At 34.2% G+C, this 68,630-nt stretch overlaps 11 protein-coding genes and 2 long non-coding RNA genes across 27 annotated transcripts in view; 5 read left to right on the forward strand and 8 right to left on the reverse strand.

Annotated features, from left to right (window-relative positions):
• Positions 1-2,766: 2,766 nt before the first annotated feature.
• On the reverse strand, positions 2,767-3,947 carry LOC140978929 (heavy metal-associated isoprenylated plant protein 21-like). The gene is made up of 3 exons (XM_073444197.1): positions 3,730-3,947; positions 3,534-3,609; positions 2,767-3,307 (listed from the first exon to the last, which is right to left on the reverse strand). Exons 1-3 carry the CDS (start codon positions 3,799-3,801, stop codon positions 3,006-3,008), a joined length of 450 nt encoding a protein of 149 aa, XP_073300298.1. The 5' UTR covers positions 3,802-3,947; the 3' UTR covers positions 2,767-3,005.
• A 971-nt stretch (positions 3,948-4,918) lies between these two features.
• Positions 4,919-11,008, reverse strand: LOC140974565 (uncharacterized). Of its 4 annotated transcripts, none has more exons than XM_073438127.1 (12): positions 10,831-11,008; positions 10,581-10,643; positions 10,037-10,171; positions 9,483-9,585; positions 8,920-8,990; positions 8,738-8,845; positions 8,367-8,400; positions 7,650-7,750; positions 6,802-6,861; positions 6,544-6,744; positions 6,201-6,319; positions 4,919-5,684 (listed from the first exon to the last, which is right to left on the reverse strand). In XM_073438127.1, the coding sequence occupies exons 1-11, from the start codon at positions 10,972-10,974 to the stop codon at positions 6,230-6,232; spliced, it is 1,110 nt and encodes a 369-aa protein (XP_073294228.1). In that variant the 5' UTR covers positions 10,975-11,008; the 3' UTR covers positions 4,919-5,684; positions 6,201-6,229. The 4 variants fall into 4 exon arrangements, with proteins under 4 accessions (XP_073294228.1, XP_073294234.1, XP_073294221.1 ...); XM_073438133.1 differs by having other exon boundaries at positions 4,920-5,509; XM_073438120.1 differs by having other exon boundaries at positions 4,921-5,692; positions 6,200-6,319.
• Positions 10,178-10,552, forward strand: LOC140974606 (uncharacterized). Its single transcript, XR_012174816.1, has 2 exons — positions 10,178-10,326; positions 10,358-10,552. It is a non-coding gene; the product is annotated as an uncharacterized lncRNA (long non-coding RNA).
• An 868-nt stretch (positions 11,009-11,876) lies between the features above and the next one.
• Positions 11,877-14,382, forward strand: LOC140974600 (uncharacterized). The gene is made up of 2 exons (XR_012174815.1): positions 11,877-12,730; positions 12,986-14,382. It is a non-coding gene; the product is annotated as an uncharacterized lncRNA (long non-coding RNA).
• On the reverse strand, positions 14,085-17,154 carry LOC140974586 (E3 ubiquitin-protein ligase SINA-like 7). Of its 2 annotated transcripts, none has more exons than XM_073438151.1 (2): positions 16,632-17,148; positions 14,085-14,916 (listed from the first exon to the last, which is right to left on the reverse strand). In XM_073438151.1, exons 1-2 carry the CDS (start codon positions 17,064-17,066, stop codon positions 14,269-14,271), a joined length of 1,083 nt encoding a protein of 360 aa, XP_073294252.1. In that variant the 5' UTR covers positions 17,067-17,148; the 3' UTR covers positions 14,085-14,268. The 2 variants fall into 2 exon arrangements, with proteins under 2 accessions (XP_073294252.1, XP_073294257.1); XM_073438156.1 differs by lacking the exon at positions 14,085-14,916 and adding an exon at positions 16,185-16,367 and having other exon boundaries at positions 16,632-17,154.
• An 818-nt stretch (positions 17,155-17,972) lies between these two features.
• On the forward strand, positions 17,973-22,934 carry LOC140974612 (uncharacterized). Of its 9 annotated transcripts, none has more exons than XM_073438194.1 (8): positions 17,973-18,254; positions 19,005-19,060; positions 19,148-19,364; positions 19,508-19,579; positions 20,074-20,141; positions 20,290-20,440; positions 20,898-21,143; positions 21,833-22,934. In XM_073438194.1, exons 3-8 carry the CDS (start codon positions 19,251-19,253, stop codon positions 21,920-21,922), a joined length of 741 nt encoding a protein of 246 aa, XP_073294295.1. In that variant the 5' UTR covers positions 17,973-18,254; positions 19,005-19,060; positions 19,148-19,250; the 3' UTR covers positions 21,923-22,934. The 9 variants fall into 9 exon arrangements, with proteins under 9 accessions (XP_073294295.1, XP_073294284.1, XP_073294270.1 ...); XM_073438183.1 differs by having other exon boundaries at positions 19,005-19,364; positions 20,898-20,978; positions 21,039-21,143; positions 21,833-22,933; XM_073438190.1 differs by having other exon boundaries at positions 17,977-18,254; positions 19,005-19,364; positions 20,898-20,978; positions 21,054-21,143; positions 21,833-22,930.
• Positions 22,935-23,800: 866 nt separating this feature from the next.
• Positions 23,801-28,657, reverse strand: LOC140974675 (uncharacterized). The gene is made up of 7 exons (XM_073438209.1): positions 28,280-28,657; positions 27,652-27,777; positions 26,805-27,002; positions 25,793-25,889; positions 24,920-25,023; positions 24,627-24,678; positions 23,801-24,278 (listed from the first exon to the last, which is right to left on the reverse strand). The coding sequence occupies exons 1-7, from the start codon at positions 28,495-28,497 to the stop codon at positions 24,051-24,053; spliced, it is 1,023 nt and encodes a 340-aa protein (XP_073294310.1). The 5' UTR covers positions 28,498-28,657; the 3' UTR covers positions 23,801-24,050.
• A 753-nt stretch (positions 28,658-29,410) lies between these two features.
• LOC140956982 (uncharacterized) lies at positions 29,411-29,947 on the reverse strand. The gene has a single exon (XM_073414346.1). The coding sequence runs from the start codon at positions 29,945-29,947 to the stop codon at positions 29,411-29,413; it is 537 nt and encodes a 178-aa protein (XP_073270447.1).
• Positions 29,948-30,937: 990 nt separating this feature from the next.
• Positions 30,938-33,690, forward strand: LOC140974707 (uncharacterized). 2 transcript variants are annotated; one of them, XM_073438211.1, is made up of 5 exons: positions 30,940-31,192; positions 32,090-32,208; positions 32,737-32,794; positions 32,919-32,996; positions 33,334-33,690. In XM_073438211.1, exons 1-5 carry the CDS (start codon positions 31,009-31,011, stop codon positions 33,525-33,527), a joined length of 633 nt encoding a protein of 210 aa, XP_073294312.1. In that variant the 5' UTR covers positions 30,940-31,008; the 3' UTR covers positions 33,528-33,690. The 2 variants fall into 2 exon arrangements, with proteins under 2 accessions (XP_073294313.1, XP_073294312.1); XM_073438212.1 differs by lacking the exon at positions 32,919-32,996 and having other exon boundaries at positions 30,938-31,192.
• Positions 33,355-35,809, reverse strand: LOC140974691 (zinc finger CCCH domain-containing protein 14-like). Its single transcript, XM_073438210.1, has 2 exons — positions 34,911-35,809; positions 33,355-34,322 (listed from the first exon to the last, which is right to left on the reverse strand). The coding sequence occupies exons 1-2, from the start codon at positions 35,571-35,573 to the stop codon at positions 34,014-34,016; spliced, it is 972 nt and encodes a 323-aa protein (XP_073294311.1). The 5' UTR covers positions 35,574-35,809; the 3' UTR covers positions 33,355-34,013.
• A 2,709-nt stretch (positions 35,810-38,518) lies between these two features.
• Positions 38,519-43,605, reverse strand: LOC140974730 (putative lipid phosphate phosphatase 3, chloroplastic). The gene is given in 10 exon segments (XM_073438218.1): positions 38,519-38,626; positions 40,672-40,799; positions 40,931-40,990; positions 41,132-41,320; positions 41,491-41,581; positions 41,689-41,736; positions 41,738-41,802; positions 41,966-42,053; positions 42,162-42,388; positions 43,352-43,605. Coding segments are annotated over 9 exon segments (900 nt in total). The 5' UTR covers positions 43,371-43,605; the 3' UTR covers positions 38,519-38,626; positions 40,672-40,686.
• A 2,886-nt stretch (positions 43,606-46,491) lies between these two features.
• On the reverse strand, positions 46,492-48,979 carry LOC140974741 (protein PLASTID MOVEMENT IMPAIRED 2-like). The gene is made up of 2 exons (XM_073438226.1): positions 48,646-48,979; positions 46,492-48,511 (listed from the first exon to the last, which is right to left on the reverse strand). The coding sequence occupies exons 1-2, from the start codon at positions 48,766-48,768 to the stop codon at positions 46,751-46,753; spliced, it is 1,884 nt and encodes a 627-aa protein (XP_073294327.1). The 5' UTR covers positions 48,769-48,979; the 3' UTR covers positions 46,492-46,750.
• A 13,578-nt stretch (positions 48,980-62,557) lies between these two features.
• Positions 62,558-68,630, forward strand: part of LOC140974752 (LEAF RUST 10 DISEASE-RESISTANCE LOCUS RECEPTOR-LIKE PROTEIN KINASE-like 1.4) — a 7,303-nt gene continuing 1,230 nt past the window's right edge. Inside the window, exons 1-3 of one of the 2 annotated variants that reach the window (XM_073438236.1) lie at positions 62,558-63,563; positions 68,096-68,131; positions 68,229-68,564. In XM_073438236.1, the coding sequence (XP_073294337.1) occupies positions 62,690-63,563; positions 68,096-68,131; positions 68,229-68,564 (1,246 nt within the window). In that variant the 5' untranslated portion in view covers positions 62,558-62,689. Of the gene's footprint in view, positions 63,564-66,874; positions 67,880-68,095; positions 68,132-68,228; positions 68,565-68,630 lie in introns of those variants that run through there. The other variant, XM_073438244.1, reaches the window with a different exon arrangement.

The raw sequence follows: 68,630 nt of genomic DNA on the forward strand, positions 1-68,630 counted from the left end.
TCCTCTCGTCCATCATAAAACATTTTGCACATTGAGTTGTTACTTTGTTATGTTAAAACGAGGAATGATTTGTGACTGATTTTCCCTTCTTTTTTTGCCATGCTTCCAATGGCTTAGAGAACGCGTTCAATTACTGCCACCACTGCTCCACTGTCTTTTGAGGTGGAATATCGCTCGGCAGCCCACTGCCAAGGCTACTCTGCCAGCAGCATAACCAAAATCCTCGGAGGATAGATTTTTTATCTAACTAAATAATCCACACAATTGAGATTTTAACTAAAATCGATCTCTTTAATTTCCATTTGGAATAAAGTTCGTAATTGTTTTAAAATTTATGTATGTAATTTGTAAGATCATAATATACGTAGTTAATAAAGTTTTTCATGCTAAATTTAATATAATAATAATAATTATTATTATATAGATATAAAATAAAGTGAATGCGTCTTTCTGAAAAATATTACGGAGTATCAGTGTGGTCCCATGGAGGAAGGTGCTATAGTTGAATCGTTTGGCCAAGCTAAGTAGCGTTGATTCCTGGCAGCATTTTTCATGTGACAATGTCGAATTATGGCGTCCCACTTGGTTCTTTAACAATTACATCACACCGCAACCTTTCAGCTGTGGAATTAGAATTTTTCTACAAATTTAATTAATGTGATTGGAGATTTGGTATATTTAAATAATTAAATTTATATCAATCAAATAAAAAAATTAAGATTCCTTGAATATTTCCAATCTATCAAAGAAATTTTTTTATTAAAAAATCACCATTCTTTAATCCCGAAGCACCAACTCATGATAAATTTTTTTTATAATCATATCTACATATAACATATACATAGTGATTGTTACTAACTACACTTTATTATCCTTTTGAAAAATAAATAAATTCGCAAGACATTAAATTTTTTGGGGGGGGTTAAGGACAAGACAATTATATTTTATTCGGTATTTAACTACCTAAAGGTTTTTTTTTCAAATTTAAAAAACTTTACCTTTTTCTTTAAAGATTTACAAATCTCTCCATATAAGCCGATTTAACTTCATAATTTAAACGATTGGTTGATGCGTCGGCGGCTTTTTGTCTAAAACACAAAACTTTTGTTGAATTCAAGGACTCAGATCTAACAATTTCTTACTGCAANTTTCTAACCAATTCATGAGTAAGTCTCTTGTGAGACGGTCTCACGAATTTTTATCTATGAGACGAATCAATTCTACCAATATTCACAATAAAAAATAATACTTTTAACATAAAAATTAATACTTTTTCATGGATGACCCAAATAAGAGATCCGTTTCACAAAATATGATCTGTGAAACCGTCTCACATAAATTTTTGCTCCAATTCATAGGCGACACCGCGACATCGTACATAGTAATCAAAGCCAAAATTTCAGGAAAATAGGATGTTTTCCTCGAAAGGTACTCTTTGTACAAAAGCATAATAGGGGGTATCTTATGGCTGACGTTAAAAAAAATTAAAAATTTACAAGTTGTCGCATCTCCATTATATTCTTGTGTCTTCTCCAAATATTTTTCAAGAAATTACATGTTATATTTACTTGAATCTTCACTCTACCAAAAATATTTTTGAGTTCTCAGCCTTCAATAATCATGTTACACTTGTATAATTATATGAGTGGGCATTATTTGTGACCAAGAAAATTTTTTTATTGTAATATCATCGAAATTCACTCTTATTCTTAACTTAAAATCAAAAAGGAAGACATTAGCTAGTATGACAGTAAATTTAGCATCTTGAATTAATAAAAACATATTAAATTAAGATAATTATTTGGGTAAATCTAATGCAAATCCACTTTAATCCCATCCAAATGGGGTTAAGCACAAGAATCTTATTCTATTTCCACCAACTTAATAAAGTCATGGCTTCATTTTGAATCTCCATTTCCCACATTTTTTTTTTCTGATTTGACCAATAGCCTCTCTTCACCTATGCTTTTCATTTTCAAGAAAGAATTAATGACTTCGAACTTCTAAAGATATTCACGATTAATTAGGAGATTTGATTAAATTGTAATCTAACTAATATGTAGAGGCATATAATCTAATCTAACACATTGAGTTGTCTGTCAATTTAATTTAAACTTCACGTTCTAGTTCTAGCTCGAGCAAGAGGCAACATATACCATCCTCGAACTCGACTTGAGATCATTAAGAGAAAAGAAAAAATCAAACATCGACAAGCTACGTATTCACGCACCAATATTATATAGCTCCAAACCAACTCAGCTCATTTGTCTAGAGCAGCTTCCAAAGATCAACTTCAATACTATAAAGAAATTTAGTCCAACCAGAGCCGACTATGAATTAATAAAATCCAGAGTACGTAAAAATTATTAGGTTTTAATTTTTGTCCCGTCGTACAAAAGCATATATGCCTCCAGATATATATAATACTAATAAAATTATGTTTCTATTTCAAAGAAGCATATAGTACATTAAATTAACGAACGATGAAAATTCTCATGCGAGAATTAATTGCAATTTACCACTACTATTAACTATGTAAATATATTTTTTTTCTTTTGGTAACTTAAATCGTCGAAGTTTAACTTTAATGCAATAAGAAACCAAAACCGGATCTCGGAACACATTCCAATCGGTTCCCAAAAAATATAAATTTGTCTCAAATTCGAACTAGTAACTAATCTTAACATAGAAATGGATTTTCATTGTTTTTTTTTCCACCGGAGTGTTAATTAACATGCATGTCGTCTGAAAGTCTAACGTGAAGTGTTTGGAAATTGAAATTTAATCCAAATTTTATTGTTTTAATACAAAATTGAAATAACAAGATTATCTATGAATATTAGTAACTACAAAAGATAGTGTTCATATATTATGCACTTATTCATGCCTCATCTTATAGCCTCATTAGATATCATTCAAAACTTTAAAAAGTGGTACTCTTTTGCTCCTCAAAAGAAGGGGAACTCCTTCACAAGAAAGAATGCACTTGTCAGGATCTGATATAGTCACATAATAGAGCAAGCATTTGGGTTATCGTCACTGAAGAGATACGTGATTCTTTCTTCCTCGTGAGTTGCATTCGAGACCGGCGCCGATGCTTGCACCAAGTTTCTTACGAAACCAGCCGGGGCTTTTTTATCATATGCTTGAGATATATAAGGATATTGAACAAGATTGTACGGAATATAAGGCCAGAATTCTGCCATTTTTCCTGTGTTTTTTACTCTTTTCAACACTTTATTTGGATCGATGAAGCCGCTAACTGTTACTCGGTTCTGTGTTCGGTTCACTTCCACAGTTTTCACCCCTGAAATAAATACATGCAGCGAAATGTACTTCAGACAAAATCTAACCAACATTTACTTTCACCTGTAGTGTTTTGGAATATAATTTTCATATTTATAACTCGAGAAACTAAAAGGGTTTCAAGTTAAATCAGTAACGATCAAACTATTTGCTTATAAATTCTACTTTTTAAAAAAAAGGTACATGATTTATATATGGACTAAATTAAGAGGCAACATAAGAATGACCTCTCATGTTTTTGACAGCGTTCTTGACTCTTCTTTCACATCCATCGCAGTCCATTTTAACTTTAATCTCAACTGTCTGCCAAAGATATACAAAACGGAAAACAAAAGGATTTGATTCCATGAAAATAAACTTAATCATACGTACATAATTCAGCATTAATAAGATTCAATAGTACTACTAATCATGAGGGTTTACCTGCATTGCTTTCCTTTTGCCTCTGGTGCTGGTGACTGTGCAAAAGTTAGAAAGATAGTCCAGAGCACCCATTTCTGTTTATGTTTTTGTTTATTTTACGCAGAAAGAAGTGAAGGGTTTCTTCAAATTTATACACCAGTAGTGGCTTTGGTGGACTTGGAGGGGGCAACAAATTAAAGCCTATGTAGCAAAATACAAATTAAAATATGCCTACTAATTTCGAGTGTAGTTTATTTTATTTTGATCAATAACCAATTCAATAATCTTTTTTATGAATTTTCGGAACGGGACGGTTGTTGCGACGTTTTCTTGTAAAAATGTTAATGGTTATCCATATATTATTTTCATGCAATGGATTTATTTAAGTATATATTTGGAGGTACGTGTTTAAAATGTTTTTTTACCAAGCTATATTCAAGAAATTTTGATTGTTTAATGTATTTTACTAAGATGTCATGAGATTAGCAAAGCTATATATCACTGTTTCTTTCAAAATTATGTAGTTTCTTTCACTCGATGAATAGTTTGCAACACATGAAAGAATAATTTAAAGTGATTTATACGATTGACTCAAAAAAATAAAAAAAGATTTGTTATAAACCTCAAGAAAAGAATCATATTATTTACATATGTTAAAATTGCAATTTTTTTGCATTCCAAGATAGAATGACTTGTCGTCTCGCCATATTATTTGGGAAAAATTATTGCCCACAATCTATATATGTGAATGTTCCTTGAAATCATGATGAGTGGGTCACAATTATTTAAATATTTTACGGTGATATTTTAATCTCCAAGTGTGTCAAAGTGCTTTAATGTTTGCTTTCATTTTCGTTCAATGGGTGTGGGGGTTGCTTTTTCAATCAATTAATTATACCACAATTATTGTCTGTGTTTCTTGATTTCATCGTAAAAATTGCTACATTCCCGGTGGTGTTTTCAACTCATTTCAGCTAAAACATGCACGAAATCATGGCCTTTTATTTGTAGAGTTCCATCCCGTTACTTGTCAAAGTTCTTGTATCATCCTCAAACTAAATGTTTTTAGGATAAATCCAATTCCCATTATTTGCCCAAAATGTGAGGTTAAGCGTATCCTCCGCACATTAAATTACATAAAAATATTTGTAACTTTTTCTTACATAAAATTACATCATCACTAAGTTACATGCAATTGACACACCCACACCCCACCTTTTACCATATTTGTTAATTGGTTTTATATATCAAAATGTAGTAATAATTCTATAAAGACACGAAACTCGAATACAGAGTAAAAAACCCACCCACTAAAAAGATTAGTTCAAATAACACATTTGACGGCTTACAATCATAGGAATTTCTTTTTTTCGTCTTTGGCAAGTGCATATTCTACCTACATTGAATCTTTTTTTACTTTCAACATATATAGCATACTAGACAAGCAACTTGTCCACAAATTATTGTGGTTAAATTACCTTTCCTATATTTAATCACAACATTTATCAAACTACACATGCCTTTTAATCATTTTAATCTGTTTATAAAAAATATATAAAGTAAAAGATACTGTTGTGGACTTGAATATCATCACCGTTTAGTGAAAAGGCGATTTCCTTCACTGGCAGAGCTTAGAATTAATAAGCTTGATTAAAAGGTAAGAAGACAGATGTATCAAGAATCAAATGTCCAAAACTTAAAGGAAAAAGAAAATAAATACCATTTTCCGAAAGTTGGAACATAAACCTTAATATCAACCGCAAATTGGCAATATCTCGAGACTTCACCAAGCACTGAAACTCTGTGAAGAATTCCATGAAATGCTTATGCCCAAATAAAGTTACCTTTATCTGCTGTAAAATAAGAATGAAGAATACGAGCATGCATGGTTCAGTCCCTTCAGTTTGGAGACGCAGCTAGACCATGCTCAGCTGAACTTGTACAGGTGCATGAATGGTCGGTGCATTGTTTCTCGTCTATCATTCATATCAATTAGAAATACTGAGGCTTTCAGAGTATATCAGATGTTTATCGTGATAAATCGACAACAGCACGATGCTATTCGAGCACTTGCACGACTTAGAAAAGGTGATGAATAATTTAAAGTTGAGCAGCCAGAGTAGTAGTATAATGAAGTGAGTGAAGAAAGACATGAAAGTTGTGTTAGGGGGGAGGGTGGGGGGATTGTAAAAGTTACAAGTCTGAATCGGGATACAACTATTGTTTACTTGAACTTCTGAAAGTCAAATGAAACTAAAAGTAAAAGGTTTGAATATGTTTGACATGCTGCTTATTAACTTACATAAAAAGTTTAAAGGGCGTATCCAAACAGATAAGAGGATGAAAGAACTTCACATATGTGTCAGATTTCAACTTTTTGATGGAAGTACTGACGTAAAACAAAGTTTAAAGCATTTCAGATAAGGAGGAGAGGCATAGCAGAGATAGAGGAGAACCTAAGGCACGGAAAGGAGGAAGGTTAATCATTTTACCAGTTTTGCATGAGTGTGTATGAAAGTGGTCACAACCTCTTTAACTTTTGGCCTCTCAAACCATTCCAAAATGCTGCGGCATTCACAACTTTTTTACCTGGAAGCTGTACTTCCAATACCTGTACGAGATCACAAAGCATGACAAGATCACTTCAAGCAACGATAAAACTCAAAACAGAAAGGATTTGCTTCCACGCCACTGAATAGAGATAGGAACATCTTTAAAATATCAGAGAGCACAAGGAGAATCAATGATTAAAGTGATGGAAGGTACCAAATGTAAATTTCTCCAACATAGAGAAACTTGTATTATTCAGAACTATCGTAAAAATTAGCTGTTCACCTCCAATGCTGTACCCTCTCCACAAGAAAATATCAATGAGCCTTTTCCAAAAAACACCTCATCTTCGCTAATTTTAATGTCATCCCTGGAATAAACTCTTGTAGTGATTATTTTAAGCTCCATAATATTGTTCTGACCACTTTTCTCGTCGATCACCAAAACTTTAGCTCGTGTTCCCGGCCAACCTGCAAATGCACGAACCTGAAAAGTTGCATGTAACACATCCATATCTCTGATCAAATCAAATTGAAATCTTACTTTGTTGTGAAGGACTATAGCATTTTGATCAAATGATAACCACGATTCTTCTTGAGTTATCTGCATGAAATAAAAATAAAACCATATAAAACCAGAAAAAATCTTCAAGGACGACTGTAACAGATCATATGTTGGGACAATGAATATGGGGAATTTAGCTGTTGGCACGTCAGCTTAGTCATTCTCAAAACCATCTACTATGTTTGGGCATTGCAAAAAAAACAAGGAATAGATGATTTAATCCTCTTTGGATTAAATGAAAATACCAATAGATCAAAGAATAGCAAACTCTTAGCCTTGGGGAACATTCTGTTCACGGCAACAAAGTAGCTTCAAAAGGCTTGTAAATATAGAGCAGAAAATTTACTCAAGACCATAAACATTGTGGAAGCAGAGCCTAAAAGAGGAGGCTCGAGATAGAAAAGGACACATGTTAACAACTCCATTGACCAAATGGCAAGCTGTATGGTCATTTTGTTCCCTAATTCAACAGCTTTTATTGAAACTAGTAGCATTTTTCCATCAACTAGACTGCAAAAGCTAGAAGGATTATACAAGATAACTTAGCAGAGCTGAGAGCACAGTTCACCAAAGATATAGAACCTTGCATAATTTTTTTTCACATAGGTGATAAGCTACTAACCAGTATCACAACTTCTGAAAGTTAGCACAACTCTTCCAGGTAGTTTCAGATATATCTAGCCTAGGATAAATTTTTTTGATTCAAGCAAACCGTAATGCGTGAAAAGAAGTGATTATTTAATCACAATCATCAGATATAATGACCATAAAGATATGAGATATTTGAAACACATAATTTTTTCTTTACAAATAAGATGTCTGCTTACTTTTGGCGCCAACGTAGCTTTAGACTCGTCCTGGGCAAGTGCTTTCGTTTTAGCTGAACCATCAAATATCGAGGGAAGCTCACGGATCAGAAGTTTGGATCCTACCTTAGTTAAACATCACAAATTTTAAAAGCATGAGAAAACTATCCAAGCAAAATTTACTTACAAATATGAAGCATAAACAATTATAATTTTTTATGATTGGCATAAAAAAGAACATAAAGTATCAACAAGTTTCTGAAGATCCAAACTTTTCTAAGATTAAACATAGGCACATGATAACATTAAGAAAACTGTTAAAATTAAAATCTGGAAACATCAATAATGTCTCCCCATTAAGGATAGGATGCCCATACTTTGAATGATTAAACCTTGAGAATCTCTGAAAATGTCAACTATATACTATTCCCATGACCTTGCATACTTGAGAACTATCATGAAAATTGCTTTAGCACACCATGGATAATTAAGCTTTATCAGATTGTATCCTATTCGCACCATTGATGTTCACGTCTCCAGAGGCATGCCATGAATAAATAACTTTGCATTTAAAAAGTACCTGATATCCAATAAGGTTTTATGCTTGAAAACTTTACAAATAACCACAAAGCCGGTAATATGTTTATAAATTCAGTTGAGCAAAGCTTGTGATTGAAACAATAGATCTTATGAAATACGTCCGTAAGTAGTAAAGGATAGAGGAAAGAAAATAAAGACCTTGAGCAAACAGCAAGTCAAGTAATTCTGGTGCCTGCCCATAGATCACCAAAGCTTAGTCATAAACATAGTGCAACAAAAAGAATGCAAGTCAGTTATGGGAGTTCATAAAGAAATCGTGGACTGCTTTTGTGTCATTGTCAGAAATTTCGTATTAATAGGAATTTGGGTTACCAAATAAACCAGAAAGTAAGAAAACTCTTCGTGGCTGAGGCAGTTTAAGATAATTAAAGGAGATCAAACTTAAGTCTCTTCATCAAATTTTGTATCAAACAAGTGTTATCTGAATGCTGTAAAATACACGAATGGCAATCTTTTGCACAATCTTAGATGATTTTCATAATTAGCAAAAAAATACATGCTGTAATTACCTTTATTTGATCATCAACCACCACGTTTTCACAGGAAATAACAGGTCCAGCATCCATTTGGCGCACAGTATATGCTAATGACACCCCTGTTTCCCTGATACCATCCTGCTGAAGAAGATGATTGTGTATTTGATAATAAATAACTTGTGAAATAATATTCTAAAGCTAAAGAGAGTGTGAACCTGCAGAGCTCTCTGAACAGGTGCTGCCCCACGATAGAGAGGAAGCAAGCTTGGGTGTATGTTAACTGTTCCTGAAAAAATCCATCTAACTCAGAGGCAGCTGGTTGTAAGCTTCTGAGCTAGAAATCATCATACCAAAGCTATAATATCTCCATAGCAAGATTGGTAAAAACTCACCAATGAGATTATGCTATCTGAAGGGTTCCACGACCATAAATAAATTCGATGCAACATACATTTGCCTCTTGTCACAGACCAATTAGTCGAATGATACCACCCCACCCCCAGTAGTCAAAAAATATATTTTTAAAGTAGATAAGGCTCATACTTCCATCATCACTACATCTATCTCTCACATCAAAAGGTCCACAGCATATCTATTCATTGCGACATTAACTTTAGCATAACATTCCAATAAACGAAAGAAATGAGGTGGAGATAAATTTAATTACATAACTGAATTGAAAAACTCCCAATCAATGCCAAACAATGTCGTAAATAGAGGAAGCATCAAGTTTCCTGTCCAAACACTTAAAATTCATGGATTGAATTGTTTCACTAACCCATAGATGGTATCTGAAGGAATTTAGTTGGTAAAATATTCCCGTATGCAGCAGTGATGCAAAGATCAGGCTCCAGAGCTCTAAAACTGGAAAGAAAAGGTTCCTGCATGGTTGTACCATGAATATATGAAACCTTAAGTCAGAGTAGTATAAATATAAAGGTTTCACATGCCAGAAGAAACAAAATGTCTGATACAGGACTTGCCGTCGTTGATTTGGATTCAATTTGTAAAAAGCTTATAATTCCCTCTTCTACTTCCTAATATCTTATTCACAGATATACCACAATTACATTTCACACACGTTAAAATATGAATCTTTAAGTTTTTCTAAAACTAAGAAATTATCTACACTGGTCGTAAGAATCGTAGCTACTAATTTTCATACCATTGACAGGTCATCTCAAACAATTATCCATAATGACTACATAACAACAATTTATATAAATAATAAGTTGTGACAATGAGACATCCAACTATAATTCAGAGCTACCAAAAAAGAAATAACATGGAGACAGATAAATGACGTCGTATATACTTGAAGAACGTATATACCTCACCAGCTTTCACAGGGGTGAAAATCAAATCAGATGGGAAACTTCTGTCTAGAGCATGTTGGGCAACCGGAGAAGGCATCACCTTTCTACCCCTGTCTCTTCCAGAAGGAGGCTGAGTGACAATTGCTGCTATCTGTACCATTTCAAAATCTAGCCAATGTATTTACATCCAATATCTCCATAAAATGGTCATAGGACTAAGGTCTCAATCTAGTTGGACGATATAATCTTCATATTCAGATCCTTTCCAGAACTAACTAACTATGAATTACTTCTTTCTCATATACTGTATGGTGGATATATACATATAAAATATTAGATCATAACTTACATAGACACAACACATTTGCGTACGAAAGGATTGTGTCTGTTAAACGATATTCAGGACTAACATTACAATGCAGGAAACCCAAGTATATTCTCCGTTAGTGGAGAACCCGACCACCATTTCTCCAGAGATTTTCAAAAAAAAATTGTAAAAAAAAGAAAAAAGAAAAAAAAGAGAGAATATAAACAGCAGCCCTTCAAACAAATACGAGTACCTGAAATAAGGAATCTGGAGCAGAAGCAGCACTGAAAAGAGCTTCCAGAACACAAGCAGAGACCTGTAATGCATTTAATTAGCACCAATCAGTAGATTTATCCATCCACATTCAGTGGCGAGATGGGAAGTCGCCTGCTAACATTAAAAAAATTCAAACTTTATCCCAAATTTCAACACACTAATATGCATTGAATCCCCGAATTCTACAGTGCGCGTAAATATCAAGATAAGAGCGGGATGGTGTGTACCAGAGGGGAACCCAGAAAAACGAGACGCTTCTTCTGAGCGTTAAAAGCGTATGATGAAGAAGACACGGTGACTGTTGAAGGAGCAGACGCGGCGGCGCTGAAGCAGCAGAAGCGCCGGAGCATCTGTGAAGACGATAGCAGCATCGCTCCAGTAAGGAGAAATCTTTGCAAGTAATACCTTATTAGCGAAAGATGGATATTTACATTCAGTCCTTGAATATTTATTACCTATCATATCAGTCATCAAGTTACAATCTTTTGCATTACAGTCCGTAACGTGCAAGTACATGAGTCTCTAGTCTCTACAACTATTATTTGTACAATTTTACACGATTCTATCAATTCAATCGCAAATGCCCAACAACTTTCATGTTATCTAGCCTTAAAACTGGTATGTGCTTCATGGTTTTGATTTTCCTGGCCTATACTTTCTCTTTCGCACGATTTATGGATCTCAGAAAAATATTCAAGATTTTTTTTGAGCTGATTTTATATTTTGTTGAGATTTTTCTTAATTTTTTTGAACCTAGAGAACGATAATTATGCCCTCTGTTCCTTTCTTGCACGAAATCTTTTCTAAATTCTGAGATGATGGGGTGTTTTAATAGCTGATATTACATGTAGAAAGACCTCTGTTATTCCCAAGTGATATTTCCTTTTTTGACAAATATGAGGTGCTTTATTATTTTATTAATTGAATTTAAAAATTATTATCATTTATTTAATCATGTAACTATATATACATATATTTACGTTTTTATTTAAGATATATTTAGTTTATAAAGTTGTGGTCAATATATGTGTTTTTGTCACTAGTACAAACCTTGATTAAATCTTGGGGTATTACATGTATGTCATTATTTAGCCAAAGTTGAGTATATAGCATTGATTTCATGAACATCAATCAAGCATACAATTTTGTAAAATTTCAATGAATTTTCGAGAATTCTTGACATATGCTCGAATCATTCAATATTTCGATGAAATCTTTAAAAATGTAATTATAAATTTATGAAACCTGGAATTTCGACGAAAAGATGATAAATCTTTTATATTGGATCTTGGAAGATCCATCATAAATTGCAGAATATGACAAGCAAATACAAGAGCAACGACAAATCCAAGTTGACTGGCCATTAATATGCGAAATGTGTCAAAATTGTTGCAACAAAAGAATTTCTCTAACGTTTTCATCTTTCAAAAATACTGACATACATGATTCCCTTTTCCTTCAGCTGCAACTCTTTTTCTCATTTGCTCTACCTGTTGATCATCACCTTGCACGATAATCGCTGAGAGCGATCCATCACCCGCCGCCATCATTTTCACCTTGATCTGCTCCTTTCTCGATGCTCTTGTCCAACCATAAGCACCTCAGTTCTATTAGCATGTATCAGTTTTTCGAATTAAGGGATTTCGTGTTTAGGTCGATTAATGAACAGGGTGTAGTGCACTTACGCGAGTGGACTCAGTATGGTCAGTCAAAACCAATTTTTTCTAATGTCAGGAAAGGTTATTGTAAGAACGAGGACAACACTTGCTAGACTTATACAGGTGCAGAAAGTTAGTAGAGCAGCTTGACCCCGGCTTGGAGCCATCATTCCCTCGAATCTAAAAATGACGGTAACATGTTTACAAACCAATATAGATAATACAAAATATTTGACACAGATTAAATACTTGCATGACAGAACTCGAAATGGTCTTCCCACGTGCCATTAACAACCATACAAACAAGAAAATTTTCAAAATGGATGTGGTGTGAGTGGTTTACACTATGGTTTCACCTCGGTCCGCCACTGAAAAACTATTTCGGGTAAAGAATGAAAGAATTTCTTCTGCCACCTGGTTAGGTGTCTTCTTCACCTCCCTTCTCCAATAAATGACTTCTACACAACCTGTGCTAACAGTGAAGTCAAAAACACCATCCACCGAGCATTAAGCTCGAAGTTCATCCAAAACTTTAACAAAATCACACCATATTTTTATCCTACTTAGGGAACCCTTAGAGTGATTAGACTCTCCGCTAAAAACTAAATCTGATCGGTAGAGTATCTAACAGATATATGCACCCATGCGGGAAAGGAACAGCAAAATATGGTACCTTAGATTTCACAGAACGTTTGATGAGGGACCACAGACCTGGAACTGGGAGATGATGAAGAGACAAAGAGAAGTGTAGCAGCTGGCCAATGAGCAACCAGTGCTCACCGCTAGCAAAAAAAGAGGCCAAGTCTCGTGAAGCTGCTCCACAACAGATGAAGACGAAAGAATATCATCAAGAGAGAAAGACATTCCAACCACAAGGTTCCTCTGCCTAATCGACATTCGACCATGTCAAGCCATGATGGATGATGGATGAATGCGGTACAGGTCCCAGGTTGAAAATGTGCAATGATGAGATGTTGGAGACATTTAGTTGCTTCGTTGCCATATCAGATCACTCAAAAGTAATAATAAACTCAACCAGTTTCGTCGAAATTGATTGGTTCCATCTGAGTGGTTTCTGAACGTCCCACTCCTCGCCGCCTCCTGCCTGCTATATATCTGCGGGGGAGAGTTATTTTGTGGATTGAAAAGGGTAAGAAAGCCTTCCCAGTTTCATTCTCAACATCACTGAGGAAGGAAGACGATATTGATACCCCACCTCTCCTTGAGTATAGCTGCATCAAACGTGTGCAAAATATAGTCACGGGCCTGGGTGGGTTCATCTTTTTGGAAGGTTACAGCATGGTATTATTTTAATGTTACTTTTATATAATAAAAAATTCAACTTTATAATTTTGTGAAATATGTTAACGAATATTTAAGTTGTTTTATTTTATAAATGTTTACGTCGGTTAGAAAAGTTTATAATATAGAAATTTTCATAACAAATAAATTAATCAGTTGTTTTAAAACGGGAATTGAGGGTGCATAATTTAAAGGAGTAAAATAAAATGAGAGGGAGCTTTTAAAGGAAATATGTTCTTTACAAATGAAGAAAAAATACCGAAGGAACAAATGCATAAAATTGTTTTAAAGACTCACAAAACCCAATATAACAAGCACACATATATAAAAAACAAAAGATGGCATAGTTGCCTAGCAGAATTAAGACCTGCATATTCAGAAGGAGAAACACATCCAACTTCATTCCAAAAAACTTCATTTACCAAAGATCCTTGGGACTGGCGGCAAGAGTAAGGCCCCAAGACCCGTAATGCTCTTGAGTCCGAATCTGACTTGTTTGGGTAATTTATATTTAGATCAGATAGGACGCTCATCCCCCATTGTATCCAAAAAATAAAACTTCATTTTACAGTACAAATGTCAGACCTAAAAAATTTGTTTATTCATACACAAAGTGCGTAAGCGGTAGTAAATATGTTTACAGCACCTCAACTCAAACATTGGATATAATTAAAAAGAAAATAAAAAGCAGACAATGCATGCCGCTTACTTTGCAACACTCTGTATCAAAAGTTCTATCTTAATTGAGTCGATGAAATCCTTTGGCATCAGGAACAACTTTTTTGCACGAGGCTGTGAAACCCATTTGGGCATGTTCTCTGCAACAGTTTTTACTCTGATTGAGCTTGTTCCATCTTTTGCAGAAATGTCGTATGTGAATGACCTATTTGATGAAGTTGGTGCAACACAGACTACACTGATGAAACTTCCCAGAGAATCAATTGTATGATCAAGGACAAAAAGTATATCCTCAAGTCTTTCCTGAAGGAAAAGATACTTCTGACTGGTCTCCACTACGACGCTAAATACTGTGTTGAAAAAAAATTTCTTGCAAGCATGTGAATGCGCAGTAGCAAAGTGCGTATACAGGCTATTGAATATGCTAACATGGGTACATAATTGATGAGGGCAAGCACACGGGGTGTAAATGCATGTTTTCTCATGATCATGCTTCTTACTGTAATTTATCGTCTCCCCACACCCGTGCTGCGTGTTTTTACATGCAATTTTGACCGATTCAAGAACCATTTCTATGGCCCTGCACCGGTTGTACCCAATTGGCCAGCTACAAGTTCCACATTTGTTCTTCATCTTGGTGCAGCATGATGCACATGATATATGCCCATTCTCGCACTAGATTAAATCAACACAAATTATCAGTTCTGCCAACTACAAGTATAAAGATACTCACATGTATGAATTACTGACATATACAAGGTTTTGGGAGACTTATTTAGACTCAAGTTCTGAAAACACGATAATTAGGGACCAGTGTTCTAAAATTCGGCCTAGGCGGCCTTAGGTGGCATTAGGCGTCGATTAATCAGCCTATGCGCGATTAATCGGCATATGCGTCCTAGGCACCGTGGACGATTAGGGCTTTTATTTTTTTTGGGGTTTTGTTTTCGAAAAGTTATTTGGGCTTTTAAACCAAAATATAACAATAAATGTGATTTGTTGGCTTGCCTAACACAATAAATTTCATCTTCGTCTACGATCTAGAGAGAGAACTTCATATGTATGATTTTGCATCCGAAGAAAAAGAGGAAAATCACAATGATGATATTGAGTTTGTGTCTAACGACGAACAATTTGCCGAAAATTATGAAAAAGAAGAAATGGAGTAAATTTGTGATATTCTATTAGTTGAGTAATTTTGAACGCATTTTAAATTTAATGTTATTGCGTTGGAGTTATAGTATGTGATTTATTATGTTACGACCATGGAATCCACCTAGCAACGCTCAGTCCCCGCTTAGGCGGCCTAGTAGAAAGTCTTATCAAAATATCACATTGCAGAAGTTGATGTAAAAATGGGGAAAACCAGAACAAATAAGAGTTTCAGCATTTCAAAGCCTTCAACAGGGAAAGAAGGTACACATGGTACACACTCCGAATGAATCATCTGGCTGGAAGAAAGAAGACAATCATAATTTGATAAGACAATAAGAGAGTATATCTACATGAATATGCCAAGAAAAAACAGCGATCCAAATTCATCACTGGAAAGCTTTAGTAAGACAGTCTAAAAATGCAATGAATCCTATACAACAAGTGGAAGAGGGATGGAATTGTCCCAATAGAACTTCATGATATGTCAGTCTAACACGAAGCAAAGGCATAAAACTCACAGTTGCAAGCCAAGATGGACGCCTTATTTTAAGCAAACGGAAGAGCAAACACCATAGGGTATGACTGCAATTTGGAACTCTCTCTTAGTTTCGTTTTTCTCTTCTTTGGTTCGTAAAATATTTGTGCCTTAATGCAGGGCAGCGCGCTTTTCAACAAATACCCTTTCAACCATCTTGACAAATTCTAGCAACGAGTTAAATTTAGTTCTAAAGCCAGTAAATACCTCTACAAATTACTCCACCCGCGTTGCTAAATAAGACCCAACCAAGTGATATAATCAACTTCATGTTAACGGATAATAATCTCTCACAACACACTGGGAATAGTAGAAATTCATCACCAACCTTCACCAATAACTCTTAGTTATAATATTGATTCTAACTTGACTCAGATTGTTGTATATAATTTGAAAAGACATAGAAACCAATTCAATTGCTCCGGCTCCGAAGCACCTTCAAAATATGAAAAGTTTCCTAATAATCATTCACGGATACAGATGATTCAATGTATCTTGGGGTAAAGATTGAACCTTTACAAAAAATAGATATACAATTTTCTTTGTTTTTTTTCAAAAAAATTTGGCCCTTCGCCCCCTTCTCAAATAACCACTGCATACATCAAAGATACGATTTTTTTTTTCAAGAAAACGGATCCAGCACATATTCAATGGACTAAGAAACGACAAATTCTAAAAGGTAGAAAGCAAAAGAAGAAACCTGATAAACCGGAGGGCTGAGAGGATCAAGGCAGATGGGGCAATCCAGTACATCCGGGTCCGTTAAGGTCACGGTAATAGGCGCCGGAGCATCTCTGCTTGGTTGATCTTGCAGTTCTTCTTCTTCCTCCTCCTCCTCGTCGTCGTCGTCGTCGTCCTCCTCATCTCCCTCTACTGCATATTCATCTGGTTCTTCCAACGGTGACAAACGATCGGAATCAGAAAGCGCTGCGTCCGACTCCATCTCGCTTTCTTCTCGGATTTCTATCATCCGCCGCCGTCGAGAGGAGGAAAAACGCCGTCGAGAGGAGAAAAAACGTTCGGGGGAGATAGTGGCGCTTTGACCGGATTCGTCACTGGAGGTCCGAGGTCTCTTGGATGCGTGCCTCCGGTGCTCACGCCCATCTTCATCTCCAAAAGCAGAAAACCTCGCCATCACTTCTGAACACGACAAGATTTACAAAATTTACACTTGGTGGTTGGGTAGCAGTTCCTAGGATAAAAGCCCATTCAATTAATTGGATGAAAGGCGTAAATTTTTTTTAATATTTTTTTGAAGCTGTTGGGTGTAATTTCTATAATTTCGATTTATTTTTTTCATAATCCCATCAATATTTATCAATAAAAAATATAATTCTAAACAAATCCATACATATTTGATGCTTCTATTCTTGATTATCACATTACTGAAATAAATTGCACCACAATCATGCCTTCTATAGTTACATTGCATTAGAAAGAATTAATTGCAACTTACATTTTTTTATTTTCATAGTAAATTTGCTTGTATAGTTCCAATACATTTAGAATATGATAAAAACTTGTGTCAGACGGTTTCACGGATCTTATTTTGTGATACGCACCTCTTATTTGGGTCATTTAATGAAAAAGTATTACTTTTTATTGTGAATATCGATAGGGTCGACCCGTCTCATAGATAAAGATTCGTGAGACCGTCTCACAAGAGACCTACTCTTAGAATATATACTTCAATTAATATTGAAATATAAATATAAAAGATGCGGACAAATTCTTATATCAGCATATCCATTTGCATGCCCTCCCATGAAAGATTACGGTGATGTTTTTTGGAGTACATGAATATGGTGATATATTAAGGAAGATATAGCACTTACTCGGGTTCTATTGATTTTTAAAGAAGAAATTTTAATTCACTCCAAAAAACAATCACTTGCACTGTTACGTTTTGTGTGAAAATGGACAAAAATGTTGCACTTTCTTGATGGCAAAACCGGGAAATTGGTGACTGAAAATGATCGCGCACTACTTTGCTTTCCTCAGGCGTTGTTACTCACTCCATCTTTCCACTTGTTTGTGTCGAGTAAAAAGCTGACGCACCTTTTTTGTCTGTATGTGCGTGAGAGAGAAAGAAGTAGTTTCTATATATATGATGTGTGGATTTGATGTTATAAATGGGATTGAGTCGAAACGTGAAATCCTGCCGTGAAATCTTGAAAATGGTAACACCATTTCTCAATTAAAAAAAAAAAATCATATACAAGAGAGTTGGAAAATAATTAATAGTTCAAGAAAGGAATGATGAAATTGTGATAGTTTTCTTGAATAGGTTCCTTCTGCTGCAGAAATTCCCCACACGTTTCTTGTAAGCTTCCCTTCAAATATTCTTGTTTTTATTCTCTCCTTTCTTCATATTGTTTGATTGAACATTGAGAAAGTAGTGGCTTTATTGTGGGTTCAAAAGAGCTGTCTTTTTGCTGCCCTTTTCTTATTGTATGTGTTCTATATATGCTTTTAACATTGCAAAGTTCTCTGGCTTCTTGTTTAATCTTTAAGCCGCGCCATTGTTTCATTTTTGAAAGCTGTTCTGAATAATTTCCAAGCTGAAAATATCTGTCATTCAGTAATGTATCTCTGACTTTTGATGTTCTTGAAATGATAATTATTGTTCTTTTCCATTCGTTTTACTCATCCAACATTTTATGTTATTTTTATTTTTTCATAATATAGTGTATTGGGTATCCTTCCATTCCTTCTCTTTGAAAAATCGAGAACTTTTGTTTCATTTTGGCGGGCCACATTATTTGATGTAGACTGCACTTCCCCACGTTTTGCCTGTAGAAATTATTGTACTAATTTCTTTTTTACATAAATTCGCTTCTTTAATTATTGCTTTAGTTTCACACACATGCTGGATATTTCCTGTTTCATGGAGTGACCCTATTTGTTCCTTAAATTCACACGGAATAATGTATTGGGAATTTTTCTACTCCGTAGAGAGCCCCACTTCTCTGTTTCTTGCTTTCCATATGCCACGGCTATTTGACCACCGTTTTACAAAACATTACTCCATCGTTCATTTCTTTAATGTTTGAATGCTTATGTTGCGATGCAGGACAACTTGAACTGTTTGAAAAAAATTGCTATTTGGCGTACAAGTTAGACTCCTTTGTATGTATACACTTCTGTGAAAACATTTGAATCAAGGGATTATATAGTTTAAAAAATGGGCGATCACTTTGTATTACTGGTGGATAGATTGCTTACTGAATCCACGCTCGAAGCTGCCATCCTGAGTAAAAATCTGTTGCCCTCTGAATCCACCATTGAAAACAAGAAAGCTAGTTTTTCTATCAATATAATGGATACGAGTGTAGGATCTTCCACAACGAAATCTGAAGAGTGTAGGATTTGCCATGATGAAGATGAGGATTCAAACATGGATACTCCATGTTCATGTCGTGGAAGCTTGAAGGTTAGAGTTCGAATCTTCTAAACTATGATTGCAGCATGATATATTATGTTAACTTATTGCTGAACAGCTGAACTGTGTTGTGTTTACTTTTAACGCTATCTAATGTTAAAAACATGTCTATGTGGTGTTTTCTCCGTTTACAGTATGCTCACCCTAAGTGTGTGCAAAGGTGGTGCAATGAGAAAGGCGATACTATCTGCGAGATTTGCCATCAGGTAAGCCTATTAACACATTTTGAGGCATGGATCACATGACAATGCAGATGAATTCTGAACTAATTGTTCGATTGTCCCATATGAAACTGAATCTTTGCCCTGTGTTTTGTATAACAAATTTCCAATTATTATGATAATGTGAACTGGTCGAGAGATTGCAAATCTATTTCTTGATGAACCAGAAACTTTAGTCCCTTCGTTTCTTTCCACAGCACAGGAGGTGAATAACCAAGTAATATTAACATTGTAATGTAATTAGGCAGTCGAATGTTTTACCTTGGATATTTTTTGCATATCCATCGTATATATCATACATAGTTGTTGCATATCTGTTGTGTGTGTGTGTATATATATATAATGCATCTATATTAGTGCAATATAAATGTGAACCTTTTACATGAACACATTTACTAGATCAGTAATAAGAATAAATCTACAAATACCCTTTTGAATTTTGTGTATCATAATTCTTCATAACTTGTATGAGATTGTAGCAATTCAAGCCAGACTATACAGCACCAACTCCTCTATTCAATTATGGTGGCATCTCAGCGAACTTCAGGTCCCTTTTTCCATCCCTAAATTTGGAACAAACCGGTCTTGATACACATAATACATGCATTATATTAATCTATATGTACCTTTTAATCAGTTAGTTTCTTTTTTTTAACTGATTACAATTATCGACAAGTGATGAAACAATCTCTCAGGGGAAACTGGGAGATATCAAGAGGGGACCTGCGCGCTCCTCAGTTCATGTCAATGGTTTCTACCAACGGGAGTTTTCCTGATCCAAACTTTGACGAATATACAGTTCACACTTCTCGAAGCCTGTTATGCTGTCGTATAATCACTGTGATTGTATTATTCTCTTGTTCATCTTTCCTTCTAGTTTGACGTGATCTATGTGTATGTATGTGTCTGTGTGATCTGCAAGTGTCGTTCATCGCTAAAAACTCCATGCTTTTAAGATGCAGAAACAGTGAGAGTCAAGATCGTACAAGCTTTAACATCAACCTATTATTAATGCTCAACTGCACATCGTAGAGACACTTCCTGTTAGCCGGGTTATCTTCATTTTGATATCCAATCTTTGAGAGTTGCATTAGGATTATAGTTATTAAACCTTCATATATTGACTTGTTTCAAACATGGTTTACACTTGCCCTTATCAGTTATCATATTCATGCCTGAACGATATTTTCATTAAGTTACAGATCATATTCCAACATTTTTAGTATTTACACCAGTGCATAAAACTTTGGTCTAATACTCTCACTTTCAATTTTTTTTTTCATTTTTTCTTCTTATTTTTCAGTTCATGGTTCTCCTGGTTTTACGGCATACACTACCATTTATCCTATATGGTGCTGGCGAATACTCAATTTCTCTGTTCGTGGTGAGATTACATATCCTAATGTTTTTCTTGAAATTTAGCATTCTGAGAATGAGTCTGCAGACTTTCTCACTGCAGTTGTTCATGTTGCGAACAATTGGAATTTTGTTACCTATTTATATCATGGTGAAAGCATTTACCGCAATACAGAGGCCGCGACGAAGACAGGTACTTAAATTGTAAGTGTTTAAATAGTATATTTTATATAACAAATAATAGAATTAAATTTCATATTTTTACCAATTATTATTATCGGCTTACTATCTATATACATACACGTGTGTGTGGGTGGGTGTTTGTGTGTATGTACATCTTTTCATGTGATAATGATTGGCTTACTACCTCTATAATAATAGTCTCTGTTGAATTGGATGAACCACCTGCAATAATATAGGCTGTTACCTGTTGTATCATTCATTATACAGGGATCACAATTTTTTCTTGTTAGAAATTTAATAAATGTAACTTCAATAATCCTCTACGGAGGCGATACCTGCCAGTGAAATCATTTTTCACCTCAATCACACAAGTTTCAACTCCAAACTAGCTAGTTGGGATCTCTATGCATAACATCCCAGTTATTTCTTGATCACTTGAAGTAATATTTTATACGATATAGGCTCGTCACTGTTGTCCAATCTGTTTTCCTTGTGGTCCTCGGATTTTCTATTGGTTCTGTTTTTATCACAAATATAGAAATTTGGGAAATGTAAATGAACACAAAAATGGAAATGGAACTCTTATTATCATTGTCATTTGGTACGGGAAGTGCTAGATTTTTCGTAGAGTTAAATTGCACACCATTCATTCTAGATTTCAGACATGGCAAAGTGACTTTTTTTTCCTATTCGTGCTAGGGCCCCCCAATACTCCCAGCGGCAGATTCCGAGGAAGAGAATGAGTTACCTAGAATACAACCAGAGTCGCATCTTATTAACGTTCCATAGTCGCCTCATACATTGTGGTTGCATGAGCCATAGATGTATAAATGAAACTACTTCAGAGGCACAATTTAATCTCGAGGAGCATCGTCGAATAGCTATGGTCAAATGTCTGGTTGAAGAGGGAAGAAATTCTCCAGAAAAAGATGCATAACTAATGTGCCTTACAAACAAATTACATTGTTATGTGCTACTCTAAACAAAACTCGCCTGACATAAACAACTATTCATATTAAGATTGTGAAAAATGGTACAAATACGACACACAGGATGTGGAAAAAGTACATGGGAAAAAAATGACAGTCCACAGAATTATAGGTTGAGACATAAACCAAATGTGTCAACGTTCACCAACAATGACGCTTACTTGATAAAAGAAACAAATATTTTATTCTTCCTCGCTTTCTGAATCGACGTTTTGGAGCCAATCAATGAAAGGTTTAGAATTCTTCCATACAGCACAGTCCTTGTTGCTTCCGGACATTCCTTCATCATACCACTGCATTACGTTTTTCTTCCTCCAAGATGTCTGACATCGTACAGAACTTTCAAAACAAGGGTCACTTCCTTCACTGCATGTGGGTTTGGCTTCTTGCTGAATTCTTCAATAGCTCGTAGCAAAAGCAACTGTAATTTTTCATTCTGAGCAAAAGCAGCAAGAAGATAGCTTGTTTTCTTGGCAATCTCCTTCGCAAAGCCTTTATCAACACCACTTCCTGAGAAGAACCCGGAAGTGTTCCTAAATAGGATTGGAATTGGTTTGGTTAGCATCCATTCCACTAATATTTTCTCTCATCCCCTTGACAAGTTGCTCATGATTTGTCCTTCCCATTCTTGGCCTTAGATTACAAATTCGTTCCCGCGGTATTCTATTTTATCATTGCGAAATTTACCAACTAATATCAAATCTCAGAAATTTTTAGCTTTTATATAACTAATCAGAAGAAAGTTTTGGAAGAGAGAAAACCCTCTACATAATTAAATTTTATAAATTATCCATTTACCAAGCGAAACTAATTTGATTTAATGCTTAATTATATTATTTGTTCTCTTCATCTGCACAAATTATATTACATGCAGAATGTGTAGAGGAAAAATGAGCAGATACATATACTTGTTTTTTTTTTTTTGGTGGGCAGATACATCAAACAATAGAATTGATGCCAATTCACGTGTTTTGAAAGAGAGAATGGAGCAAAGTATTATTAAATATAAAGGATGGAATTATGCACATTGTTTCCTTTTGGTAAAGCAAAATTTGTTGCGTCGTTCGTAACCTGTGCATTGTTATCTTCCTTGACTAATGAATATTGTCATTTAGGTTGAGTTTGGAATTTAAATAATATGTTTTTCCCTTTCCAAAGATGAAGGAAACAGAAATGTCAGAAACAATGTTTTGGGTTTATAAATTTCTTATTTCGTCGGGGCTTCGCATTTATGAAAGCTCAATCAAACATCAACGCAACTTGTATACCAAATGTTTCTTTCATATGCAACTTGGAATTTCAGATGTTTCTTTTTCAAGTGGTGTTTTAAAAATTAGAAGAAATTTTTTTTCCATATCTAAACAAAAACCTACATCTGCATGCACTCAGTTCAAAATCATGAGCACATTTCTTCTTCCGAGTGGATTGCAAGTAGATGCACAGGCATGCTATTGCACCTTGCTAATTTTTATTGACATGTATAGTACTACAATCTGATCTTATTCCTCTATTTTTTAACTGCGAGCGAAAATTCGAACGTTTATTTAATTGAGTTTGTGCCATAAATGAAACCAGTACCATCGAAAAATAAAGAAATTTGAAAAAAAAACACAAATAATAACTACGTAAAATTAAGGAGAATCCAACCGTGGTATGAACCTAGTCAAAAGCAAGCAGATAAAGATCAAGCATTTCTTAGATATGGGTTCCAGAAAAGTTTGAATATACACAAGAACAACGATTCCTGCATCACCATCTATTCTACATCTAGGCAGTGCATACTTCAATTACCAGAAGACCATCAAATCCCAAAGTAGGGTTATCATTCAGCAGAGTAACTACTTGCAAGATTTCCACATTCACAAATACTGTTACAGACACAAGGTGGGGGCGTCCATGTTAAAAGAAGCATCTTTTTGCCCATAAAGTTAGTTCCTTAGAAATGCCACTGTTGCAACACGTGATCCAACCGACCCTCCAAAGGTAAATGTTGGATATGAGCGAACGTGGTCCACGTATTGGAAAGGAGGAGGATCTTTACCTGTGTTTTGGTCTGCAGTAGTGTTTGGTTCCTGAGAGGCACAGCTCTTCCTTTGATTGAAAGCCTCCACCTCTTGTATCAGTTCATCTTTTGTACTGTTGCAAGATGTGATAACCTAAAACATGCCAATAAGAAAATGGGATTGAAAGAATCAACCTATCATATGATTCGTATTTAGCACCATTACATCATGGGCTGATTGTTTGAAATCCTAAAATATGTCAATAAGGTAGAACAGAAACATGGCGCAGTGTCACTCTGAAATGATATTTGCACATTTCATAGACAAATTACAACCCTCCGTGGACAATTTAAATAAACAAGACTGGAAGAATATATGAGCTTAAAACCACACAAAAAGTTAAAAACCCAAAAGATACCATGGTGTAACATTAAGAATCATTCAAAACATTTGTTGCTCCATAAATGGAAAAGAGAAATTTAATGAAAGAGAGCCGCTCACCAACAATCCACCAGCAGTCACAATTCCCGAAATGGCGTCCCAATACAACATCCTGATATTGAGATATTGATAATGTTATTGTCAGTCAGCTGATAATGATTGACCATCTCTATGGGCTTACACCACTTATATTCTTGAGTTCTAGACCTTTAGCCCGAGGTAAGTGAAACTTAAATTTGTTAACTCAAAGATTTTAACAACTGATTAAGAGAAAGCTGTCAAGCATGTAACTTCTTAATCAATCATAACTAAAGTAAAAGACAGTACCAAGAACAAAAAAACAGTATTGTCACCTTTTAATATTACCATCAGGATGCAATCCAATGGCATCCAGTGTCCCCTTGTCGGTAACAAGCTGAAACTTCCGATCCAGTTTGGTTTCAAGGACATCATCAACCTGATCATCAAATTAAGGGTAAAAATTCATGTTAGAATTACACACTAAAAAAACGTGTACATTACTCCAATCACGAAAAAAGTCAAGACAATAATGGGTGTAGACGCTGCAGTAATACCAAGGAAAAGGAGGCAAAGCCTACGATCTAAATATGTGCATAACTGTTTCAGTATATCTTTAATTTATGGAAGAAACCGGAATAGGTGTTGGCCAACCAGAATGAAGGAACTGTATGAAAATTCAATTTCCAGATACACAAATTAACAACAAAAATTTTAACCATCAGTAATAGGAGTCAATGATTATCGGTTTTGTGCAATCAAATACGAACAATCCTTTTCCTGAGGTCCACATGGGGATAGAGAAGTATATGTTATCTTTTGAATAACAGATAGGCTTTAAAAGTTTCATACATAACATACTCTATGGCATGCAGAGCAGACTCAGACAGGGTACCCCAGTCCCCAAGTAAAAAGTAGAAACAAAACTATGCTTTGTTGAACAGGCCAGTATGTAAACAGTAATCACTGCCTTTCTAGTAACAAAATCGCAGTCAACTTTTCTCCAAAACGAAATGATAGGAGTCTTAAGCATTGCAACATTAAATCGCTGTTCGTCAAGACCACTTTCCCAAAAGTTTACTCGTTTCAAAGATAAAACCTGTTAGATTCACAAACAACTAATTAACTTCATGGCATATCATCAACATCACAAGCGTAGTACTGCCTCCACAATAAAAGAAATATGTTGCATTTACATAAGACAGTACCAGAAATTTGATATTAGTGAATCCGTCACGATCAGCAAGGCTTCGAGCAAGGTCAATAGCTCCTTCACTGTAATCAGTTCCAGTGAGATCAGTGAACCTAAATGCAAAAAAGAACTGCTATCAGCCATTTAAAATATTTCATATTCGAAATTCCAACCGAAAAGGACAGCAACCGCAATAGTCCGAGATATTTAGCTTAATTTTTCAGTATATTCAAAATCTCACCCTCTTTACATTAATCAAACATAGTGCAGATTAAAGGATATTCGCAATGTTTGCAAGCTGCAGGAAAACCGTGTTGCAAGAATTCAATTTCAGATCAAAGCAAAACATTTATCATTCGTTGGATGACAACAAAGCTTCTTAAGAGTGACGCAAGCAATGATACAATGCGCGGATATTTAAAGGCATTACGAGCAAACTCGGCTAGATGTAGTGCAAAGTTGAACCACCATGGATTCTATCGCGTGGAATTTTAAAGTTATATTTATATAAAATATCATCTAAGAACCTCGTGAATTACTGTTGGTCAGTGGTAAACTAATACAACTCCTACATTCCTGAAATCTATTCAATACTAATAATGTCATACTAAAAAAATGATGTCTGCTACAGATATTGAGTCTAATGCACCACTAAACAACATTCAATGGTCCCCGAAATTGAAAAAAAAAACTGACAAAAATAAATACTGACATCACCAAGATATAATTGAGTGTAGATATGCTAAACACCCCGCAAGGAAGATATAATTGTCTCTACCAATCCAGTCTCAGAGTCACAGAAGCTTTTCAGTTTTTAAATTAAAAATTGCAACAGTTTTCTCGAGTTCAATGCCTTAATAATAATGCAACGACAGCAAAAACAAGGACCGGTATTATCATATTCTGCAAATACTTACAAAAGAACATGCCCAAAAGAAGTGATAAATTTCTTTAAAAATTTCAAACATGGCAATTCGAGTTATATATAAAAGTACACAGAATGGTTAATTGTTGACATTTATCCATACCCCTGCTTAGCAAGCTCCTGGAGAAGCAAGCCATTGCCAGTCCCAATATCCAGCAAACTCCAGCTAGGTAAGTCCTTTTCAGACTGCCCAGGAGTCAAATGATTTGTATTGTTATGATTTTGCGAGTGACGTTGAGACATTTCAAGACATAAGTTTTTAGTCCAGGAAGCAACTTTTTCCATTACATCAGCTCCAAACCTACAGAACAAGAGGTGTTGCAGAATATTGTTTAGGAGAATGCAGAAAAGACAAGAGGAGAAAAGAAAAAGCTCAACATCATTGAATTCTGTCCTATCTTCAGTATTTTAATTTAGTGCTTCCTCTTATGGTCTAAGATGATTTTAAGATTCAAGGGGTCCTAAATAAGATAACAACCGGAAAACTTGGTGGAAACATTTCAGAATCAATCGGTAGACGCAATGGAACAGCATGACATCATCACATAATAAAGTGAACAGATAACCAAAAAGAGAGAGCATGATTTTTTTAACAATGACAAGGTTGAAGGTCCCATCATTTCTTCCAGAACCTTCTAAATGAAAACACAAAGGAAAGGCTGAGACATCACTCTGGAGCTTCTAAGTGATCATTCTGTTGCCTCAGTCAAGGTGAGTTTGAATGCGGGAATCCATCCACATCGCCATATTCTCAGTACAAAGCTCATTGTTTTGAAGTACTTTTCACGTCCATGTCAAAGTTTAATGGACGACTTATCAGCACAAACTCCCAAAAATAATCACTCTTATCCTCTTCCACGAGATAAACAGAAATCAGAGGCAATCAAGTTGAACATGCTCAACGACAAACATAAGACAACAAAACATGCAGATATCAGGTCCATATTTACCAAACTTCGCCAGTATGGCCATGTTCCCGAAAATTCACCAATTCATCTGCATAAGTGGCATCCCAATAACTTTGAAAGCCCAGCATCGAAGGAACTGAGTCTGGATCTGATTCATCTTTGTCCGAACTGGTCATCACAAGATTGAAAATTTTTCAATCCCATAACTGAAGATCAACAACTACAAAAAGACATCCTAATATGAAATTACAGCAGCATTAAGTAAATTTACCACCAGCTAGTCTAGGAACCCCTCTGTTTGCTACATACTAACAGTTTCTACTTTACCATGCACCAAATCCACTTAGCATTGTTTCATCATGGGAAATCATAATCGATCTATGAGTATGTTCGTAGAATAAATCCCCCAAGGAGGCGACTCGTTTCGAAAGGATACCAGCAACTATATCCAAGTCTTCATAGAAGACCGGGAGTATTTATTTCTAAGCAATTTTTTTCCCCGAAAAAACCATACAAATGACAAAATAGACTGATGAGCCAGTAAACATATAAACATAATTTAGGCCAAACTTATTTGTGTCAGGTTTCTGTATTGCTCCCGCTACTTATCAAACATAAATCAATTCTACGTAACAAAATATAAACAAAATTGTGGGGTATGAGATATGACTTGTAGTCAGAGGAGGCTCTGAAAGAAGCGGCAGAGAGGGCCTCGGCGGCATCCACGTGACGCTGCTCGTCGTCAAGAGTGCTACCATAGTCGCTCTTGATAGACCAGGAGTCCGCCGCAACAGAACGGTCGTCGTCAGATATCAGATCAATAGCTGCCAGCTGGCGCGAGATCTGCGGTGCATCCGAGTCCTCCGGCTGAAACCTGATTCCGGCCATCGCAAAATAAACCCTAGCAGGAGGTAGAATTTTGGGAAATTGGAACACTCGTTCTAGTTTTGTCCTGCCGCAAATAGAGTAATATATTTTTTTATTACATATGAAAAACCAAAGTAAATTGCTTTGGATTTTGGATGTGATGCTCCATAGGACACCAATCCACAATGGAATATGATCACATTATCACTCTCCCACACGTCTCAAATTTAATATTATAAATTATTTTGAATTTTCATAAAATATTCATCTACAATATTTATAAGATTCTTCTGGAAAATTTATACAATATTCATATATTATATTACACATATATCGTGTGTATCTCGAAGACTAGTGTTAATAAGATTTCATTAAATTTAAAACATAAATAAATTGAATTAATGGGTTCAAATTGGACTTGAATTTACATAAAACTGGATAACATTCAATTCATATCTATTTTTAATATTTTTTTATAAGCTAGAGTTGTAATGCAAATATTTGTATAACATTCATCTTATTTTCAGTTTCACTCCTCCCTTGATGTAAATAAACTAAGTAACAATGTATAATAATTGCAACTATAAGACAAAAAAAAAACCCTTAAAACGTTGATAAATACATTGTGGCACATATAAATATATGTGTACATAAACTAATCGGATAAAATGTGGTTTAAATTTTGGGAAAATTGGTTAAACAACCTCGCTCAATTCTTTTTTTTTTAGTTTTGTTGATGTTGTGTAAATGCGAAAATTCACAAAAATTTATTGGAGATGATGAATTTTTAACGCGACTCGATCTATAAAAATGTATTACTCTTCATATTAAAATTATTATTAAATCAGATCCATATGTATATCTTATAAATATATTAAACAATTCCATCTCAAAGAGAGTGGTGTGAGTGGGAGGAAGAAACTAAATTTGAGCATCAATTTTCAATCATAAACATGAATCTCAAGTTGACCGTCTCTTCGACTATAGTCTCCAGCGAAGGCTTCCGGGACCGGCACCTGGACAATCTGTATCTCAACTGATCAAAGCCTTCCATATCATCCAAATTCACGATATTCGCCGCCGGACAATTCTCATCATCCCTCAAAGTCTTCACATCCTCAACAAACTCCGGCAAGACTTTGGAGGCCGGCATTCCACCCGCGGCGTTGGCATTCGACGCCAAGAACAGCGGCCCCATGTCAGCTGCCGTCACCGCCGAGTTCAGCCGCTTCATTGGCAAAAGCACGTAAACTTCGTTCATTTCCAGATCTTCATCGGCTTTCAGCGCCGAAATCCTCTTTCCTGTATGAAGTGATGCCGTGCTAACAAGGAAAAAGTTGGGTACCTGGAGCATGAGTTCCGCCGCTTTCACGGGCTCGTAGAAACACTGGATTTCTCCGCCGGGGAAAATAACCTTGGTCGTGCCCATGGCGGAAGTCTTGGCCCCTTGTGCGGACAGAGTACATCCCATTTCAAACAAAGGTCGAGGAAAATGAGAAGATGCTGAACGGTCTCGAAAGAGAGGTCGATTTTTGCATAGAGGACAAAATGGAGGGGACAGGTGTGGAGTCCGCGTCAGCCAAACGAGGCGTATCCGATGGAAACAAGCAGCACAACTTGTCTCCCATTAACAACATATGGAAAAGAAAAAGATAATAATACCTTTGATGATAAATTTTAACTTTATCAAGTATTAATCTAATTAAAAGTTTATGGGGATTTTGTTACTTTTATCTTTTTATTAATTTTTTTGATTTATTCCAAATTTTATCCAAAAATATTTATTTAATTAATTATAAAAATAAAATGTCTTTATTTTTGTGAACATTTTTATTTTTCAGAATAAGTTAATCAAATAAATATTTATTAAATTAATTAAAAATCAGGATAGTAATTACAATTTTTAAATCATCATATCAACATAGTTATTTTTTAAGGTATTCTATCATAATTGTAAATAAGTTTTTAAAAAATATGTAGCATACATGCAATGATCAAATGGTCTCATCGGTCAATTTTGTGAGACAGATCTCCTATTTTGGTAACTCATGAAAAAATATTACTTTTTAAGTATTATTTATTATTATAAATATAGACGTGGTTGACTATCTTAGATCGTCTCACAAGAGACCTACTATACAATGATTAGGAGGGTTACTTCGATTTCATATTGGAAATATTCTGATTGCTACTCCAACATCATCCAAACTTATGGTACTTGATCTATCTACATTTGACATTTATTTATTAAAAATAGCAGCAAATGTTAAATTTAGATTTTAATAGATCCGATTTAGTGAAAATTTTGATTGAAATAATAAATTTCAAATAAAACATGTAAAATGTTTTTACGATGGATATATTTCAAATCTACCTTGAACTAAATGAAATTATTAAGACATGGGCCCTTTATTCGTAATTTCGTAGATTTAAGGGTCAATTGTGTTATTTAATCTCAATTCATTACGCTTTCCGACCCACCGTCTAGGTTTAGCTTAGCTACTGTACTCGGAAGTTCTCGAATCACATTCAATGGCCGTCTCGCACTCACCACTTCCACTTCATCTTGAAACCACCGAAACCCTCTTCAATTCTACTTCCTTTTTCATTCAGCCCACCTATTTACTTCCAATAGTTCTGTCTTCTGCTTACTCGAGGAAGCTTAAACCCTGTAATATTTCACTTTCTGCCAAGTTTTTGAGGCCCTCAGTCAAAGGTAGGTGGTTTTCTCAATTTATGGCATTATGTTCAACCTGTGATTGATCTTACTGAATGGTAGGCCAACCCAGTAGTTGGAGCACGAGTGTCATGGGGACCGAGGGTGGAGATTAATAAATTTTCGAGTTGAATTCTTTTAAAAAACGTAAATTAAAACCGGAAGTTTTTAACTTGGTTGAGGGCGGACCAGCCCAGCATCTATCTTGGTCCGCTCAGTAATTGAATGGTGAAGGAGTCTCCGGTTTATTATCGTATTGTAAATTAGCCACCTTTAGTTTTGTGTTAAATTATTGATTGTTTGAGTTTCTTGATGCGGCATTAGTCACTCTTATATGTAGAATAACTTTTGTGGTTGCTCGTGTTTTGCAAATTGATGACTGCGCTTTGTTATTACTCGAAGTATGCAAAGTTGCGGCTCGATTTCTCTGATTAATTGCCGCTTTACTCTTCTTTTTTTAACGAATAATAAATATGGAGTATGTTGTGTAGTTTGTGAAAGCACACAAGTTGTTTGATTAGCCATAACAGGGTAAGTTTAGAACTTAATTTGACTTTAACAAAATAGGAATCGTTAAGAGTGGTTCAAGTATGCCAAGTATGCAATAATGCCATATAAATAAATAAAAACATTGAATAACCGTTGGCTAACGGAATAACAAGACTTGGATAAGTAAAAGCTAAAGCATAGATCATAGTTCCTTCCTAAGTTACAGGAGAGTCCGCTGGGAAAAATAGTTTTGTAGTTGTTTCACAAAGTCTGACGTGTGATCTCTTCCATGTTATTGTGTTGCCGTTCACGGATTTCAATGCGACCATATCTGATACAATAATTATCTTGCTTCATTGATGTGTAAAGTCCGACCACACTCGACTAAAATTTGATGTTCTCTTTCAGTAAAGTCGAAACCAGAGGAATCTGAAGCCAAACTTGAAGCAAATACCTTTACCGAGTTCAAGCAGTTGCTCCTGCCTGTTATAGATCGTAACCCTTACCTCTCTGAGGGTACAAAGCAGGTTTTTTTATTTGTTCATGTTTCACAAGCTAGCAGGGGTTTTAACAAATTTACTGATATAGTGCCTGGGGTTTCTACTCCCCTTTATGCTAGTGAGGTGCTATGACACTATTTCTTAGATGCATTTCTTGGATTCAGTTGGACTTGGAAAACATCACTTGTTGGTTTTTAACAAATAAAATGAGTATTCTATCGGCTGTTTATTTGCCATGCAGATGCCATTAGTTATACATTGTGACATGTTTCATGCATCCTATTGAGATGACAACCTTAGTCTTTCTTACTTAGTTTGATGTTTTTCTAGTTAATTTAACAACCAGAAATCTTTTACCGTTGACAACGGATAAATACCTGAAAATTTACCTGTTCACCACTATGTTTTTTGGTTCCCAGCTGGAAAACTTTGATTGTTAGAAGGCTCTATGTTGCAGACTACAAATCATGATACTATTAGCTATTTACAAAGTAATGGATTTTCAATTTTGTTTTCTTTCAGATTTTGCATTCTTATTTCATTATTGTTTGATAGGCCGCAGCTACCACTGCTGCTTTGGCAAAGAAATACGGGGCTGAGATTACAGTCATAGGTATAAACTTCATTCTTCCTCCATATTTTTTATATTCTAATTTCGTCGAAGCCTGAGCTAGAGGAGTAAAACTTGCCTTTATACACTAAGATTCTAGAAATCTAGAGCTCTATGTACTTTGCAGTTATTGATGAAAAGGAGAAGGAATCGCTCTCAGAACACGATACTCAGCTGGCCAGCATTAGATGGCATTTATCTGAAGGTTGGTTTGTGCACGAATAATTTTATCTAGAATTATATGTCCTAAAATTGTTCTGTATGATTGAACTCATGATCACTAAATGGATTTTCGGCAGTAATTATTTCCTCGATGCTCGTGGTCGTTAATATGAAATCTGCGGCTGCCAATTTTACTGTTATTCTGATCGTCTTGCACTCACGATTTTGTACGAACTATGCTGGGAAGCGCATTGTTGCATAAAGTGAATTTTAAGACAGACATCACGAAAACAGATGCTCGAGCTATTTCCCTTGCAGCTATAAAAAAAAACTACATTTATGGAGCCTGTTCTTGATTGTTATTTATACTTTATGCACAGGTGGCTACAAAGAATTCAAGCTGTTGGAGCGACTTGGGGAAGGAAACAAGCCAACAGCTATTCTTGGAGAGGTTGCTGATGAGCTGAACATGGATCTTGTTGTTATGAGCTTGGAGCCCATCCATTCCAAGCATATAGATGCAAACTTGTTGGTCGAGTTCATTCCTTGCCCTGTGTTACTTTTGCCACTATGATCAACGTGGGTACAGTCGCTTCACTCAAAAGCATTCCCTATATTGACTTTAATTAAAGTCCCGTTGAACTCACGTGATTTAACTACAAAACATTATCTGCCGTAGAAATATTTCATTGTAACATGGAAAACTGGTTGTTGTGATAGAAGCTGTGTTATGTTTATTTACTTTAAGCTAATTGATGATTTCAAGAGTAAATACCCTTTAAGTTTCTCTTGAAAAAACGTATTCGTGAATGCTGTTATTAAAAATTGCTTTCTAAGTTTTAACTTTTATTATCAATGATTAAGACGGAGTTCTACGTGTATCAACAGTTAATATCACTATTATTAACAAATAATGGATTTTCTTGTCTCCTTATTGTGCATATCTACCACGTGTAAAAGTATTTATCGGTGTCAAAAATTTCAACCAAGAAAATAACGATAACATGAACAACAGAAGTACGCAAAGACACCAAAAATTCGATCGCCTTACTATCATTGATCACCGTGGTGTAGTTGCTGCCATGAGGCGCTCCTGCTCGGTAAGAGAGTGGCGGAAGTGGCAACGGTGACCATAGGGGCAGATGTCGCCTGTGAGCACCATTCGGCAAACCTCAGTTTTGTATCGTGGATGCCTGATCACTGGCCTCAACTCGTTGATTCCGTGGGCGAATTGGCAGTTCTCCCCGTACGGACAGGCTCCAGTCTCCTGCCACTTGTTACACAGCTCGGTTTTGGACATGCCTTGGTCGTACACTTCGAATTCCAGTGCTTCTTCTTCCTTTTTTGACAATGGTACATACACTCTTTGCTGCTCCAGAGAAACACCATGGTTATATAAGACATGAGATAAAAATCATGTGAAGCATATATAATTAAACCCACGAAAGGAAACGAGCAGATATATTTTATATTTTATGATTATCAGCTGAAAATTTGTCGGCAGTACTTCAGACTATTGAAAAAGAATACATTGTTATGGCGTCTTCGACATGTAAATCTACTACTAATAATGTAGTGAAAATAATTCAAATATTAAATTACAAACTTTTACGTCAAAATACGACGAATAAAGAATGATTTCAACTCTACTATAGGAATGAACTATTATCTTAGCTTGTTGTTCAAGATTCAGCTACATATTGATCAAGGTGAGAAACTATTACGTGATAATGAACATCAGATTGCATTATCAGGTATAGACACAATAATTATGTCGATAATTATTTGTTTTAGAAAATTAAATTGCCGCCTTATTCGGTTTTGAAATTTTGGTGCGGAAATTATACGTCAGGAATGGATAACGGCCGATATTACCGGAAAATTGAGAAGTTTCCTGAAAAGAGAGAGAGAGAGTGTGTGTGTTAGGCGAACAAAATTAGAGACGGAGCAGACTCACCGATTCTGGAATAGATTGAGTCGCTGCTTTTTGGCGAGTTGTCTCCGTGCTGGGGTGATTTATCTTCAGATAACCACTAGAACGCACAGAAATGCTCTTTGGAAGAGCCACTCTTTCTGTATTCTTCCGCTCGACACGATTATGTTCAGAAAGAGCTTGTGGAGAGGCAATGTGAGAAGCACGCTGAGCTGCGGAGGGAGAAGCGATGTTGAGGCGGTTGAAGTCACAGAGAAAGCGATCGCAAGAGAAGAGCACAGCTACACGGTTGTTGAGATCGGCGTTTGAGAGGCGGAGAGCTTCATTTTCAAGACGGAGTGCGTCAGCCTCAGCGATGGTATCATGAATCTGAGCAACGCAGAGTGTGTAACGGTTGTAAAGCTGCTGGTACTCGAGACTGCTGCCGGAACTGAAGCCTCGCCTATCGGAAATGTCCTCGCCGTCGAAAGAGGCAGTTTCGGAAGTAGAATTAGGAGAGCAGTTCTGAAATAGCGCGGAATAGGACGCATTGGAGTTCAAGCAGGTCGGCGACAGAGGCAAAACAAACGGATTGCACCTCGAGAAATGCATCGGCGCCGCCATACCCGAGGAGGCCGCGGATGACTTTTCGTCGTCGGAGAATGCGGCGGCGGCGAAAGCATCGTATACACAACTCTTCTTCTGCATGTCTACAACAATTCGGTAATCAGAAATCGCCTAAAATCCAAATCACAGATAACTTGGTAAAACACCAATTTCAGAGGGAAATCATTGAAAGGCGGGAAAATATATAGTAAGCATTTGAAAGAAATTATCAGATGCATCAGGGTATATATAGGAGAACGCTCAGAACAATCACTACCGTTGAACTGTTTACATCATGAACATGATCACCACAGTGAGAACAAAAATATAATTGCTTTAAGTAGAAGCATTTCATCAAAAATAGCTCGGCATAGGCACCGCTTGTCTCGCGACGAAAGAATATGAATGTCGTAGTGTAATTACTTGTTACATACACAGATGTTTGATTTATGATTTGTTTGTTGCATGACAATTCATTCTTATCTAATCAACCACAACAAATAATAACTTAGTTAAAAGCGCGAAAAATTGAAAATTTATTTATAATGCATGCATTAAAAAGCTAGGTAACGACTAATGTGAGATGGGGTTGCTACAAATTAACGTTGCATGCACGTATGGGAAGGTGAAGGAGGCGTTGTCAAACAAGAGGTTGGTATAATATTATTGTTAGTTAACAAATAATGATTTCTTAAGCATCTCAAGCAAAACCCCAACCCTTTAATCATATCATCTACACGTACTATTGTCTCTTCTTTGCCACAAATCTAACTAATTCAAATTGTTATATTCATAAACTTTTCAAATTCTAACACACACTTATTCTACATGTTATATCAAGTGTAACTAGATTGATTGACCATATCAAAATTTATGTCATTAATTTTATGTATCAAGGGCGGAACAATAGTAGGGGCTAGATTGGATTAATTTCATGTGTTTAAAAAAGTTGACTTTAGATCAAACAAGGATTTGATGTAATATTATATATAGAAGGCACGAGTTACTTGTCGTCTCATGTTAGTTAATATAATATATATCGACCCAACATTGTCGTACCGGATTTTAGTTTGGGTCGACAAAAAGAACAGATGGAGCCCTACCCTTTTTATATTATATTATAACCATTATTGTAACAACAAAGTTCTACCAAAATATTAGTCTTTTATGATGAATTACTTAATTCTTTGATATTTTTCTTTTATTAGAGAGGTTTGAACACCGAATTATTATCGTGCGAAGTTTGATTCAATATGGAAACGATGACTAACATTCACAAATTTTGCGATCTGCCTTAGTTTGGAATAAAATCCAACTTATATTTTTGAGACGGAGATATAATCATGAAAGCTGGCGGCCGGACGTGTAATCTTGATACTAGATGGATTACAAGTCACGAATATAATAAATTTATTTTTACAAATAAGTAAAAAAACTTAGGTATGTAATTTCATGCTGAAATAATTACTCTAGTAATACAGAATACACAAAAAAAAAAATTATGATAAAGTAAAATCATATTTAAAGTTATAAAATTTTTTCAGAAGGATTGATGGATATCATGAAGTAAGTTCTAGCGAAACCGGTGATGCACTTGTAGCTATCGTACATTGCCATTTGTTTAAATAGACTTTTGTTCGACACATTAAACCCCGTAAACGATAATTATTTAATTATAGATAATAGAAAAACAATTCGTATTTTTTATACAGATTTAGTTAGTAAAAATAATATTTTTAGCAAATAATATTTTTAGCTTATCCATTGATCACGATGGCAACACAAATGTATTCGATAAAGTCGGTTTAAAATTAATTAAACTGGATTCTCATCAATCTAGACTACACGGACGTACTGATAAATTCACCGGGTGAAAAACCAAAAAAATTAATAAATGTGTGATTTTGACTGTTTTGATGATAAAGATTTATATTTTTTATATTTACAATATACTTTATTTAATTTCTATGTTTATTCGTGCCTGTACTACTTTAGGCGATGGAGTTGGCATAAATTTCCGGCTTATGTCAATGTATAAAACGTGTCTATTATTTTTATTCGTGAAATGAGTTGATCAGATTCATTTTTGTAATGAAAATTAATAATTTTGATATAAATAAAAATATTTTTTATAGGTCAAGTCATGTAAAAGATTTGTCACATAAAATTGATATATGATGATTGTGAACAAAGTAATTTAAAAGAATATATATGAAATTGGATTTAAATATTTGAATTACTATAGATAATAACTTAAAAATATTCTAAATTATGAGATAGATTGTTTAATATTTGGAATTTTGGCTACGTTAATAAAAAAATTTCGAAAAAATTGAAAGCAGAAACTCAAAAGCCACATTTTCTTACTTTTTTTGTAAGATAAAATTAACACATTGATTAAAACTTTTTTAGTTGAATATTATTTTTATAATAGATTTGGTACAGCAAAATTTTTCAACTCCTTTATATATGTTATTTATTTTAATTGAGCTGGAACTTATTATGAAAATCATTTACATATAGAAAATCCTTGTAATCGGTTATGTTTGGGATTGATTTCTCTTAAGATATTAAATTTTGGTACATAGTTACATATCCAAGTGAAATTTTAAAGAAGTCTCTCTTAAATTAATATAAATATATACTAACGGTTTATCTATGTAAAATAAAAATTTGAAATGGATTGACTCGATTTATATTTTAAAAAAATAATATTTTTTTACGAATGAGAACTTTAGTTAATGAAATGAAGGAAAAGACATGTGCAGGTTACTTGATTAATTATGGTACCCCATGCAATTCAAGGGAAGACACCATAGATTTATAAATTTCAAGGATCAGCCTGTTCTCGAACTCACTCCTCGAATAACGCACGGGGGCGTCGCGAGCTTTAGGGATTCTCTTCTCGCCGAACACGTTCCCAGAATTCGACGTGTTGGAACTGTCGGCCAATCTCAGCATCATGTTCACGTAGGCGTTCTTCAGTCTCAGCCATAATTTGAACGGGGAAACGAGCTTGATCAGGCGCAGTTTTGGGGCGATTCTGATCTTCCACGAGCGCTTCGATCCGAGACGCACGATCTTCAAGCTTCGTTTCGAAGGTGATAATCGATTGTATCCCTTTCTTCTTCGTTGTTTCTTTCCATCGAATGAGACTATTTCCATAGCTATATGAATTTTAATATTGTGTTTGGATATCAAAAGGTGAACTTTGCAGCTATTTATAGGGGAGAAGGCACACCATTACGTAGTAGGGTAGGGGGGCCGGGGGTGTTTTAGTATGATAAAAAAAACTCACATTTCAATTATTAATTTTGTATATAATATATTTTTTAAAAAAAAAGCAATTACCAATCAAAATGTTCGATTTTAATTCAGTTTGATTAATTCTATTTCAAGTTAGAAATTTGGTTCAGTCAACCTAAAAAATTTGGTTTACTCAGTTCGATTGTTAACCAAATTAACCGAATACTCATCCTTAGATGCAACTAAAGAAATATAATCATCCACTATTGTATAATAAAATTATAAATAATTTTTAAAAGTATTTATAAATTTTTAAATTAATTTATTCCAAACCAGGAACCATATTCATCAGATAATTTTCAAGGTATTATCGTTTCCTTTGTTCGAGACTTGGAGTAACGCATGGCTACAGTATTTAAGTGTATAAAATAAAGACAAAAACTTGTATGAGACGGTCTCACGGATCATATTTGTGAAACAGATCTCTTATTTGGGTCATTCATGAAAAAATATTACTTTTTATATTAAGAGTATTACTTTTTATTGTACATATCGATAAGATTGACCCGTATCACATATAAAGATTCACGAGAACTTGTCAGAACATACCGAATCTAAAATATATGGTGGTATCAAGAAATAAATTAAACAGAGAAAAATTAAAAAAAAAATCTATAGCATTAATAGAGTTGTCCTTCAACCAGTCCAATTGTTGCCTACAAGTCAGAGGTCGTACCATCAGCTATAATGGTGGGACGTTGAAACCTGGGGAAGGTTCTCGTTCAATAGGCAATAGCTATTAGCTTTCGAGGAAGTTAAATGCGAATCAATGAAGAAAAATAATATCAAATGCTGATCTCTAAAAAATCACATTTAATTGAATTTATGCATTTTTTTCAAATAAATATTCATTCCAATTTTGTTAAGAAATTAATTTTCTCAAAATAGAAAGAAATGGGGCACAATTATCAAATATGAAATTAAACAGTCATTATTAGAAATGTGATTTTATCATTATATAAAGTGATTAACCGAGTAATTGTTTGTATAAAATATCATATATTAATCTGTAATAAATAGGCATGAAATGCAAAGGAGGACACGCATCAAAATTATATTTTGCCAAATTAAAAGTTCGAAAACCAATGCGTGGCCAATATTCACTTGTAGCCAATAGACTAATTAATACATTACGTAAATGCTTTGCTAACTTATTAAAAATTTTAAAAACATTTTTAAAATGTTAGATAACACATCATGTGGTTTGCAATGTTTGGTCTAAACTTTTTAAATCAAACCACATAATAAAAATGTTAGGTCCTCAATAATGGCGAATTGATGTATATAATTGAGATTAAATTTCTAATTTTTTGTTTAAAAAAAGAAATTATTTAAAAAAAATAAATTATATTTCTGTGTCTAAAGTTATGCAATTTTTTATATCATATATTCATTCAGCTTTTTATATTTCCATTTTCAATTTGATTAAGCATACATATTCTTGGAAACTTGTAAGGTTTGGTATATATTTTTAGAGTAGGTCTATTGTAAGACGGTCTCACAAATCTTTATCTGTGAGACGGGTCAACCCTACCGATATTCACAATAAAATATAATACTCTTAGTATAAAAAATAATATTTTTTCATAGATGACCCAAATATGAGATCCGTCTCACAAAATACGACCCGTGAGACCGTCTCACACAAGTTTTTGCCATATTATCACCATTTAATCCAAAAAAATTATACATAAAATCAACATGAAGTTTCTATTTATTATTAATATTTTCACTGATTTCAAATTTACAATATTTTTAAAAACTAATTTTTGAGTTGGTTTTTCGTTTAATTTTACGAAGTTAACATGATATGTCATAACAAGATGGAAAAACACAGAGAGTGGACGAGGACATGCACTTACATACGAATACTCGTATCTGTTCCAACACTCACCAAATACTCGATGAACTATCTTCTTCCAGATTCAGTGTCGATTTCAATCTCGCTCCCAGAGGGCTGCTCCTTGTTTGCATTTGCTGGCAAATCCTTTAGCGCTTGAATAGGTGTATGTGTCTTCCAACCTGCAAGCGATTCAAGGAATGAGAAAAGGTCTGCATCATATATACTGAATTAGTTTTCATGGGACTTGTGCACTAATTTTATAAAACAGTGTCCTAAAAGAACAAACGAGCTCTAGAAAAGGAGAAGATACCATTGACATGATATGGAGGGGGGAAGAACTGCAGATAACAAAGTATGGTCACTACGAAACCTGCAGCCGAAATTTTCTATTAAAGTCATGAAGCTCAAAGTTGATGTATATTATCTGGGGCAGGGGCGGATCCATGATTTCGTTTGCGGATAATATGTAATTGATTTTGGGATTCGATACAGCAGGATATAACAGACAAACCTAGTAGACCTCCTGCAAACACATCTTGCCAGTGATGCCAATAGTCACCCACACGAGAAATGCCTACTAGAGATGCAATGAATAGAGGCAGAAGAACCAGACAGAGTTTTGAAATGTGCCCGCTTCCATCAAACACCTTTATCTTCCCAGATAAATACAGGGATAAGAATCCCAGCCCAGAAAAAGACCCTAAAAGATCAATTCAAAGTCCCATAAAATCGATTTTATAACCCACATGTTAGAATAACCAGTTAAAAATCTTAGACAAAAGACTCTGATTAGTGAAAAAAATCTAGAACTAGCAAAAGTTTCTCGTCTCAAAAAACATGTAAAAGCATCTGAGAGATTATCCTGCTTACTAGAAGTATGCCCACTGGGGAAACTCTTATGCCCTTCCCTTATAACACGTTCATCACCATGGCAAACGACATTTCCCCATCGATCATAAGCCTGAAAAAGTTCTGAATGTTACTTTAGGCAGAGAAAAGTGTACATGAATCAAAATTTAAAATTCTATAAGGAGAAGTGTTCAAGAATCAAGACTTAATACCACCTACATCCTTTCCATCTGGAAAACATCGCCAGAAAAAGTCAGGCCGTGGGCGTGCGTCCAACCGCATTTTTTATAGCATCAGTAAGGACCGCCGTTATGAGGATGGAAAATAGAAGGCCTGAACAAACACAACACAGATATTAATAAGTGGCCAACCTAAAATCCAGCAGTCCTGAATATAGATCTAACAGTTTAGTTATAAAAGATAAATGGGTGCAATTTTTTATTTAAAAAAACACAATATAGATGGTAATATGCAATAAGATATAGCATCGCTATACCTAGAGTGGCATGATGAAGATCGTACACGTCTCTTCGACGAAAATAGAAGAGCAGAAACACCACAATCGGCAACAGGATAGAATATATCTAGGGAATACATAAGAAAATCAACATACAAAGCCTGAAGTATCGATCTGGTCTAGAAGTGGACAAGTTTGAGTTACTCGAGTAATCTAGGAGAAATATTTAACGTACAGGCACAATCCATGTCGGCACAGTATTGCTCTTCAATGGATACCTGAGATCAGACATCATATCTTCCCCAACAAACCGATAGAAAGGATTTATCAATTTTAGAACAACCAAAATCACCCCGAGCAGTATTAGTATCATCCAGTCGTGCATGTGAGTCTTTGCCACGGAGAGTCCATGAGACTGGAGAGTCTGTGTTCCGAGGTGGTTGTCACGTCCCTCATTTAACCCTTTAGAAAATAAATGAAGATGCACTCAAGAGAACAAGAATGCAATTAGATGGCTTCATATTTTAAGATAATAGTTCAGAAATCAGAACCCAAAGCAATAAGATCGGCCAATTATCATTATTGAAAATGAAAATTCTGACTGAACTTGATAGCCATCAGATTGCAGCCTAAAGGCCATATTTTGTTAAAGATGAAGGCCATTTCTACATGCTGCAAATTACAGATCATGTAGCTTGTTCTTATTCAAGCTCCATAGAACATCAAAAGTGAAACTTGACATGAACTGACATCAGTGGAGATATAACTCACTATAACCAGGAAAGGAAGTTTACATACTCCAGGCATCTCCTCAGTAAAGCACATTAAAGTTTTTTGGCACTTAAAGCTTCAGATCTAAATGCCACAGAATTTTTTGATTTTATCTAATATCTTATGACTCTTATACCATAGAGTTCGTGAATTGTAACAAAAAGGGAATGGCGCTATGAAAACCAATCACCAGTGTGTGCAGAAGTTTCAAGCCACTGATTAGGACAATCTAAAATTGATCACAACGAATATTCTTTAATTTCAGGCTAAGAACATTAATTCAAATTAGTCGCGGAAAAAAAAAGGTGAAATAGTTTATAAAAATTAGACTCAATAGGAACATTTACTCTCCATCTCGATAAATGGATACATGTGTATAGAATTCTCTTTCCCTCGACATTGTATATTAGTACTCCAAGCATCAACGGAACTTCAAGACAAACTACTGAAACTAGCAAGAATTAACATTTAGCCATAACAAACTAATCCTTAGATGACCATTACTCCATAAAAAAAACAAACACCAATCAAATTTCATTACCCAAACCAACACCATCAATCCCACAAGGAACGAAAAACTCCAGTTCCACAAAATATCGCACGCATAGGAATTAGAAAATGGATAAAAACGTAAAATTGATGATACGTACAGACCTGGGACCGACGAAAACATCTCAAATCCTTAAAACAAAGATAGATAATGGAAATGCTTGTGCACTGCAACTGTTGATCATACACAATCGGAAGTACGAGAATGATTAAGTTTGGAATGCATCGGTACATTTAGAAGAATTTCGGTAGAAAGAAGTAGAGCAATGATTTTGCTCGTAAAAGTAGGGAATATTAGGAAGGTTCCTAAAGTGAAAACACTTTGTTTCTCGCTACAGTTAGCGAGTCAAATCTTCATTAATCGGGCAAAAATAAATTATTTAAGGTTTAAATTAATTAATTAATTAAATTTAGTGAAACATCTATATTTTTGTTTACTTTTTTATCATCAATTTTTACATAGAGCAAAAGTTGGAACTTGAACTAATTTTTTTTTTCGAAAACTTGTACGTTCACAAGGAAATAAACTAAATTGTGATAGTCGAGATTGGGTTTTATGGTAGTTTGAATCAATTTCTCACGTCGAACATAAAATGTTGTTTTTTAACATATAATCTTTCTAATCTTTTTGTTATAGTTTTTTTACATAAAGCTAACAGTTGGATTGTGCTAAAATTGGGACAACATATTCAGGATGTTGTGAGGCACATTCTGAACGATGAAGATCGGATTTAGATATTTTTATCGAAGAGAATAGATTCTGGACAATTGGTTTTTGGGTAAGATATTTCTAATTCTATTGTTATGTAAAAATCGTGATATATTGACACTGATTTGTGATTGTGTATTAGTTGGATTGGTTGTACACGGATTGCAATCTATTTATGCATTATGGTGGAGATTATTTTGGTGGACTACGGTCCCATGGTTTTTATCTTCAAAATGGAGAGGTTTTTCATGTTAAAAGTCGTTCTTGGATTTTATTTTGCTTTGAAAATTCTTGGTGGGATTTTTAGTTGTTGTATTTGATATTGTTTCATGTGTAGTTTCACAAAAGATAGAGATAATTTGTTTCGCTATGTTATTGATTTATCTATGTTTTTCTTGCCATGATTATACTTTTTTTTAAATTTCTCTAAGATATTACGAGAATTTAAAGGTATTCTAGACAATTTTTAAACATATTGTATATTGTGTTCATTCCAAATGTTATATCCATATTATTTATATTTTTATCAAGTAAAAATTATATTAAATTTAATACCCCTCGCTTTTGTAAGCATGACTCGTGTAATACGTAAGCATATTCATAACATAGTTATTGTGAAAACCCGAATCAATTTTGTCTTGCATTATTCCATGCATTTTGAATAAATATGCAGAATGTGCTCCTTCTATTTAATCACCATCATTCTAAGTTGAATTGGTCAAGTTGTACCAGCACAATAAAAGAGGATTAAAAACCATTTGACCAATTATTCAGCAGCCTTAAAATACAAGCATGCAGCCTTCAAAATTCGACCAATCATTCTTCCCTCATTTTTTGAAGATAATAATCAAGTGGGCTTTTTATTAAGTTTGCACACTTATATTATTTTTAAGGGGGCTTAAAGTTTTTATAAAAATTCAATTACATATGATTTCAAAAATTCGATGGACATATCAATTTCTATTTGATATGCTATCTTTGAAATCCGTTTGTTACTTGCTATTAACTATGATATTCGAAGTATGTTTGAATTATTTGAAATGCAATGTAATGAGTCAAGTTAGAGGTGGCAAAGAAAATTCCGATGTTTGATTTGATATGGCCCTGATGCGGTGAGATATAATAACCGTTTATTTGGCCACGTCCTTAAAGGAGTAACATATAGAGAACTGATCAGTAGATCATGAAAAAACGAGATGATTTTCAATGTTATGTTCGTATTTTATTTGAATTGGATTCAACATGCTTATTATTGAAATAATGATAATTTATTTGTATATGTATCATTGATAAGTGTTATGTACGATCGACCCTCATTTACTGAGTATTTATCTAAATACTCACTCCTTACTTCCTCCTCTCAGATAAGAACAAAGAAAATATTGAAGAAGAAGAATATGAATATTTCTGGAGATCGTGACTATGTCAAGTTATAATAAGACCAGTCATGTTAATTCGTTTTATTATTTTTACATTTCCGCATTCCGTTCAAGTTTTGTAAAGACAATTATATGATTTATGTAATAGACTGGCTTTTGACTATTTTATGTAATACATGACTTGTTGTTATAAGATTTTAAATTTTTAAACAATGCCGATGACACGTCTCGGTTTCGGGGAGTGACATTTAAGTGGTATCAGATAACTCTTGTCCCACATTATAAAAATTAAATATTTAAAATGAGTTTATAATAGGCTTACAATGGACTTTTATAACAACTTGGGTTAATCATTTTCGTAAAACGATGACGAATACGAAATAGTTGCTATAAGAGGCTTATTGTACCGCCACGCAAGCGAGGGCTCGGGCTCGGGACGTGACAGAATTGCATCAGAGCCGATCACCGGCAAAGAACATCGGCAAATAAATGTTATGCGGGGCAAAGTGGTACGTGCATGAGAACCACCTTTTGAACCTTCGGGACAAAGTGCTACATGACGAGAGTCACCTCTTGAACCTGTAGGAGCCATCTCTAGATTCTCGGCGCTAGTGGATCGAGAGGTCACTGGGTCAGGCCGCGATGAGGACGTTGCGTTCGGAAAGATGGGTGATTGTGATACCTTTTGTCCCACATTGTAAAAATTAAATATTTAAAATGAGTTTATAATGAACTTACAATAAAATTCTATAATAACTTGAGTTAATCATTTTCGTAAAGCGAGGACACATACAAAGTAGTTGCTATAGAGGTCCATTGTGCAGTCTCGCAGACGCGAGTCCGAGTCCGAGCTCGAGATGTGCCAGTTATTCTAAACTTTAATACTTTTTCTACAGGAACATGCATGTTTCTTTAATCTTAGGCATGAAAACAAAAGAGAACACTAACTAATTAAAATAGAAGATCTAAACTTATAATAGATTCGTCGTTAAATTTTGTGAGATCGATCTATAACTTAATTTGATTCATGAAAAAATATTATTTTTAATATCAAAAGTACTATATAAGTATGAAACATGTTGATCCATATAATGAATAAAGATATGTGTGACCGTCTGAAAACTTAATGTTATAAATTAATTTAATCAAACCCTGAATTTTGAGTGAGAAAATTATTACAACATATTTATATAAGATATTTCTATCAAAAATAATGAATGAGATCGATCGATTCTAGACCTGTCTAATTCAATTTTCAATATTTTAACCCAAAACTTCCAAAGAAAAATCGACAAATGTTCTCTGAAATCGTTGGTTCTTTTTCAGCGTGTCCTAAACTAACAAACCCAAACCTGGAAGGACCATCAATAGCCGTTGGACGGATCAGGAGTCCAAACAGGAAGAATTTACACAGGATTATAAAAGATTTTTCTCGAAACTCTTTCTGAAGAACTTGGCCAAATTCGGCAACACCTTTCTCTTCTTCCTCACTGCGAAAAGAGTAGATCTTGGAGTTTCGTGAAATGCAGGAGGAGAAGATCCTCTCGCCTTTCCTCGTTTTCCAGGCGCCATTTTGACACCCCTGTTAGTGCCTTTCCTTGAAACTGAACGCGCCAACCTTACACTTCTGTTCATGGACTTACTCGGAATCGAAATCAACTCGGGCCGCAACTTTTTCGCCCGTATATTCTGCCTCCAGTTTTCAAATTCATCGGCAATCACTTCATTTTCCTTAATTATTAGCTCAATTTCAGAAGCTTCCTGCTCTTCCTCCAGTCTCTGCTTTCTTGCTTCTCTTTCCAGGAGTTCGATTTTTATCAGTATTTCCTTTTCACTTGCTTTCAAAGCTTCAGTCCAGGCCTGGGATGCCGCAATTTTCTTGTCAGCAATTTCCTTGGCTCCTGCTGCGTGGTCTATCAGGTATTCATATTCGAGCTTCGAAATAGTGATCGTTGTGCTTCGATGAGATGTTGAAGCTCGACTTCTCAATGTATTTTCTATGAATTCTTTTAGATTCTCCAGGGCTATGCATTCTGATTCTTTAGCTGCTTGAAGTTCGTGCATTGAAACTTGGAAATTTTCCTCCGATGAAACTATATTAGTTTCGGCTTTCTGGATTTCTTCTTTGATAATTCTTGCTTCGTTTCGAATCCTACGGAGTTCTTTTTTCGCTGATTCGGCTTCGGGTTTCAGCTGTTCGAGCTTCCCAATCAGATTTGACAAGATCGATTTAGCTGTTTCTTCGGCTGCTGATGTTGATTCCAGCTCAGCTTTAGCTCTCAGAAGCTTTGAATTCAGATTCTGAATAACCACATTTACCTTTTCTTCTTTGTATTTTGCATGTGCCATTTCATCGGCGACGTATTTACGCTCCTCCCGGATGATATCCATGGATGTCATGAGCAGAAAGCTTTCTTCTTTAATAGAAATCAGTGCCTTTTTTGTATCCTCCACTTCTTTCTTTGCAGAATCTAATAAGCATATAAGATCTGAGTTTTCGTCTTCATCCAAATCGGTGTCAGCTCGATCTTTGGCTACTTTTTTCTCCACTTCCTCTTCCATTTCCTTAAATCTCTGGAGTTCACTTTCTAAGATATTAATGTCCAACAGTGCTATAGCCAGTTCTGTTTGCAGCCCTTTCGCATCTTCGATTTCTTGAATCAAATCACTCTGTTTATTTGAATTTTCCTCCATTTCAGCGGCAAACCTTTCACTGTTTTCTCTTCTCCAATCCTGTATTTCTATTAATTCTTTAATGGCCTCCATTTTAGCTAACTCGACAAGTACTTGCTCTTCATTTATCTCCTCAATCTTCCACTCAAGTTCTTCGAATAAACTCGAGCAAGACTGTATCTTCGACAAGGATTTGTCTTTTTCTTTCTCAGCCCTTCTCTTCTCTTCCATAACTGAACCCATATCCAGCTTAAGCTTTTTCCGTTCGAGTTTTATCAATCTCAAGTCTTCCACCACTTTGTCGTACTGAGAACTTTCGGAGTAACTCGTTTTCTTCTCATTGAGCTTACGGAAAGCCCGAATGTCAGTTTTTCTTCTTGAATTCGATTCTTCAATTCTTTTAGTTAAATCTTTTACTGTCTTTCTAGCAGCAAAAAGCTCCGACTCTGCCTCATCTGTAAATTTCCTGCTCTCCCCCAACCAGTCCGGCGTTTTAGTAGATGCCTTCCAAGTTATAATAATTCATACAATCAGAATTCAGAAATCAAACACCATACTGCCTACGAACTAGGCATCGAAGAACCAAATCGACACCACAAATTTTCAAGAAATCAGTATAACTCATATTTTCAAGGTACCTTGGAATAATTTTCCTGGGATTTCTGCGTTTTAGTATTGTCTTGAAAAACCCTCTCCCCGAAGGAACTAATGGCCGCTTTAACCGAACCAATTTTGGTATCATCCAGCTTGACTCCTTCCATCCCAATTGCAATCCGAACGTTAAAAGTTCAAGTTAGTGCCACAATTGTCACGCTAACAAGATTGCTGCAGCAGAAATTTACGCCAAAAATTTAGACCTGAACTCATTGACAGGAAATTGTTTCCTGGAATGATTTCCGGTGAACTACAATTTGTTTTGGCTGCAGAATCTCATTCTGCATGCTAAAAAATGGAATGTGATGGTAATAAAATAAAATTAAACGGGTGGAAGGGATAAACTGGTGGCGACTGGCTGTAATTGTCTTTGTCCACACCTATTGGATTCTTTTTCTCGTGGGACCATTGAAATAAGCTTACGAGATGGTGCTCGTTAATTTCAGATTGCGTTTAGGACACAAGAACACCGTTTGATTCAGGAGGAGTGAACAATGTATCTATACTATATATTAAGAATGTCTCTAATAGAGACAAAATAGACACCAAGTTTTCTTTCCCATTTTGCCCTTATATAATAGGAATATTACAGTTTAGTTTTTTTTTTGTTTTTTAAATTTAACAAACTTTTTTTCTTTTTTAAATTCCAACAATTGAAATAGCACATTAGTCCCTCGATAATTTGTCAAATTTCACTTTAATCTCTCGATAATTAAAAAACACTGTTCACACACGCACCGCGTGTGGAGAGTAACTAGTAATATATGAAGAATGTCTTGACATGCAACTTCTTTCCAACGCTTCATTACTTTAAATGTTTCTTTCTTCGTATATACGAGTGATTTTATTTTTAAAACAAAACGTATCACAATATTAATTTTATTTTTGGGGTTTTGTGAATAAATTTTTTTTGAAGTATATGAAGAAATGATTTTGAAAATTGAAAAAAGTAATATAAACATTAAACGTCTGACTACACCGTCGCCCATGTTAAATTGTGTAAATTTTTTGTAAAGTCAAATATTAATAAATTATATTCGAACTGATATCTTTGTAAAGTAGTAATTGAATGTGAGATATGATACACTTGCTTAAATTTTTTTTGAAAAACTATTCATACTAATTTGTGAAAAATTGAAGTAAATATGGTGTTAATATTTAAGAACTAACCAAAAGTGAAGTAAGAGAGAATTTAATTGATGTGAAGGCATACACTTAATCTCATGAAATTCAGTTCATTCGTTTTCATTGGCTTCTATTTGATATTGATTAAGTCTCTTGTGAGACAGTCTCACGAATTTTTATCTGTGAGACGGGTCAACCCTACCGATATTCACAATAAAAGTAATACTACTCTTAGCATAAAAAGTAATATTTTTTCACGGATTACCCAAATAAGATATCTGTCTCACAAAATATGACCCATGAGACCATCTCACACAAGTTTTTGCCTTTGATGTTTCATGTCTTCTCACAAATGATGATCCCCAATTAAAAAAAATAACCCATGCGAATCTTTGAAAATAAATAATCATAAATAATGTACTTTTTTTAATATAAAAATAACGGGAAAGGAATAATATATACATATGGGAAAATTATTAAATGCACGGAAAAAATCAAAATAAGCCTTAGAATGTATAGGGACCGTGAATTGTAGAAAAAACACGAGCCACTACTTCTTGGAATAGATAGTAAAAAAGAATAAGCAACGGAAAAAACCAATGAAAATAAAGACAAAGATTATGAAAATAACATTTGTTATAACATAAAACATTCGCTTCCTCGCCGTTCTTGAAAAAAAAAAAAAGGAATACTGTTGTAATCGACTTTGAAAAAAATAATATATTTATTATTTTTACTTTCCACTGTTTGGTACGAAGAATAAGACATTGATTGATTGTTCATCTTTTTTTATTTAATGTTTGGCTCAAATTTTACAAAAAAGCATTTTCATGGACCATTATTTTATCTAAATATATTGATGCATCCTTGTATTACGTCTGGAAAGCATCCTCTCATCAACAACTCAATTTAACTAAAATTTAAACAATTTAACTTAATTTATATTTTTTTTTTTAAAAAAAACACTCATTTATTTTACATTAATTAATTATAAAAGTAAATTAAATGGTATGCATGAAAATCACATAAAACACATATAATTTTTTTTATTTTAGTAAGTTTATAATCATATAATAGCAAATAAATTTGATTAATATTATTAATATTTATCATAAACTGTTAAATATTAATTAACCAATATTATTTTAATTAGGGTTTTTACTGAAAATAATTATAAAATTACATATTAAATGAAATTTAACTATGATATAATTGTAACAATTTGCATGTAGAAGAGGGTCGATCAATGCAACAACGTTCATATTGCTCGGAGAATCGATCCACGACGGTAGTAGTGGGCGCCATCCTCGGAACTGCAAATGGCGCCCGGTCCAAGTACCGGAGATCTAGCTCCGATGGCTTGTCCCTCAATTTAAGCTACCCTTTCTTTAATTCTTAGTTCTGATAAAATGCATTGAAAACGGAAATAACTTGGCAAACTTAAAAAGAACACTGTTAGCGGAGCAACAAAATTTTGCTATTTATTCATAGAAAAATAATTAAATTCAACATTTTGGGACGGTGACACCACAGGCGTGTGCAACTTTGGGCGAATTGGGTGATTTAACCCAAGGCGCGAGGGATGGATCCTTGATGTAGATGCAGAGGCACGGCACCTGCTCTCTGAGCTTCACACAACACTCGGCCGATGGTACACCAGAGCCTACTATCGCCGCCGTGCACGGGCTGAGCTCCTTCACGTCGCAGACGACGGCAGTTGCTTCCTTTACTCCGCAGACCAGCACAACCAGTACTAGGCACCAGAATGCAACATTGGCTGCAGATTTCTTCATTTGGATCAGTGAAGATCGAATATTTTGTGGGTTGGCCGGGGGTGGTGGAGATAATGCTTACAATTTATAGGACTTTGAGTTCTATTGTTTGGTAATAAATTGATTTACTTGGTAACCATTTAATAATTTAATTTTTGAGAATCTGACACATTAACTATTCGCATAATTAGTGAGATTCATATATAATATTTAACTAAATAAATCCGATAATTATTTTGTAAATATTCGNCAATATAACGGTAACACAACTCAAAAATCCAGGAAGTCAGGGTGAGATATATAATTAGATGTTACATGTCTCACTTCCCCAAGTTATTGAAAATTATTTATATAGATGTGGACAATCGTTTTTTTTTAGTTAATTGTTATACGCTAACATTTTATAAATTTCACGTTCTGATTATTAATTTCTTAGTATGAAGGTGGTTTATTAGATGTATCATCTGCTGAATAAAGTTTCATGAGCGTGAGAGTGGTGTATTAGATGTATCACATCGACTGGATGTCTCAGATGTCTCATATCAGTTGTATTAAGTTTTTTAGTGCTGTATATATACACTTGGACTATTCTTTCCCATAAATTAACTTTTGCAAGGAGTTAGACTTTAGTCCATAATCTTAATATTAGAGGATAAAATTATAGATAAATAAATAATTTTCAGCAGTTTGACACTGATTTTTTTTTTTTGGGTTACAACAGTAAATCTTTTAAAAAATATTGAAGAACTTTTTTTTCTTTCTTTTTTAAATCATCGACCATGTGATTTCTTCTACATTGCATCAAAATATATTATTTGTTTTTCTTAAGAACTCATCTTTCATAAGTAAAATTAGTGATCTACAGTCTACACTTCTAATTTTTGCTCAAATATAAAACTATTATTTCATTATGATGCGATCCGGGTGAAATGGACGAGTCGGGTCGAATGCTCCACCGGATCTGCTATCAAGATAATGAAGGGAATAAGAGCAAGGAGACATATCTCTGTAATATGACTTCAGCTGTAACCTGCACACAAGGAGATGAACTCGTGAATGGGCGCCGGAGGGGTGTCCGGCGTGGCCACTCCGATGCTTAAGTCAGCAGGGTACTCAAGCGATAAAACCAATATAGTCAAGTGATGACTGTGTGATATTGGTGTGTATGAATCCATGTAAATGTAAAGGGAGAACCTGATATTTATAGTAGGAGAAGTAATGATGACATCGTTCTGCGTGCTACCTACTAATTATAGAAGGGCGGCTATATTCTGACATGTCAAATCATACACTAGTCACATCCCGCCTGTCTGACTTTGTCAACCACTTGGATTATTGTCAGAGATAGGACAATCGCCCACATCCTATTCTGCTAGTGTACTCAAGTGTGGTGCTCATATCGAGGTGGCTCGGTTAGAATGCCTACCGGGGCTTATATAAGAGCCCGGGCGTCTGGTTGCCCGGGGAGTAGAGCCCGGGCTTGGACCTGACCGGCTTCAGAAGAATCCATCCTGCAGATTGACCCTGATTTGGGAATCCATCTGTTACAGGGTATCACATTACTTTGGTGAGTACAAATATTAGGACTCTTGCATTTTTCGGTTTCCAAATTAGTTGTCGTATTTTTTATTTTGTCGTCTAACTTGTCAAAAGTTTGCTCTTAATATTATAACTTTGTTGTTTTTTTTTTTTTTGGGTTTTTAGAGTAATATTATGCCGGAACACTAACGTTGCGCCTGAAAATATTGACTTGACACCATGGAAATTCTCATGTGTTTGAGAAATATGACTAAAAATCAATCAAAAAAAAGAAAAGAGAACCAAGACCCAACGTTAATAAGTTATAGGATTTTTTCCTAATGTACTTACTATGGCCATAAGAATTTTATATAGAAATTATTTACTTGATTGATAATTTAAAAATTATGACATACATAAATGTTTCCTTCGGTGATGGATAACTTCTTCCAGGATTAATTTCTATAATTATTGATATTTCTATTACATTTTTATCATAACGCAGTTGTTATTCTTAGTTGGATTTATGTTTAATTTTGATAAAAGTAAAGAAGACGATCGATTATACATACTACGTTAAAAAAAATATGTTTGATTATCGGATTTTATAAAGATTTTTATTGGAATAAAATTAAAGAAAATTTTATTTGGAGTCTTACAAATCAGCAATAGAATATAATTATACTTAAAATGTTGGTGTAGGCAAACCCATAATAATAATCATGGTTACATAAAATTGAGACTCACAAATTTATTTTTTTATCTTTTCCAGATTAGTTATGCAGAGGGGTTTCTGGGACGCGTTTACACGTTACAAAATATGTCACTCTTACCAAATAAAAAGCTTCAAAACTGGAGCAAATTATGTTACAATGTCAATAAAAAAAAAATACCTACTAAACCAAAAAAGAAAACGAAAAAAGACATCAATCTCTGTTTTTATGCACTAGAAGAGTAACCTTCTAGCATATCATACAAAGTTTTCTAATAATGATAAACTAAAAGGGACATGTTCATAAAATTCACTTGTCTCTTTGTTTGAAATAAATTTATGTTAGTCTCACATGTGACAATTTGAGATAATAAATATAAAAATAAAGAATAAATTGGACACCGAGATTTACGTGGAAAACTCTTAAAATTATTAGGATGAATACCACAGATAAGATGAAAAGAATTCTACTATAATATTTTATGGTGTACAACCAACTCACTGTATTTTCAAAGAGAACACACACTCTCTTAATACAAGAGAACAAACACCTCATAAATATTATAGAACTAAGCACTTAAATGCTATAAGATGAGAGAAAACTCAAAGAAATGATGATTTCAGAACGAAGAGAGTCCTCCTCCCCTTAAGTGTGAAAGGGGCGTGTTGGAAATTTCCTTCTATTTGCAAAGCCCGATCGACTTTTCTTCACAATTATTTCATACTTGTCTGCCCAATTTTTCCAATTTGCCGACCCCATCATTAAATGACATTTGACGACGATTTGAAGGCAAGGAATGTAATAGATTCAAAAGTTCGCATAAACTAAGAAAAAGTTGTTCCACTTCCTGAATGGCAGGGATCTTAGAAAACAAAAAAAAAAAAGACATAATTAAGCAAGCGATGTAGAGCAGTAGAGGCAAACCAAGACCATTAAAAAATAAAGACAAACTTCTTCCTCAACTAAATTTAGATTCTCTCTACCGCTTAAAATATAATATATATACCTTGTTCCGTTTCACTTGAATCCATTGATGCCATTATTCACTCTGTTGGTCTCCTTGATTATGGTGCTGGCTGCATCTCATTTGCATTGTGGAACTGCATGACAAAAATCAACTGATCACGTCATTTCAACCAAACCTTTAAACCAAAATATTTGAAATCCCATCATTCCGACCAATAATAAAAAAAAAAATTCATGACATGCATGTGTGTCCCGAACTCAATGAAACGATGATGGATACAACATAAGACTGAAAAATACAATGGGAAAAAATCAATTTTAAAATCAAGTGATTCCAATCTGGATTCCAAATGACATGACTTTAATTTCCGACCAAAGAAATCAATGAGTAAAAGTGAATTTTGAAATCAACGAGTAAATAGAATTGATGAAATTCCTGACCAACACATCAAGGAACACAGAAAATAGTATATCCTTACCGATTTGAAATGGTAAGACCAAATAGGATTGAATTTACAATTCACATATTGCTGTCAAATTTTGGCAACTTGAATACATGAAGCTGAAAATTTTCCGAAATTCCTTCTTGCTGTGAAATTCTGTAGAAGTGATGTGAAGCTCCCACTTCCTTCATTTTGCTCACGTAATTTAGAAGTTTCTGGGAAGTTTTGTGAGAGGAGGAAAGCGGACGTTTAGGTTGGGTGGAGATGGAAAGAGGAAACTGTTCCAATTTCTCATCTACCAATTACAATACGATGTAATTTAGGAATTTTTTGGGTTTTATTTGCAATTTAATATATGACATTTCAAGAGAAAATTCAGATAGCATACGAACTCTCATACTTAATAAATAGAAATAGATGTTTCAAATCATTTCATTTACCACTTTTAGGTTACATAGAATAGATTCAGCAAGTCGGGTATGGAACACCACAGGCGGAAAAAGTTTTCTTTACATCTGGCGATGTAAGATAAGGCGCCAATATGCGACTCTTGATGTAGCGGCAAAGGCATGGCACCTGTTCCTTCAGCTTTGTACAGCAATCCGGAATTGGTGGAGCGCCAGTAAATATGGCCCCGATGCATGGGCTGAGCACCGTTACGTCGCAATTCACTGCCGACGTTTCTTGTATTCCGAAGAACAGCACCGCCGCTAGGCACCAGAAAGCAACAGTAACCGCAGACTTGTTCATTTTCAGGAGGAAATTAATTAATGGAGGAAACAGTACAGTTGCTAGGGTTTCAATGTAGCTCAGAAAGTTTGTGTGATGGGGGATGAAGAAATGGAGTGGAATTTATAGGCGTAGGCACCAGCAAATGTCCGGAGAGGCATTAATTTTCCAGGCTGGATCCAAACTCGACATTTTCTAGGCAGCAGACGGATTTTAAAAAATGATGATCATTTTAGCAATATGTTTCGGTCACTTATTTTGTTAATCAGATATTTTTCTGAAATATGAAATGAAGTATAAAATATCAAATAATATTACTCGATCAAACAAAATTAGAAGAAAACTTCATCGCTCACTGTTGCACTGAAATAACTTCTAGCAGCATTATTACATAATTTCAAGGGTTTCCTCAAACGTTTCAAATCAAAATTCACGGGTACAAAAAATGGAATTCAAATTATTTTGAATGAAAATGAAGATAAGAAATTGGAAATTAGCTTAGCAAAATTTTACTGCAGGTTGTGATTTGAAAGGTTGTAAATATTTTTGAGCCCTTTATATATTTGGATATATAAGTAGTAATTTAGCAAAATTTTAAAAGTTAAACCACTTTTTTAGCCTAAAATTAAATATAATTTATCTTAAAAAATTAACATATAAAGTAAATTAAATATAATTTATCTTAAAAAAACATCTTACAACTCAGCGATTTCTGATGTCACATCAACAAATGTACCAAATAGCCGAAAATTAATTTAATATACAAAAACCAAACTTTGAAAACTTAGTAGCCAAAACCAAAAAGTTAGTTGGCAAAAAAAATTACACAGAAACTCTTATAAGACGGTTTCATGGTTTGTGAGACAGATCTTTTATTTGGGTCACTTATCATGAAAAAATATTAATTTTTTTATGTCAAAATATTACTTTTTATTGTAAATATGAACATGATTGGCCCGTTTCAGAAATAAAGATATGTGAGTACGTCTCAGAAGAGAATTACTCAAAAAATTATTATCCTACATTCTATCGTTATGTTAATTAGTTTTTATGAAAGTAACGAAGACGATCGATTATATAAACAATCCAGATATTTCAAATCATTTAATTAACCACAAATGTTAGGGTACATGGATTTAACAAGTCGGGTGTGGAACACCGCAGGTGGCTAAGGTTTTCTTTCCATTTTCTAGATAAGGCGCCAATAGGGGATTCTTCATGTAGCCGCAAAGGCATGGAACCTGCTCCTTCAGCTTTGTACAGCATTCCGCACTCGGAGGAGTGCCACCAATTACCGCCCCCATGCATGGGCTGAGCTCCATCACGTTGCAAGTCACCACCGACGTTTCTTGTATTCCGAAGACCAGCCCGGCCGCCACTAGGCACCAGAAAGTAACAGTAACAGAAAACTTGTTCATTCTCGGACGCGCAGAAATTAAAATGGAGGGGCTATTACCTTAAGTTGCTAGGGTTTCAATGTAGCTAGCTCAGAAAGTTTGTGTGATGGGAATGAAGAAATCGAGTGGATTTTATAGGCGTGGGCAGCAGCAAATGTTTGTAGAGGCATTTATATGCCAGACTGGATCCATATAATTTTTTGCCAAATATTAGTTGAATAATATTAATTATATTTTGATTTCTGTCACCAAAACATATGAGTGTGTAGCTATTTTGATTTTTGTCGCTAATAAAAATTCAACACATGACAATAAATTTTTTAAAAAAGCCGACAATCATTTTTTAATGTAATAAAAAATGTTGCAAGAAATGTTTTATACATGAGTTTTTTTTCCCAATTCATGATGTAACTCTTGAATTTTGAAACTATTTGATGATATTAGAAAATTTAGTTTTAAAACTTTATGTTTTTAGTATATATTTCTTTTAAATTTAAAGAACACGAGTAAAAATTTATTGGTCGGATAACCATATATAGTGTCCCATCCAATAAGGATAGATATCCACTTATTGTATGATATATTATTTAATGGAAAAATTGTGCAAATTTTCATTCTGACCTCCTCCTCCTCAAACTATTCTGACCTCTATTTAATGTATATAATTTGTTTGTTTTGCAAGTCTATTTAATGCTCAAGGCATATAATGTCTTCTCTTCAAATATACTTCTCAATTATTTAAGCTCCTTTCGTTTTTTTTATTCAATTTTCTTAAATATAGAATCTAAATTCTACATTTAATAAAAAAAAAGTATTTTTTTTACAAAAATACCCAAGTAAGTCTTGAAAAATATACGATCATTTTTTGAATGAATTAAATATGGACAAAATAAAAATTTTGTCTGTAAACGTTGGTTTCCGATGATTTTCTAAATATGTGTGAAAAAATAAAAAGCTTTTATATTTGAAATGTATGAAGTATATTCTTTTGAAATAAAGAAGAAAAATAGAAAATTTTAGGAATTAATTAAACATATTTTGTCATGTTTTTGAGAATTTTGGTGTCGCGAGATCAAATAATGATATCAATGTGCTTAGCCAATCATCTATGTTCAACATGTTAAAAAGAAATGTATCCGGGATAAAATTTACGATAAATTGCAAAAAATATACCAAGGAATACTACTTAACATAAGGAATTTATCTGGAGTGGAAAATTTTGTAAGAACTTTCCGTGCTCTCGATACCCTTATAAGAGAAAGAAGTTCAAGAAAATGCAGGAGGCGTCAAGAATAGATGTCGAGCAAGCATTTGGGTGACATAATCTTGTTGGGTAATAATCAGAGATCCAAAGCGATTTTGAAGAAAAATAAATTGAAGGATATCATATATACTTGAATTATTTTGCATAACATGATTGTTAATGATGATGGAGATACATCATCCTTCTGATTATTCCAAGGCGCGGTCGAAGAATTTAATGAGGACATCAAGAGACATTGCGACCTACGTAATAGGGAAATATATCACCAACTACGAGCCGACTTAGTTGAACACATATGGGCATACTACGCCAACAATTAATTATCTGTATATTTTATTTTACGAAGTGTTCGTAATGTATATACATATTTTTTGCTTATACTCTTTTATTTTGAATTTCTCCATTAATATTTTTTAATAAATATTTATTCAATTATTTTAAAAAATTAATATATATGATTAAGAAATTAATTTTATTAATTATCATGATTATTATAAATATAAATTTACTTGAATATATAATTTAAAATGACTCACATCTTTCATAACCAAAATCAAAGTCAGTGGACCCAAAATCAAAGTTATTGGACCAAAAATATTATTTTTCTCTACGAAAATTACTCACATCTTTCATAACTAAGGCCGATTTTCCACACGTCCTAGATTGTTAATTGTTTGGTAATTCATCATCATAAATCTTACTCAATTTAAATGTTTTTAGTCATTGCTTGCCCTCAATCTCGTCCCGATACAGCGCTAACAGTGTGATTCTATTAAGGGATCTTGTCTCCTCGGGAATTAGTGGTATAATTATTGCTTATCCTTCTAATAAATTATGCATTAATTTTTTTCTTAATTTAATTGATTTATGTTTTATACATTATAAGTTATATCCATAATTTTTAATTAGAATTTGTAAGAACATAAATAATCGAACTATAAAACTAAAGAAGACGATCGAATATAATATATGTTTCAAATCTCTTCATTAACCACTAATTTTAGGGTACATATGGATTTAACAAGTCGGGTATGGAACACCGCAGGTGGCTAAACTTTTCTTTACATTGGACATATAAGGGGCCAATGTGGGACTCTTGATGTATTCGCAAAGGCATGGAACATGCTCCTTCAGGGTTCTACAGCAATCCAGAAACGGAGGAACGCCGCCAATTATCGCAGCGAGGCATGGGTTGAGATCCGTCATGTTGCAATTCAACCCGGACGTTTCTTGCATTCCGAAGAGCAGCACCCCCGCTAGGCACCAGAAGGCAACAGTAACAGAAAACTTGTTCATTCTCGGGCGGGAAGAAATTAAAATGGAGGGGATAGTACCGTTCGTTGCTAGGGTTTCAATGTAGCTTAGAAAGTTTGTGTGATGAGATTGAAGAAATGGAGTGGAATTTATAGGCGTGGGCAGCAGCAAATGCCTGGATCCGGAGAGGCGTTAATTTGCAAGGCTGGATCCATTTCATAAGTTACCAAATATTATTAGTAATTATATTGGAAAAATTGGTCAAATTATATGTTATACTAATCATTAATTACTAAGTATATCAAATTATAATTTTTTTCTAATTCAACATATTTTAAAAAAAATTGTCTTATCAATAAATCCCAACACGTGACACATCGTACAATATTTTTTCCTAACCTCTATTTGGTGTATATATAGGAGTAAGTTTCTTGTGAGACGGTCTCACGAATTTTTATCTGTGAGACGGGTCAACCCTACCGATATTCACAATAAAAAATAATACTCTTAGCATAAAAAGTAATATTTTTTCATGGATGACCCAAATAAGAGATCTGTCTTACAAAATACGACCCGTGAAACCGTTTCACACAAGTTTTTGTCTATATATATTCGTTTTGTAAATTTAGTTATTTTTTCATTAGTCCAAAACCTAAATTTAACTAAGAATAAAAACATTTTGGGCACAAATTTAAAAACCAATTATACTATTTTCCCTTATTCAATTAAATTTAATAGAATATGAAAAATGGCACGTGGATAATAATGAAATCCTATAGATATAGGACTGCATCCTTGTATCTCTTGCTAGCACGAAGAGCCATGCATGCAATTTAAGTCGGCTGTATCGTGGGAGTGGATAAGACATCCACACGACGGACTCCAGAATTTTGTTAAAGGATACAATTCATATAAAATCACAAAAATATAATTTATATCAACTAAAAAATCACTTTAAATGTAACTTACAATTGACCTCTACTACCTTTATTTTTTTTAGAGTAAGTCTCTTGTGAGACGGTCTCACGAATCTTTATCTGTGAGATGGGCCAATCCTACTCATATTCACAATAAAAAGTAATACTCTTAGCATAAAAAGTAATATTTTTATATGGATGACCCAAATAAGAGATCTGTCTCATAAAATACTACTCGTGAGACCGTCTTACACAAGTTTTTGTCTTTTTTTTTTTTAGTATTTCAGAATATAACCATTTGATAACTTATTATATATGTCTTTTTCGCTATATAAAACCAAATAGTCATTTAACTATTTCTCACTAATTATGCTCCGAAATTGATTCTTCTCAATCTTTATTGCTGAAAATGCTCTCTTTAATGTGTCAGTTGAAACCGCGCAAGAGCATGATTGAATGAATATTATTTATTTTTTTAATTTATTTTTAAAATATAGATAAAAAAATCATTTTTTAATTTATAAAATTTGATGGAATGAGTGTTTTTTAAACGTTTGCTAAAAAAAATATTTGAAGTGCTTTTTCAATTGAAAAGCTCTTTAAAAGCTTCAAATCGAAGCTTTCAAAAAACACTAATTTTAGCTTAGTTAAATACTTTTTAAAGCACAAAAAACCTCATCCAAACACACATATATAAAATTATAAAAGCACTTTTTTTAATTAAAAAAACATACTTTTTTCTTAATCTATAATTTTTAGTCCAAACGGACTCTAAGTCTTGAAAAATGTACAACTATTTTCTGAACGAAATAAATAAAACCAAGATAGGAATTTTGCTGTAAAATTAACTTTTCCAATGATTTTTTTTTAAAATCTATGTGAAAAGTAAATATATCTATATATGTGAGATGGATTGAATATATTCTTTTGGAATAAATAAGAAGATCAATTGAAGAATTTAAGAAATAAAATAAAATATTTATGGCATATTTGTTCATGTTTTCGAAAATATTTCCTCAATAAATAAATTAGGGAATCTGTGTGGTTGGCCATAAAAGTGCGACTTTCGAATCATGATATGGAACTTTTAATAATTAAAAGTAAGTAGTTAAAACTTAGTCAGAGGTATAAATAAATGAATAATGCATGTGTATATATATATATATACACACACAAATCATTAATGCAGTAGTAAATATATAAATCAAGGAAGACTTAGCTGTTACACATGTATATGTTGGAAAGTCGTTTTCACAGATCACAAGCGAAAACACACAACTCGAAATATGCCATCAATTATCATTACACTGTCTTCCTCTTAGAAATTATATATTTCCACTCAAAATAGGTACGTTTAGTCAACTTCCTACCTACCTACATAACTAGAAGACTTGGACGTGCTTCTTAAATCAATCCACTATTTTCATTTGTATAATTAGGTGTAAAAAGATCAGCAAACTACCAAAAAAATTTTTTTTTATCTCGACCAATCAATTAAATTTGTTGAGGTAAATTTTTTTGGATCAAATATATTGTTTATTAGGGATCCTGGAAATTTAAGCAAGGAGGGTTTGGATTCTGATGCCTCTGTTGTATTAGATTAGATATCTTGAAAATTAAGTAAGTCTTGGATATTGTTGTTGCCATTCAATTTCCAATTCTTGTATGCCAAATTTTATCAGTTGAAACCGTATGGCATGTCCGTAACGCTTTTACCATTTCTTCCAATAATAATTGACTTGCAAAGTAGCAGGTGAACGATTTTATTATTTAATGTCATTTACCAAGTCCATGGTTTTATACAACGTAGTTGCTTCAGTAAGTGCCCAATCTCCACTTTTCATTTTTAATCATTTTCTTGAATTAATATCCCAACTTCCATCAATTTCCAAGTCCTTTCAATGTGATTGAACTCTTCTTATAATCATAAATGATTGATCTTCTATATAATTTTTTCCCAAAAAAATTTCTTGAAATGAAGGCTCAAATCCCTTCCTGGTTTACTAGGTTCCTTCATCTTGTGTTCGCAATAAAATTCTTTGTTATATTCCAAGCCCCTAATGGATCCAGCAACCCCCAACAACTCTACAACACTTGCAGCAATACATTCAACTGCGGTACAATCAACGGAATCGGCTATCCTTTCCGGGATATTTACGATCCTCCCTATTGTGGCCACCCGAGCTTCATCCTCAGCTGTGATTCAACCAATGTAACAAGAATCTACCTCATGAGCACAATGTATCAGGTTCTGGAAATAAATCAAGCCGCTCAAATCATGCGAGTCGTGAGAGACGACATCATGATGGGAACTTGCCCACAAGTAATGGTTAACACCCCTTTAGACTACACCGTCTTTGGTTACGCATCCACGTATAAGAATTACACGTTCTTGTACGGTTGCCCGGCCTCGAAATATCCGTATTACAACCCTCTTTCTTGTTGGAGCGGCGGATCAAATGACGGTGATTTTGTAAACGTGTATCTGCTGCCCGGAAATCTGGGCCCTGGAAAGTGTAATACTAGTGTCGTAGTTCTAGGGCCTGGAAACGAGGACGTTGAAAATGGGAATTCAACAGGGTTGGTTGAAGTACTCCGAGAGGGATTCCAGATTAACTGGAAACTTGATAGCCAAGCTTGTCTTGCGTGTACTGAATCCAAGGGAAGATGTGGATTCAATATAGAAAATAATCAGACGGGCTGCTTTTGCCCTGGTCCTCCATATTTGGCTGACACTTGCTCAATATTCGCTAATGGATCATCGCCTATTCCCGGATCGTCTCCATCTCCGTCTCCGTCTCCGGGTACGCATAATGCCTTCTTCTTGCTTGGAATTACATATGTTTTACTGCATCTTACGCAATCACTTCATTTCATTGCACAAAATTGTGAGCTATATAAGATTTTTAGACAGCTTTTTACAGTTAACACCAAGTATTTTGAAATTACTCTAATCAAGATGCATGTTTTTTCAAAAACCTGTTGGTTCTGTATGTGTTCATTTGATTTGATATATAACTTATAATTTTTTACTATTTTGATCAGACTGTTGATGTGACATTAGAATTCACTCAGCATATTTAGATTTAGCACTTCTACGAAATTGGACTCAAAATTAGCATATTAAACCAAAATTTGAAATTTTAGTATGCTTATAAAACCCAAAATAAACAAAATTTATAAACCAAAAAACTATATTTCCAAAATAAATTATAATTGTTAGGTCAGTCCACCAACCTCATATCAGAGTTGGTTTACTCGCACCAAATTTAGACTCATTCAATGGCAGTTGAGGCGCATTCCTTGAAAAAGTATTCTGCTATCCCTTAGCGAATTAGCCGAAAACAGCTAACAAAAACTTGTGAGACACCAAGAATTAATATGTGACGTTGGAAATAAGTAAGATTCCATCCTATCTTCTTTCCGCAGATTGGGTTTATTTCGAATTCGAATCTGGAAGCAAGAATCGATAACGAACCCGTAATATAAGCTCTGATTAGAAGATAATTTGTACAATGATCATACTTCTCATCAATTTCATTTATTTTGATTGATCTTCAATGACTTAACCCAACAATATTCATCCCAATAATTACATTCTTTGCTATCAATGGACCTCGATCTCGTAATAACCTAGGATCTGATACCAATTATAAGACCGAATGTTTGTCGAATTAGTACGGGTGAGAAAATTAATAAAAACATATTATAAAATGCCGTAATTTTTTAAAACAAGATTTTAATTAATTACTAAAAATCATAAGTAGCAATTTGATCTAATTGATTTCAATAGAATAATCCATTAATTTTCTTAAACAAAATTACTTAACACTAAAATATATTGTACTTCAATAAACTAGTTTTACAACGAGTTAATAGAATTATTGTTATCCAGTAATAAATGATAATTTTGTATTTATATTGCTTGTTATAGAAAATTTATAATAAAAAAAAGTAAGTTAATTTATTTATTATGGTAGATTTTAATTTTTGTGCTCGAGGTACGTGAGAAATGAGATTCGAAAAATTATTACATTTTATAAAGAAAACACTTTATAAAATACGTTTTATATAACAAATTTTAAGTTGTATGTATTTTTTTATTTATGTAAAAAAGCACCATCGGGTTTATATACATAAAAACATAATTGGAAGGATAAAACTAAAGAGCCGCCTATTGGTTTATTTCATCCTACCCATGTGAGCATTGCTCCCATGATAAAATAAATGACTAAGATTTACCCATGCATATATAGGACCCATTTTTTTTTTTTGAAATTGTATGTGTGGCAAAATCTTACCCGTTGAAATGAAGTGAGGGCAGTGACCACATAGGTAAGATCTCATCTACCCTATTCCGCCTATGAAAGATTCTAAATTTGAAAACCCAAAATAATTCAATTTTATATTTAATAAATTTTCTAAAAGTATCAATTTTAATCTTTTGCAGCATATTTTATTTTTTTAATGCCTGGCTGCATCTTTATTTTTACTTGATAACGAAAATTAGTTTTCTTATTTATAATTTTTAAATTCTAATTTTTGAATTATTTTTTTTTCATTCTATTAAAAAATTTAAACATAGTGGCATGGCCGCATGGCCGGCTCCAAAAACGTAGGCGCTCTTTGGTGGGGCCTCTAATTAAATTTTTTTTTTTCATTTAAAATTTTAATGGACACCTCAATTTTTAAAAAATAAAATAAAATAATGATCACAATTTTGTACTTTTATTCTTCTTTTCTTAGCTAAAAAATATTATTTACTTTGAAAATAAAATATTGAAAGTTGAAAATGAGAGTTGTAAATATTAAAAATTATTGTGTGATGATGTATGTAATGATGTATTTATTTTTGGATTATTTCCAAAGAAATTCTATAAATATGTCTCTCAATTTGTGAAGAAAAACACAATTGAGTGGAGAAAATTTTATAAAAGTGTGTAGTTTAATATATTTTGTGAGTTTGATATTTTTACTTTTTACCGTAAAATTTTACTTTTAACAATTTATTGTTAAAATTCTCTCTCTCTTTTTTTTTAATTAAAATGTTTCACCCACGTGAGTTAAGTTTATCAAATTGAATTGTTTATATATCATGTTTTTTTTATTAAATGATTCTATAATCTTCTAATTTGTTTATTTTGTTCTTAAACTGATTTTTACTCAGTTCGATCTTAATTATTCTTTGTATTTTTCAGTATTTAAAACATAATTTGTATTTGTTTTGTGACAAAAATCAATTATTTATATTTCATTATTTAGATTATTTTTATTTTGTTTGTATTATACATAAATTCATATCTAATTCGTGAGATCAGGCGTAGATAGTTAATTCATTGATTTCATTTTAGTTTATATATATGTCATTTTTATAATTTAATAAATTTCCGTAACATATTGGATATTAACGATAATTATATGTATTTAATTATTAATTTGTATTTAATATTTTAATTTTTTTTAAAAAAAATTATATAGAATCTTTCCTAAAAATTAGGTTAGATCCTCCAATTTTCGCGATACAGGCCTCTTTTAGTCGTAACTGTTCCCCGTAGCCTAACAAAACAGTTGAATGAATAAAATATTTTGCTTCAGATAATACTTTTGAAACTTGATTTGCAATGTCAATATCAAAATGGGACTAATTTTGACCAATATGAATTTATGATCAATGGGAAATTACCTAATTCTGTTGTCCTTCACTAAAAAGTGGGCTACGACATGAATTATAGTCCACCCTAGCTAGCTAGGAAGGAATTAAGATTATTGTAATACTTTAAAAATGTAAAAATAAGTAAATATTTCTTGCTGAATATTTATCGGTTTTTCTGTTGAATTTTTTGTGTAATAAAATCTTCAAATCATATTATTTTTATTTCAAATATATATATAGTTTTGATATGCTGCACACTTATCGTGCACACCTATATGAGCACCGATGAGGTGTCACTCACCATTGGATACACAATTTTTCTATATTTCATCACATTCAATGGACGAGTGACATCTCATCGATGCTCACATATATGTGCACGATAGGTGTGCAGCATATCAAAAATGTATATATAATATACATGGATATGTAATTATTTTTTAATCAGATTATTATTTCTTAATATCAAAATAACCAAATTGATTGAATTATTTGAACAAGTGATGTGTCAACATAAATTAGGAAAAACACACGTTGGATTTAACATTAAAAATCTCGCCTTCTTCCTTAGTCTACCAAAGCCAACCAAAATATTCAACGTTCAAAGTTCGCCTACTTTTATCACATTGCTGTAAACAAAATGCCTCCGACGCCTCGTCACTTCCCACTTCCACCAAATGCCTCCCTTTCCTCTTTTCATAACACTCGTCGCCACCCTCTTCACGGCGGTGCGTTCACAGAACGATGCAGCCACATTCCCAGACTGCGACCGCACCTTCTCATGCGGAGCCATCACCAACATAACCTACCCTTTCACAGGCGGCGACCGCCCCTTGTACTGTGGAGTTCCTGAATTCTCACTCACCTGCCGAGACGACACGATCACCGAGATGACGCATGGTGCACTAGTTTACAGAGTCCTGCAACTCGATCAAACTCAGAAAACTCTCGTTCTGTCTCGCTCCGACCTGTACAATACCACCTGCACGTCGGAATTCCACAACACGACCCTCAATTCCTCGTTGTTCTCTTACGAAAGTGTTCAAAATGAAGATCTTAGTTTGTTCTATGGCTGCAACACTACCGCGATGACATTGACACCGACCAATCTTTTCCAGTGCGATTCCGGTGGGTTCAGTTTCACCAATGCGTATTATATTATCGGGCCGGTGCCAACCGACCCGATTTTGAGGATCCTATCCTGTAGCGTTAGCATTACGGTGCCTGTTTTGCGGGATGTAGGCAATCTACTTTCGAATCTGCAGCTGACACTTGGGAAGGCATTAACGGAAGGTTTTGGAGTGAATTATGTCGACCCGTACGAGAAGTGGTGCTCCGAGTGCCGTAGGTTAGGCGGGCGATGCGGGTTCGATTCGAGTTTGGTTCAACCCGTTTGTATTTGTGGAGATAGGCCTTGTCCTTTTGCTGTAACACTTGCTCCAGAAGCTAGTTCAAATGCTTCTGAAGGTAATACGGATTTGTCATGCAAGGTCTTGAGCCACTAATATAGTCTAGACAACTTACATGTCTTGCTCTTTTGGTTTCTCGTGAGATGTTATCGTTTTTTCTTTTTTTTTCCTTTTTTTTTAAATGTTATCGATGATTTTCTTTTCTCTTAATGGTGAATTATATATTTATATTATCCGATCGTTTTAACTAAGATTTTGGGGATTGATACTGCAGGAAATAGCTCCTCGAAGAAAATGGGATTGATTATTGGTATGATCTCCATCAATAGAACAAAATTTCATTCACTTTCGCAAAATTTATTGTGCCTGAAATTTTGATTTTCTGTTCTTTCTATGTGTTGATCCAGGTCTGGCCCTAGCTGGTGCAGTTCTTGCTAGTGTTGCGCTCGGATTCTTGATTTTCTACAGTAAACAGAGGAGTAAAAAGCATATTGCAACCAACTATGTTGACAAAATGAGCAAGGATATCGCCGCTCCTCCCTCGAGCAAGGGTCCCATGTTTCCCAGTTCGATGAATTTCACTAACAGCATCCCTTCATATCCATCTTCAAAATCCGAATTGGGTTGGGGAAGCACATACTTCGGGGCACATGTTTTCGACTATGCTGAACTAGAAGAAGCTACTAATAACTTCGATCCTTCTAGGGAACTTGGAGATGGTGGATTCGGCACTGTATATTATGGTATATATTCGAGCCCTTTTTATTCCTTTTTGACTTTGTTATTTCAGCCCACGGTTATTGAAGATG

The sequence above is a fragment of the Primulina huaijiensis genome, chromosome 1, assembly GCF_012295235.1.
Source record: "Primulina huaijiensis isolate GDHJ02 chromosome 1, ASM1229523v2, whole genome shotgun sequence".
NCBI classification, from domain to species: Eukaryota; Viridiplantae; Streptophyta; class Magnoliopsida; order Lamiales; family Gesneriaceae; genus Primulina; species Primulina huaijiensis.

Bases quoted from the DNA above. Each gene is read 5' to 3' on its own strand.
- LOC140974612 (XM_073438169.1), top strand. From the start codon at position 19,116: ATGGGCGATCACTTTGTATTACTGGTGGATAGATTGCTTACTGAATCC. The intron at 19,365-19,507 runs GTTAGAGTTCGA...CTCCGTTTACAG, and splicing joins CATGTCGTGGAAGCTTGAAG to TATGCTCACCCTAAGTGTGT. The intron at 20,142-20,289 runs GTCCCTTTTTCC...ACAATCTCTCAG, and splicing joins GGCATCTCAGCGAACTTCAG to GGGAAACTGGGAGATATCAA.
- LOC140978929 (XM_073444197.1), bottom strand. From the start codon at position 3,801: ATGGGTGCTCTGGACTATCTTTCTAACTTTTGCACAGTCACCAGCACC. The intron at 3,610-3,729 runs GTAAACCCTCAT...TATCTTTGGCAG, and splicing joins GCAAAAGGAAAGCAATGCAG to ACAGTTGAGATTAAAGTTAA. The intron at 3,308-3,533 runs GTCATTCTTATG...TATTTATTTCAG, and splicing joins CGCTGTCAAAAACATGAGAG to GGGTGAAAACTGTGGAAGTG.
- LOC140974741 (XM_073438226.1), bottom strand. From the start codon at position 48,768: ATGGAAGGAGTCAAGCTGGATGATACCAAAATTGGTTCGGTTAAAGCG. The intron at 48,512-48,645 runs GTACCTTGAAAA...ATAACTTGGAAG, and splicing joins CCCAGGAAAATTATTCCAAG to GCATCTACTAAAACGCCGGA.
- LOC140974691 (XM_073438210.1), bottom strand. From the start codon at position 35,573: ATGCAGAAGAAGAGTTGTGTATACGATGCTTTCGCCGCCGCCGCATTC. The intron at 34,323-34,910 runs GTGAGTCTGCTC...TCTCTGGAGCAG, and splicing joins CTCAATCTATTCCAGAATCG to CAAAGAGTGTATGTACCATT.
- LOC140974586 (XM_073438151.1), bottom strand. From the start codon at position 17,066: ATGGCGAGGTTTTCTGCTTTTGGAGATGAAGATGGGCGTGAGCACCGG. The intron at 14,917-16,631 runs GTTTCTTCTTTT...GATTTAATCTAG, and splicing joins TCAGCCCTCCGGTTTATCAG to TGCGAGAATGGGCATATATC.
- LOC140974675 (XM_073438209.1), bottom strand. From the start codon at position 28,497: ATGGCCGGAATCAGGTTTCAGCCGGAGGACTCGGATGCACCGCAGATC. The intron at 27,003-27,651 runs GTAAATATGGAC...CTTGTTCTGTAG, and splicing joins GGCCATACTGGCGAAGTTTG to GTTTGGAGCTGATGTAATGG. The intron at 25,890-26,804 runs GTATGGATAAAT...TTTTGCATTTAG, and splicing joins CAGGAGCTTGCTAAGCAGGG to GTTCACTGATCTCACTGGAA.
- LOC140974707 (XM_073438211.1), top strand. From the start codon at position 31,009: ATGGCCGTCTCGCACTCACCACTTCCACTTCATCTTGAAACCACCGAA. The intron at 32,795-32,918 runs GTATAAACTTCA...TGTACTTTGCAG, and splicing joins GGCTGAGATTACAGTCATAG to TTATTGATGAAAAGGAGAAG. The intron at 32,997-33,333 runs GTTGGTTTGTGC...CTTTATGCACAG, and splicing joins TAGATGGCATTTATCTGAAG to GTGGCTACAAAGAATTCAAG.
- LOC140956982 (XM_073414346.1), bottom strand. From the start codon at position 29,947: ATGGGATGTACTCTGTCCGCACAAGGGGCCAAGACTTCCGCCATGGGC.
- LOC140974565 (XM_073438127.1), bottom strand. From the start codon at position 10,974: ATGCTGCTATCGTCTTCACAGATGCTCCGGCGCTTCTGCTGCTTCAGC. The intron at 9,586-10,036 runs GTATATACGTTC...ACAACCATGCAG, and splicing joins CCCCTGTGAAAGCTGGTGAG to GAACCTTTTCTTTCCAGTTT. The intron at 8,401-8,737 runs GTAATTACAGCA...ATCTATGGGCAG, and splicing joins TGGTTGATGATCAAATAAAG to GCACCAGAATTACTTGACTT.